Genomic DNA, 72,089 nt, shown 5'->3' on the forward strand with positions numbered 1-72,089 from the left:
GATCTTAATGACCCATGGGATTAACAGGTCTCAAATTCCCTTTAGGTCCTGTTACAATTCCGTCCATTTTAGGAAACCCCAACTGTCCTTATTCTCTTCCTCTTCACTGTGGGTTTCTTCTGGAGTATGATTATTATTACACAAGACAGCAGACGCAAAACTGAAACAGGTAACTTACCCCCAAGTATTTGTAAGCTCTTTGAAATGGCGCTTGCAGCTTTTTGTAGTGTATCTGGCAGTGATCAAGTGTGAACCCATGAGTTTTATCTTCAGTCAGTATTATGAAAAGGAAACACAGAAAAACTGTCCTGGAACAAGAAGAAAGCATTTTTTTCCTCCCTTAAGACAGCATGTGCAGTCTGAACATCAAAGACGATGAGTGGAAAAGAACCAAAAGGATGCTAACTTAAAGACATCTAGCAACATCCCACTTGGATAATTGGGTGACATCATTAACAAAACCCACAGATCCTCTTTATTTCATGGGAAGAGGGTATCATGGCAGTGGAGCCTCAGCCCTTGTCATCCTTGGCTCCTGAAACTGGTGAGTTACTTCAGCCACAAGCCTATGGACCACACTTCTTTTCTCATGGCAATGTAATGACTTCCACAAAAAACCTTCCTATGTGCCTACTGTGTTCACCCTGTTTGGTAAAGAATGATATGTATGGGACCTAGTGTTAAATAAGGTTCAGCACAATACTGGTGCAAAAAAATCAGCCTTCAAGTATTTTTTAGGGCCATGTACTATTCTCTGCAGCCCAATGGGATTTAAAGTGCATTCTCAGGTCTTTTTTAAATAGGAGAAAAAAGAGATGAAAGGCTGCCTTATTATTAATCATTGCATGAAAAATGAAAATTATGTTATCAAGAGAGATCTCTGTAACATGTCTTTTCTTGATGCATCTCACTGAGTTAGTTATCACATAGCCCTAGAAGCCTTTTTACACCTTTCGTTCCATTTAAAGTTCTTTCATCCATTTCTCTCAAACACTTCAGCTGTGTTAGTGCAATGCTACAAACCATCCCTGGCCTGCTCTCTGTTGCTGTAGTATATTAAACCAGTCTTGGCTCTATAAATTTTCTTCATAGGCTTGGCCATATCCTTGTCTTTAATACTTTTCTTAAGTTTATGGGATCCTTCATTTTTCATGGATCGTAAAGTTAGAATGAACTGTTGAGGCATCTGTTTTGCCCTCCCAGATAAAACATTCCACATAATTTCTCTGAAACAGATTACACTTGGATGGACCTGCCCCAGGCTTATCTTACAGCTCTGGTGTAGGCTCCTGCAGAAATTCCAGGCAAATATTTTGATAGAATACTTTCCTCACTTTCTGGACTCTTTCTTGCCTGTTGGCACTATTTCTGATAGAATATCAGTAGTACAGACCTGTGTAGCAAATTGCAGGGTTTATCAGAGGTGGCAGGGTGCCAGGACTGCTGGGTGCTCTGAAGGTCATCACCTGTAAGCTATGGTAGTGTGCAGCATCTCTCCGCCGCTCTCTTAAAAAGCTCTGATCCTGAAGCAAACTCTGGAAGGCACAAACATGCCTGATTTACATTTTCTTGCTTAATCTTGTGTCTAAAAATACCTTGGAATACATGAACAGAGATGGATTGATAATATTATCATTTTACTTAAACAAAATCAAAGCTTGATCAGGTTTTGGAAATTCTGTTTGTTAGGATATACTTTATAAACTTCTCTTTTACTTCTGTTTTCTTCTTCAAGAGTATGTATTTTACATATGATGACAAGCATAAAATTTTCATTTGAAATGTAAGTTCACTGACTGAAATATCAATAAAAGGAAAATATACTTTTATTTCTAATTGCGTTATCCTGTTACAAAGAGGCTCTGTGAAAATGTACATGCTTTTGTGGTGATTGAGTACACTGTGTTTCCAGCCTTGTATTTCATAGGGAAAGCTCTGCTGTTTCCATAGGGAAAAAAAAAAAAAAAAAAAAAAAAAAAAAAAGGAAGTTGGCAGAAGAACAGGTTCTGGAATAGGATTATTCCACCATCAAACTAATGTGAGTTTCCAGCAATTTCTGTGTGTGCGTGTGGAATAGAGCCCTGTTATAGCAGCTTTTTTATTGCAAGGCTTTAAAAATATGACTCATGGGTGTTTTGTCAGTGGAAATGTTTGTAAAATATGTTAGAGTATTATTTGTTTTTAAATTGTCTGTTCACTCTGGTTTCAAATGTTTATATACAGATCACATTCAAGAATCTCTTGATTCAAATCATCTGAACATAATACAGTGTGGATAAAAACCACTTCATCACATTTTTTGTTCACCTTTCCATGTGATATCTGTTACAGAAAGGAGTCCATTTTTCAAAATAATGTGTGTTCCTGTAGAGGTTGAATTTAAACACTTTCTTGTTTTTTTTTTCTTAAATATGACATCAGAAAAGCGTGGAAATGCACACATCAATAAATGTAAACTTTCCAAGTTAAATATAGAACTTAAAACCTTTATGCTCAAAGGGTAAATCAGTAATAAGACTATCAGTACCACTGATCAATGAGTAATTGGAATAGAGTCTTCATAGAGAAAGTAAAAAGGAAAAAATTCATAATATTATGAATGTTATGATGTACACATAAAGTCATCATGCATGTTGAAGTCAGAATTTTATTCATTACTTAGAATGACAGTAACATCCAAATAGGCAAAATCAAAATCCTAAACTTCTATTAACTTCAGAACTCATAGAACAACTTAAAGATTTTATTTTTTATGGGAGGAGTACTGCTAGTCTTCATAATATTGACTGAAGAAAGGACATTTAAAAAAAAGTCAGAAGACAAAGGAAAGAGACATGGAGAAAAAGACGCCTTTTGTACTTCATGGGTTTACCCAGATTTTCTATTTCAATCTGGTTTTTCTACCTCATAGAACCACTGGATTCCTGGTGATGGAATGAAGAAAGGATAGTTCATTTCTGTTTATTTATTGGAAATCTTTTTCTTAGTTCTCTAATACATTAAATAGTGTTTTATATCTAACAAAGCATTAAACAAACAAAATATCTTTTCAAATTATGATTTGGCAGCATATTTTCATGTCACTTCTATCATTCTGGTTCAATAATGTTTCACTGATGTTTAGAGCTACAAAGACATACTTTATTTAGGGTAATATTGCTGCTTGTCATGAAAATGAACCTGAAGTATTTGAATATGTCCAAAAGTAAATAAACAGTAAGGGCAGTAAGGGGCTTTTCTTTGGGTTTTTGTTTTGGGGTTGTTTTTTTTTTTTTGGTTTGGTTTGGTTTGGTTTTTTTGTTTTTTGGGGTTTTTTTTAATTAGAAATGGCTTTTTTCATGGTTTTCTACTTTTCAAAGTAGTCATTTACAGCCAGGTTGCTGCTTAGTGAAAGTTTGGCTGATGTCGTTTGGGAACTTCATGTGAAACACTTCTTAAGAGTGGATCTTGTGGTGAGGTTAGACAATGATTGAAAAATCTGCATCACTTTTTCAAGATCTGTTGTGATTTTTGGATGATTCATAAAAATAGAAGAAGAGATCAAAATTTTTAGTCAAAATGTTTGCTTAATTACTTTATTTCTCTTGGAAATATTATTAAATAGAAGAATTTTTCACGAAGTTCAAATAACTTTTTTTTAAAGAAAAAGAGGTTTGCTGTAAATTTATTTAACTGTTCTTTTCTTTCTTTCCCCTCAAGTACAAACCTGATTTTCTCTTCAACATTCTGCTGAATTTCAGATTACTCCATAAAAAACAGTTAACAGATAAATCCAAATTCAGCTAGATAGTTTCATTTTTCAAGAGGTCTATATAGTTTTAGAAATGTTATAAGTAGAGACTGAACAAAATAATGAGAAAAATATAATGTTTTCCTGGAGATAAAATATATGTAAAATTGACTGTATTTTAAATACTTTAATTAAAAAATAGAATTATATTTCTAACCAAATGTAAATCTTTTTTTTTCTTGGTGCAGTAATGGCCTGTACTTATGTATCTGAAACAAATAAAAGTAGTACTTGATCCCAGGAAAACAGTTGAAATATTTCATCAGAGATCACTAAAGCCTTTCCTTCCATGCAGCTCAAGGAAATGAAACTCTTTCTCTGTTCACTGTAATTTCAATATTTTCAGTGTTTTTATTTAAAAGTCTGTGACCATGTGCTCCATCTCTGTGGTCATGCAGCTTTTAATTGAGAATAACTTCTGATTAAATGTGTTTACTTGAAAAGAGTTCCCTAATCAGAAGAAGAAGTTTGAGGCACCAAAGCTCTTATTTTTCAAACAGTCACAAGGAATACCAGTGACTCAATAAGCTTTCAGTATTCAGTGGAGAAAGAATGAAAAAGGCAAATTGTAGCAAAATTCTAAGTTGTATTAATCTTGTAAGACAAAGATTTTCATCGCACAGTCACTGTATCAAATAACCTGAAGACATGACTGTCTCTCAGAAGCTGAGTAAACTTGTTTCAACTGCTTTTTGCAGGCAGATGTGATCCTGGTGCTTTACAGCAACTGAAAAAGGGTAAAAACAAATGTACAGTTCCAGTTCCTCAAAATTAGACAACAGAAATAATGAATCTTAAGAACTTGCAGTAGTTTCTTGTAAATGATATCCAGTTATGGTAGGCAACAGAGCAAACTTTCCCAAGAAAAAGCAACTGATTTTATCGGAGCACAGATAGATAATGACAAGTTCATATGGAGTCTTAAAGACTACTCCATGTAGAGAAGCTGTAGTGATGAAGTTCCAGTATTTTATTCAGCCCTGAGACTCAGCACTCGTCATGGAAACTTCTGTAAGGATTCCAGTACTGCTGAGAGTTTGGTGACATAGGTAGCAAAATGGAGATGGCAAAGGCTCTGCTTGCTCATTGTAATGCCCATGCTTGGAATTTGGCATAGATTCAGACTGTAATGATACTATTATTGTATGTGACAACCATGTGGAGGTTTAGCAAACTATAAAATTTCATTCAAATTACACAACCAAGATGTTATTTTGCAGGCCAAATTAAAAAAAAAAAAAGAAAAAGAAAAGAAAAGAAAAAAAAATAAAAAAGAAGAAGAAGAGTCATGACGATGATATAAGGAATTTGACCAAAATGATAGCATATGTGTAGAGGAGCAATGGTTTTAATTTCTGAGCTGACTAGAACAAGTCACAATAGGAAAACTTGGACACATACAAAGCAAGAATTCAAAATTATTGTTTGAACTGATTGCAAAGTGTTATGAGAGTTTTAAAAATCACCTTCTTTCATACTTAGTTATATGGAAGCATTCCGAAGACAGTAGATCTTTCCAATGCAAGTTGCACCAAAAGAGGACAGATCTTATTTGTCTCCACTCCCAAAATCTGGAAGTAAGATATCAAGCAAAACTTATCACCTTGTAATTCAAATGGCAGAATGGGCCTGCAGTAAGAGGTTTTTCAAATAACAATTTCAGATTATGTATGCGATGAGGAGCACTCACTTGATATGTTATGCTAGAAGAGCTCCAGCTACAGAATCTTTGGCAAAGAAGCAAGGCTAAAAATCTGTGAAGGGTGTAATTTCTGAACTGCCAGAGACATTTTGGCAGGAATGATTTGTCAAGGGCAAATCCACCAAAGAGTTGTCAAGCTAGGAATTTTTGAAAGTTCCTGAGATTCCAAGGAAGAGGAATGTTCCAAGGAAAGTGTGTCTTACAAAACTAGACACTGGAATTCATCAAAGTTTTTTATGACATTTTTCCTTGGCTCATAAATTTCATTTCCCAGTGTCCAGCAGTCAGTCAAACTTTGAACAGAAGAGGCGCTTCTATATCTTCATTATAGAAGATCTGGTCGTTCTGGTCATAAATGTAACAGAAACATGCATGCAGACATCCTTTGGATGAATGGCTTTAAATGCAGCTTTGATTGGCAGGTTTTATAACTTTATTAGTGTTTTTCCTGTCACAATTTGTCTGATTCAGTGCATGAAGAAGGTTCTGGATAATGGAAAGGGGGAAGTGAGATTGAGACCTGAGTTGAAGGGGCTGGTATCATGCAGCACTCTTTTGACCAGAGAAATGAGTCCTGGAAGAAGTGGTGTCACAAGAGGCAGTCCAGCATACTCTGCTATTCTGTAATTAAATGCTCTACGTGCAGCTGGTCAGCAACTCAACATTGATAAAGGGACCAGAGTGAGGGCAATGCTTGGCCAGTGCAGGAGATGTGGCTCAGGCTACCAAGGAACAGGGGCCTGGATTCACACACAAGCCTCGACCTCTCAGCATGTGAGGCTTGACAGGTTGTACCTGTGGCAAGGCAGTGAGAGCTCACAACAGGATTGTTAATGTCAGATCAGAAATATGTGTATTTGTTCGACCAAACAGCTGCGGTGTCTGTATTCAAAAGCAGCAAAGGCAGTAACAATGGGCCTAGTGGCACTGGCAATGAACGCTCTTTGTGGGTGTATTTAAATACTCTCTTCATCATAACGATCTGTGTCTTTGATCCACAATTTAACAATCATGACTGAACTTGTATATGACTTTACATGTTTATGAGGGGAAAAAAATTATCATTTACAGCTTGCAGATGTTGTTGAAGAATCCATTTCAAGACACTCATCAGGAAGACTACTCTCTGAACCTTTTTTCAGTTTTGTTGGTTGTTCTTTTTCCTCATATTTAAAAGATTAATATTTGAACAGTATTTTGCTATGATTAAACTTGTCCACTGTTTATAAAGTGAGATAATGATAACCTATTCCAAAAAAGTATTTTTATATTTAGAAATTAAGTCCAAAATGCCAGTAAACTAACCAAGTGAAATGAGTAGCTTGTAATATAAAACCAAAAATGTTGGGTTTTACACGTGCAAGTATTTATGAGCATTTCTTACCTGTTTTTGCATCTGCATTACTGTAGTCTGTATGCTTTGCTGAAGTATGGCAGCATCACTGTCCAATTTATATATGTCTTTGAAGTTTGCCTTCTGCAAGAAATGCATTCAAAGACAATCCTCACAAATCCTCTGTGGTCCAGGTACTCCAAACTATCTTAGACTGATTAACTTTGGTGCATGTATTTACTGAAATGCAAGTGTTACTTTTTCTTACCGTTTTGAGGTATTTTTACCACCCTTTTTATTCCCTGTTCCTACCTGAACTTGCAACCACAAGGCAGCACCTCTGCTGATTGAAACTCAAAAGTTGTCTGAAGTCCTCAAAGTTGCAGCTGTTAACACCACAATCAGCAGAATTGCAACTTCATTGCCTCTGAATAATCACGGCTTCCTCACTGCACTGGATTTAAAAACCAAAAAGAATTGTGTGTGACACTGGAAGATGCCAGGTTAAGCATTGGTTGTATTATTGTGATGGAAAATGTTTACTGAAACTACCCATGTAATTTAAAAAAGTTTAAAGCAGTTCTTTATTTGATCTTATCTGCTCCTGTAGGTGTCAACAAAGATAAATCATTGCATCCAAACTGAAGGCAAGAGGAACAAACCTTGCAAGATTTTTGAGTGAGCACTCCCTCGAGGTAGTCAGTGCTCAAAATATTCAGCGATTTGCAGAGACCTGCCTTCCAGAACAGGTCCCATAAAGACCTCTAAACCAAATATGCTTCTATTTCCACATCTTTCAGTTAACAGGCACCTAGTGTACTGAAACAATGTTCCATGTTTAACAACTTTGGTAGGGATCAGATCCTCAGAAAATGCAAACTGGAATTATTCCCTTCACTTCAGCAGTTGTCCTGATTACTAGCAGATCTGGCATTATTACTTTTATTTATAACTGCATTCTCAGTGTATGCTGTACTTAAATCCTACTGTTTATTGCAGCTTGTAGGTTTCCTCTAAGCTGGAAAATAATTTTTAGTCAGAACCTTTGAAAGCCTGAGAAGAGAAACAAAGAGAAAGACGATGTTACTGGAAGATGAAGTCAGAATATTGTCTTCTTGCATTACCATTACTCCCATATTAGCAGCCTCAGTGAAAAAAATGTCAGTACAGGCAGAGAGGGCTCAGCGGCCACCACCTCATGTGCTGCAAGAAATGTCTCAGGGTGCCAGCCATGGGTGGAGGGCTGCTGGACCAGCACACACTGCTCTGGTGGTGTAGGCATTAATTACAGTCATTATGGTAATCAGAAGCAACTGAAGGTATTACTAAATAAGAGGTTCTCTTTACCATAGACACAGAGGTAACAGCAGCTCTGCCCAGAGCTGGCCGGGTCTCAGAGTTACTTTTCAGCTAAAATGCTCTTGGCTTCCTGCCCTATTACTCCTAAGGGAGCCAGAAATGATCTTCCCTTTTGGCAGGCAACATTAAAGACCGTCTCTGGGCCTTTACGTTGAGCTTCAGATGAGCCTTGTGAGGTCACTGGGGAATTAAAGCCAAGTCCTGCTTTTAAGTTGCAAGGATGACAATGCCAGGCCTTTTCTGAAAGGAGTGGGGTCACTGAGTTAGGAGTAATTGTGATGTACTCATAGTGCATGAAAAATTCCTTGTTATTGGAGAAAAGTTCCAGTTACAAAAGTCTTTTCAGGTCAGATGGGTGTTGGTAGAGCTTTTTGAAAATTTCATTTCAGTTTTTAAAAGGTGAGACAGAATTGTCAGGATAGTGTAGCACTGATTGCCTGTGAAGCTGAGAAATACATACTACAGAGCTCAGATTCTGGCTCAGAAAAAACATACATATGCAATAAAAGTATGATAATACTGTTCCTAAAGAATAGAGCATCAAAATACATGGTTAAATACTAATCAACAATAATGAGATAAACTGATGTCTTGCTGACTCAAAAATCTGATTGAACACCTGAATGAATACATAGCTGAACAGTTTCTTTATCAGCGATGAGGGTTTTTTTCTTTGCATTGTTATAAAAAGTTCTGTTTTGCTTGATGTGCCTGATGGTGAGAAACGGAATGCTTTTTCCCAGGAAATGAATACACAAAAGTAAGGACTCAGATGCACAATGCTGCATCACAAATATGTGACAAAGGCATAGTAGAACTTAACTGATTAGAGTCACTATAAAAAGAAATATGATCAAATTATCTAAGGAAAATGCAACCAAACCCAGTACCTCTTTAATCTTCAAAAATGATGTGTAAGTAATCGATGAATAAAACGTGATCAATCCAGGTATCTTATACAATTCTATGATAGTTGTAAAGAAAATTTCTTTTTATACTACAGACATTATTGAAGGCCTAACTCCTATTTCTAGTTGTACACAACATTGGAAAGGTAACCTTTACACTTCTTTATCTACCATACCATGCAGTAAATATGACTAATGAATACTTAACATATTAGACATAAAGAACCGGATATGATAGGTCAAATATGTTGTAACCTTAGTGTCTTGTTTCTGGCATTGCAGATATAAGCAGTCATTTGGCTTATTCTAACAGATCACATTTCAAGGATATGTCACAGCAAGCAGCACCATGCTGCTGAATTAAGTAGGCCAGGTAATTGTGAGAAGGGACAAGAAATCAGTTTTTAGCTCCACTCACAACTTCTCCGCTGACTTCTTATTTATCTGCTCTTGAGACCACAGTTCATAAAAAAAATTGCATTTGGGTTTCTTATTAATACGGGCGAAAGCATTCTTAAGCTTAGGAGAAATGTTTTCTACTAAACTGAGGAAAGGTTCTCAAATGAATGAGTAAAACCTAAAAACTCTCACTTTACAATGAAGAGAATAATGAATTTGTGGTGTTTAGGTTTTCAGGGCTTATTAGCTCCTGTATTAGTGGAGATAAAATCTGTTTTGAAAAGATGAACAGCTGATTTACAGGCAAAAATCATAATTATAATGCAATTGATAGATATTTAGCAAATAATTGTTCAAGTTGATAAGAACGTATAACCCAAAAAATTGAATGCATTTGAGCCTTTCCAAAACTGCATTTTTATCAAGCTGAAGCAAAAAGGAGAAGCCCAGGCTAGTAAGTACTTAATTTCAGCTTTAAATGGTATAAAGAATATAAAACTCTTATTATTTACATCCGTTTTAAACCCCTAAAAGAAAGAAGAAAATAAATTTCAAGCTTTTAATGGTGCTACAATGCATATTTCAGATCTTACCCTGTTGTCTTAAATCTGATTTTCAGAAGCAGATGCTTTCCATACAGGCATCTAAACAACGGCTTGTCTTTCAAGGGCATCTGGTATCTCCTGACTCCCAGACCGAGGCACCCATGGCCAGATTTTCAAGTTCTTAACATACTCATTGCTGAAAAACAGGTCCGTGCTGACAACATACACAGTCAAAGCCAGCCACCTACTACTTAATTCAGCAGAGCTGCTTGGGATCTACAATGAGATCAGATTCTGGCTCTTGATGTCTGTGTGCTCCTGTGAGCAAGAGCTGCTTCAGGATTCAAATTTCTTTTGTATTTCGGTTTTGAACTGGATTTTTTCCTGTTAAAAAAGGAAACCTTCTCTGGATTTTATGTTTTGATTTCAGTCCCTCTTTGCTTTGTAATTTTCTGTGAGTATCTGAGGTCTAATAATAGAGGAACCTTTCCTCCACAGATATCCTCATCTTTCTTTTTCACTTGGATGAACCTTTTCATGAAACCTAGTGTTCTACCCAGTCTGATATTTCTGTGCCTGCATTAGGCTGAACGGGATCATGAATTCACGAACCAGTGGTGAGGATCAATTAGAGTCTTGTATAGAAATGGCATGATTATGTAGACCCTGTTTCCTGAGGAAATCAGGCTAAAAGTAACAAGAAAAATCTTCTTTTCTCCTTCCTTAGTAATCAATTATATTCTACCCAAGTGCGGCTGAGTACAGCGTGCTAATAATTTCTAGAACTGTAATACAAGAAAATCTGAGATAGAACAGTATTTTTCTTGCCTCACTTCTCAGTGCTTTTTAAGACTTGAACTTTTTGACCCTGACCCCGATATTTTACCTGCAGATTTTTATTTACTGTCCCATGGAATATTTTCCTTGGGGACATGTAGTATAAGTAAAGTGGGACTTAATGAGGAACTAGGACTGAAATAGGGTTTTCCCAATCTGAAAGGTGTTATTGTTTTGTCCAGTCTAACGCTACAGGAAGTGCCATGAGGCCCCGCTCTCTGCTGTTGCTTCTGCTTTGGATCTGGAGGCATTGCTTCAAGGACTCCACGACTGGGCTCTGCAAAACACTGCTTGGGCCATGGGCGTCTTTGCCTTTGTATTACTGGCTGAACTGGTAGAATTGTAAGCACAAACCGAACATGTTTACCTTCTTTTGAGGTCTCTTTGTACCTTTTCTCTGTAAGAACGGACAAAGTGAACCTTCCCTCCAGAGTGCTGCAGATTTGGCTGTGGTAGAGAGAAGTTTGCTAGTGACAGAATGAAAGGTATAAACAAAAAAAATACTTTGTGTAATGAACAGACTTTGCATAAAGTAATCTAGCAACGAACCAAACTAAACAGCTTTACTTACAGAGAGGAAACAAATGCGTTCATGGTACAAAAGATATCTTGTGAATCTTTCCCTTGGGCACAAGTTCCAACCCACTTGTTATTTCAAGAGAGAAAGAGGTCTTTCTCCATCCCTTTCAGGCCTCTTCCTGCAAGTCCCTTTTGGCAACCATATGCTCACCATTCAGGAATGTTCCTGCTGTGGTATTCTTCAGTCCAGTTTGCCAGCTAATTTATCACTGATTGAATGATCCTCTTTAAAATTTCTGTTATTAAAAAATGTTCTCCTTTAAATATAATTTCATGTTCCATCAGCATTAAGACATGGCGCACTCATTCCTTCATTGAGATAAATACTAGAGGAAAACAGTGGTTTTCCTTGAGTTGTTGATATGTGAAAACCAGAAAAATTCTGTTTTCTGTACAGATGGGAACTCTTTAAAAAAAAAAAAAAAAAGCCAACCAAATCTAACAAACAAAATTCCCCCTCCAAAAAAAAAGAACAAAACAAAACCCACAATCAAACCCAAAACCGACAAACAAAACTCAACCCCCCCCAAAAAAAAACAGACCCTCATTTCAGTACTCTGTCCAGATTTCCATGGAAAAATGATTAATTTTTTTTTTCCAGAGTGCAAGCAGATCTAGTAAGTACTGATACAGTTTTTGCTGCTCAATATAGCATCTTCCTTACAAATTTCATTGCTGCACAATGTTGTTTCAGTTTGGTCTGCTGCTGCCTTTGGCAGTTTCAGTACACACTTGTGCTCTGGCTTTAGCTTCCCATACTATGGTAGTCTTGCCACAAGTTCTACGTATGCATTAAAGTGTGATTAAAGATTTTTTAAACCAAATCTTCACGTTGATTAAAGTCTAAGAGACAGCCTGCTTGGGATACAACACACTTTGAGAGCTGTTTTTTTCTCATGTTTAACACTGCCCAGAACTGTATTCTGCCCTTCAGAAACCAGGTAAAATCTTTCTGATTCCTTTGGTTCACTTTTTATCAGGAAAAGTGGGTTTGCCTGCCTGGGTGGAGTATTCATTAGAGTTTGTAAAGCCTGCTTTGTTTCAGATATGTGTGTTAGCGTAAGTCATATCTCTTAAGAATGTGACTTTTGGCAGTGTTCGATACTGGCAAGAGCCCTAACGTGATACAGAACTGGCAGAAGTGCTATTGCTGGTATGGAATACACTCAGAGGCCTGGAACCAGTAAAAACAGCTTGGAGTGCTTTTGCCAGCATTACTATACTATTAAGCATTTTCTAGCATAGACCTGTCAGAAGACCAGTTTTCACCACCACACTTCTCTTGGTTATTAATTGTTATTTTATTGGGAGGAATGTTCAAGCTGCTACCTCACATGTAAATATCTTTGGCCTGAATATTTTCTACCAGGGAAGTTTTTCTACCATTTTCGGGAAGGGGCAGGGGAAGAATAATATATTTGACCGTGTCTGAGTGGATTCTTTATATACGGAATGTCCTGACATTGAACCTTTTTCTCTTCTCCCAGATGCAACCGTAACTCATAGTGTAGTGACCACAGCTAATTTGTGTTGGAAGTAATTATAGAGGTAACTGTCACGTAGCCTACAGTTAATGGTGCCCCTCTTCTAATGTCTTGACGGGCAAGAAGTTTGTATTTGTTTTCTCATGAGATTTAGGAACAACTGAAACAAATGGGATGAGAATGACACACAATGTACAGTGAGGCCTTGGTGTTTCCCATTCTTCTGATAAGAACTGCCGCAAACAGATGCAGGACCAAGGGTATATGCTTCTTTCTGTCCCATCTATTCCATCTGCTGCAAGTGAAAAAATTATGTTTACACACAGAACCTAAGTGTGCACTTTGAGCCTACAGTCATTGCTAGGTTTAGCCACCAAAATCTCCAGTTATTTAAATAAAACATCAGTGAAGAGGAAAGCACACACTGTAATCAGACAAGAAGCAAAGACATGGCTGCCACTTCCCATGCATGTTATGTTACTTCAAGCCAGCATGTGATTGTTTATGCTCCCAAACTTTCCAGGATCCTGACACCACTACCAGTAAGGTTGCAAAAGCTAAAGGATGTGGCTTGGTGTCATTCACCCACCTCCAAAGCGAGGTTAAGTATCCTGTGGTGTTGCTTTTGCCCTGGAGTTGACAGCTGCTGGAAATCAGCTCTACTGCTATTGCTGCACTTTATCTGGGCTCATAAGGACTGGCCCACCACATCTGGATTTCATCCAGGGCTTACCATATACATGTCCTCCCAACTTCCAGACTTCCCATCTTGGAATTATCTTCATTCATCCTTCTTCTGTTCTAAGAGATTTCTCCCTAAAATCCACTGATTTCAATGACAGAAATGTATCTGAGAAGTGGATAAAACTTAGCAAAAAAACCCCCAAAAATTGCCAGATGACCCTGTCAGCATCTGCCATTGATTTTGTCTGTGTACAGCATGTGTGTACAACCAGTGCAGTTAATTAAACCCATGAAAGTGCCTATTAACTTTCCACATATTATTTAGCATTCCTAAGGCCTAGGAATCTAAATCTCTTTCTGGAAGACTTTGCTCTGAAAACGAGTCAAACTGCAGAAAACTGCAGTGTTTTGTCAAATGATGTTCAAAAAAAAGCTGTTGATGAGTCTGGGTTTCTGAGGAGTCTAGAAATGCAAGCTGACCCATTAAAACTGTTTCTGGAGTGGTAGCAGGCTATGCAGTGCTGTCTTTTAAATATCTGGTTTAGATGCCTTCAAGGTAAACTGTATTATGCAACAAGAAATGGCAGACTTTAATAAATATGTGGGAGCTAATAGATGGTCGCCCTTGTAGGGAAAACCCGGATAGACTATGTTGATACTTGGGCCCTTTTGTAGTTAGGAGTTTTCCAGTGCCTAAAGGGATGCCACAAGAAAGCTGAAGAGGGACATTTTAAAGGAGCATGTGGATAACACCATAAGATAAGAGAAAATAGCTTTAGATTGAAAGAGAATAAGTTTAGATTAGATATTAGGAAGAAATTCCATGCTGAGAGGGTGGTGAGGCACAGGAACAAGCTGCCCAGGGAAGTTGTGGATGCCCCATCCCTGGAAGTATTCAGGGACAGGTTGGATGGGACCTTGAGCAACCTGATCTAGTGCAAGATGTCTGGCCCAAATACTTTTATGATTCTATAGTTTTAAGAGACCCAGAGATTAACTCAAATCTTGTAGATAGATGCTTTATGTGAATCACCAGGGTCCCAACTGCAGCTTTATGGGTTCTAAACTCATTTTCTACCTGAGAAACAGCTGGGAGGGATACTATTTTAATTGAGTTTTGATTCATTCCTATGAAAAAGGATGTTAAAAATCATCAGCCTAAACTTAAAGCCTTTCTGTTTAAGGTAAAATACTACTAATGTTTTAAAATTATTCTTTACTCAGAAGAATGGATTGCTAAAAATGTCTGGCTCTAAAAATACTTCTACCTTTAACCAACATTCCTTTTATGAGGTAATGGTCCACTCAGAGAAATGAAACCTATGCCTTTAGAGAAGCAGTGGTAGTAGAAATCACCTAATTTTTCTGTAACTGGTAGTTTTAGGACGATGTGAGTAACCATGTTATATTACTCTAACATCCTGCTTATGACAGCAGGATAAAGCTCTCTCAAAAATCCATCTGGTTGCTTAAATCATCTGGAGATTGGGCATCACTTTTTTCATCTTTGTCACATACGGTGATGTAGGAAAGGCTGTTTTCTGGATTGGGTGGGAGAGAAAGTGTTCAGTTCTCTGAATGGTGCTGTTATGGATTGAGCATTTGGTGGAAATAGTTGGCCATTTCAGCTTAAATTTTTTCACGATGAAATTGTTTTCTGAGTTTCACCACACTTTGCTGTCAGATCAAACATAACCACTTGTTTTGGCAGGTTGTAAATTTGGTAAAAATTTCCCACCAACTAACACTATTCATAAACAGCCAGGATTCTGCCTTTCTCCATGTTTTTTAATCCTCTCTGAGTTATACTTCATGTTTTTGGATGCAGGTTTAGCAAGCCTGAGAAACCTCTTTCCATGAAAAGGGGGTTTCAGCTGTGAGTCTTAAGTGTCATAAACCCACAGGTAGCAAATAAAAACAGGATAGGCAAATCATTCCTTCTCCGGGTCCCTGTGACATTCCTGGCACCTATTTTCTTATCTCTCTCTTCCTGTAACCTTTGTCCTTCTAAACTTTATTCTACGAAATTCTTAAATCACTGAAAAATACCCCTGCAATATAACATATGGGGGAAATTGCTCTTTCCTAAAGGACATGGGGCTAAAAAGGAACATTTTCCCCCTCACCCTGCCAAATGTCTCTGTATTCCTTCCTCTGTAGATATGTTAGGCCACTGCCACCCCTCCTTCACTTGCTTCCTTATATCCAGCTTCTGATTCCCTGACATACACAGAGATGCCTAAACCGGTCATACAGGTTCAAGCAATTTCAGTCACTGTATTCACTGGCGGTAAATCTAATTATTTCTAACTTGACCTTAATCAGAAGGCCACTCTTTGAACTCCTCCCAGAAATTCAATGTATCTGCAACACAGTGTGTGAAAGTAGAAAATGCTCAGTCTGTTCCCGTGGCACACAAGGAGCACATGCTTCCTCCTTCTCCTCTGCTTATCTCTCTCCCCCCTAAGGTGAAACTTCCACATGGCCTCTCCTGGTTTCAGGTGTAATCATAAGCCAGCTCAAGGCAATTATGGGTAGTGTAGTCCCCTGGGTCACGCCTGTCTTTTGGAACAAGCGGTGCCAGGTTCCTGCCAGACTGCACATTCCAGCAGGCATTGTTCAGCCCTCCCGAGAGGGAGGCTCGCCAGGTGTGCTCCAGCACCACCTGAACCCTGAGCACGCCGCAGTGTCTCAAAGCCAGAGCAGGAATAAGGGCTCCTTCAACAGTACTGATGTCTTGAACAAAAATATAATTTGGATCTAGGGAAAAGCTCTTAGTTTCCAGAATGGTGAGTCTGCTTTTTTTCTTTCAAGTATCTTTAGCTGCTTACGTTCTAAATTCACTGGAGGATCTGAAATATCAGAGTAGTTTTTTGTCTAGTACTATTGCATCAGTCCAATACTATCGTTTGGACATTGCTAGTTCCAGGTGCTACTGGAGAAGGTGCAGAACTTGTGTGCATTTTGAGTGGCATGATATCCTACCCTGGGGTGACTGGGGATGTGTGGAGAAAGGCACTTGATAAGTGATTGCCTTTGCTGAGAGCATAAGTATTGGTGAACCTCCTAAAATTTTTAATTGGTCTTAAGCTCTCCTTCTCTGTCTTTTTACTTCTGAGAAACGAGCTGCTGTAGATCTGTGAGTGTGTGTGCGCATGCACCTCCACGGGGTTTGGGTTTTTTGCTGGTTGATTGGTTGGTTTGGTTTTATTGAAGCACTGTATGAACTAAAACAGTCCACACATGCAGCTGTTGGGTTGGCCTCTGTCTTTGTGAGCTGGAGATCAGTGGTGAACACCCCCTAACAATCCTCCCTGTGAGCAAGACAGCCATTAGAAGTCAGAAAAAGAGAGTTTAAAGAGCACATATACTTCTGAACACTAAAATGTTCATTCTCTATTAAAAGAATCCTTGAAAGGTAATACCTCCAGCCTAAATGGAGGCAAGACTTATCATGCTGACATACCTTGAACCAACTGCCTTTATGGCTAAAAAATAACTAGCACAGCTGGCCGGTCTGTATAAAAATAGAAAGATTTGAGTGAAAGAAAAAAAAAAAAACCAACCCAGCAGTTCTTGTTCTTTTCCTACCTGTCATTACCACTCAGCTAATACCTCTTTTTTTTTTTTTTTCATGTGGATGTATGTTTTTTAAGACAAAAGATGAAAAATTTAACAGCTTGGGAATAGTTTTTGACTGGCATTATTATGAAAGGGAAATAGGTGTTTTCCTGAGTAACAGATATATGGAGAGAAGAAGTGAAGGATTTATTCCTACTGGGTATATCTTGGGAGGCACAAATTGCCACACTGGCAGCACTTTCCCCAGCCCAAAATTATGTATTTGACAGTAGTTAATTAATTCCAACACTGCGCTTATACCCTGAAAACAGTTGCACAGTGTCTGTGTTGGGTGGGACATACACAACAGGATTAACAGCACAAGTTCAAGCTGGTTATTGACATGTTAGAATCCAGAGAATGGTGTTTGCCTTGGGTACATTAAAACAAGGAATACCCACATTTGTATTCACTATACTACATAGTACAACTCCTGTGGAAGTGTGTTCAACAGGTTAATAACATAGAGTCATGGAATCAAAAAATTGCTTAGGTTGGAAAATACCCTCAAGAATATGAAGTTCAACAATTACACCAGCACTGCCACGTCTGCCACAAAACCGTGTCCCTGAGAGCCACACCTACACATCTTTTAAATACCTCCAGGGATGGTGACTCCACCACTTCTCTGGACAGCCTGTTCCAACGCTTGACAACCCTTTTGGTGAAGAATTTTTACATAATATCCAATCTAACTCTTACCTGGCACAATTTGAGGCCGTTTCCTTTTGCCTTATTGCTTGTTAGCAGGGAAAAGAGATTGATCCTCACTTCAGTAAAACTTCCTTTTCAGGTAGTTGTAGAGAGCAATAAGGTCCCCCTTGAGCCTTCTTTTCTCCAGCCTAAACAACAGCTCCCTCAGCTGTTCCCCAAAATACTTGTGTTATACACCTTCATCAACTTTTTTACCCTTTTTGGACTTGCCACAGCAATATATTGTAATAGAAGGTTTATTTAGAGTTTGAATATTTGGTTTAATTTCTTGTCCTGTCTCACTTCCTTGTCTTTCTCCTGTCACGAAAATGGCTAATTGTGTTCAATTGCACACTTCTTTGTTATTTAACATTTTTTTGTAACTCTCTATCATAGTGATTTCCCCCTTTGGCCAAGGAATATTTGTGATTGGTGGACTATCTGTGAGCGATTTCTATGAATGGTGTCCAAGGAAAAAAAACCCTTTGATGCTCACTAGCTCAGAATTTGGATGCCATTCCTCTCTATTTGTCAAAAAAGATAAACTCAAGATCCTTGAGAAACTACATGTATTCATGCTACTGTAAACTTTGGCACAAATCCCTGCAGGGAAGTCCACCTTTGAAATATTGTTATAAAGCATGTGGAACAAACACCAATAACCAATACCGTGCAGAAATATAATTCACATTGCTGTAAAAGTCAAAAGACTGGCTTTTTTTTGGACAGAACAGTCAATTAGCCAACCTAATTTGATGATCTCTAGAGGATGTCCTCCTGTCTGAAGAGCTGGGCTCTGAAGTAGTGGCAGCTGTAGTTCATCATATTTCTACACCACAAACATGGTGCATACTTCTAACAAAATTTGTAAAACAATAAGCATAGTTCTGCCTGGAACTATGGGCTCTTCTATCACTTATCCTACTGCATAGAATTGTAATTTACCTCACAGATCCCACAGTAGGAAACAAAACATGATTTAGAGCGATGGAAAAAGCTACTTGAATATCATCCCTTTCCTGATGTCCCATATACTGCTGCTATCCCCAAATATTTAGTTCTTTTTAACTTCTATGGAAGCCTTCTCTTCTCTTGCTCTCTTTCTGGAAATATTTTCAGTTCATCTCCTTCAACTCTGCAAATTCAGGGGAAAATAGTTGGGATTTTTTCAGAAACTGAATTCCAGAGTAAAGGTGATATCATATGCTAATGGAGAACATGTACTTCAATTAGCCCTGAAATACTTTACCATTTTTTCATCTGCTTCTCAGTATAGATGAGTATCCCATTTGCATTTCTGAAAATCCTTTTTAAACTCATGAAGATCATGCTTAAGCTTTTCCTATGACATTTCAACTAGATTAGAAATCAATGTTTATGAGTAATTTCAAATTGTTCCTTTGAGACCGCCTCTTCTTACCTACAACAAACCTAATCTCACACTGTCTGATTTATTAGACTTTCCAGTATTTCTTCATAATCTGCTCCAGCATTAATAATCTCAGTAATTTTGGTTTGTGAACAAACACAGTCAAATCATTCTCCACTGACTTTCTCTTTCCACCCTTCAGAACTACCTCAAAGCTCCTATTGTGTACTTGTGTACGTGGAGCCACTGTAGTACATCCCTACCAAGGAACAGTGGTGAAGCTGAATCAGAGTTTTGAAACACTGAAAGCATCAGAAAACTGAAACAATTGTATAGTTGTGGCAAGGGAGGTTTTAGGCTCTGGTTTGGTGTCCTTTTGGTGATGAGAAAAAGTTTTCCGGTTTGGAGGTACACGAAATATAATAGGAGGCATAGACTTATTAATTACTGTAAGAGTAGGAGTCTTTTTCTTGCGCAGCTGAACATCACCTTGTAAGCTAGCCTGACCAAGGAGAAGATGGCTATTTAGCTGTAAACTATATTATATGCTGCCTCTCCCTTACTGTGAGTGACTCTGCAGGCTGAAATGCTCTGGAACCCCACAGCCCAGAAGAGAATAATTGAGGCATTATGTGTGAGATATGTATTTTTGTAAAAAAACTTTTGTACAAAAGACTTTAGATGACAATTATTTGAGTCCAAAATCTAAAGAGTAGACTATGTTGCCATTTTCTTCAGCCCTCTCAACGGGGAAAGGATCTTTTCGAATTATTAGAGGAAGTATGCCTTCACTGGAGACTCAACGTACTTACAAATCTTTGTGTTCTTCTTTGTTGCACACCAGTGAGATGGAAAGCGGACACTTTATTTTGGGTAACCCCTTGGACTCCATTTAAACTGGGTAATGGCTGTGTGCTGTAGAATGGGTAGTCCCCTTTCTCATTCCCAGCCATTGCTTCCTGCTGGCCAGCACAGGAAAGCACTGAGTCATTGTGCCTGGACCAGCTCCTGGGGAGACCAGATAAGCACCAGTGTTGATGCAAAGGAGACATAGGACTACTGTTTTCTGGAGCAGCCAGACAGCCAGCCACCAGTCAGATGGCATCCCAAGACCAGGCTTAGCCTCAAGCAAAATGCCACATGATCTCATTTCTTTTCTAGTGCTTTCAAAACTTTACCCTTCTTCTATTCCAGGCTTGCTCTGAACTAATTCTTTAATCTCTCTCTCTCTCTCTCTCTCCATGGAGGCATATATTTCCCTGCATTAAATGGGGGTTCACAAGTATTTAAATTGATTAAAATGATTCTAAAGCATATTGGTTCATACTTGAATCTGCGCTGTCCTCTAGCTAGATATAATGATACTATTTCAGTTTTTGTCTTTACCTACTAATAGCTGCCAACAGCCTTGCTTGCCCATTGTGCCAGTCATCCTGTGATCACACCAAGAAGCAGCCTCTTTCCCCTGGCTGAATAAACTGTATCCCAAAACATTCATGTAACAACTTGACAACGAGTTGTTCAAGCTCTCACCTGAGCTTACCTCTGTAAAACATCCCAAAAGTTTTACGAGTCAATGCTAAGCTTGTGATCCATCAGTAACAAATCCTAAAGCCTAATTTCTGTCCTAGGATCCTAAATGGGACCAAAATTTGGATATGTATTTAAATTGAGAATAAACTGTTTTTCTACATGCACTAATCTGTGCAATTAAAAGGCAAGGACATTGTCTGAAATAACTTGGGGGAGGGACAACTGAGGACACTTTGAAGTGGTTTCTTTATATTCATACATGATCTCACACAGGACCTCTGAGCCCTGGAGAAAAGGCTGTGATGTGATGATAACCTTCTTGGGTTCATTCTGATCCACTAGCTTTAGCAGGATCTCTGTAAAGGTGGGAGGGGTGGGGCACTGCAGAGAGACAGGAAATATCAATTTATTTATTGGCCTGCCCTAATTCCTGTAGCACTAATTGTTACCTGTTGCTCTGTGTGAAATTACTGTGTCTCAAACATGAGTAATGGCAGATTGTTCTGCTCAGGGACTTTTCTTTTCTTTTCTTTTCTTTTCTTTTCTTTTCTTTTCTTTTCTTTTCTTTTCTTTTCTTTTCTTTTCTTTTCTTTTCTTTTCTTTTCTTTTCTTTTCTTTTCCTTTCCTTTCCTTTCCTTTCCTTTCCTTTCCTTTCCTTTCCTTTCCTTTCCTTTCCTTTCCTTTCCTTCCTTCCCTTCCCTTCCCTTCCCTTCCCTTCCCTTCCCTTCCCTTCCCTTCCCTTCCCTTCCCTTCCCTTCCCTTCCCTTCCCTTCCCTTCCCTTCCCTTCCCTTCCCTTCCCTTCCCTTCCCTTCCCTTCCCTTCCCTTCCCTTCCCTTCCCTTCCCTTCCCTTCCCTTCCCTTCCCTTCCCTTCCCTTCCCTTCCCTTCCCTTCCCTTCCCTTCCCTTCCCTTCCCTTCCCTTCCCTTCCCTTCCCTTCCCTTCCCTTCCCTTCCCTTCCCTTCCCTTCCCTTCCCTTCCCTTCCCTTCCCTTCCCTTCCCTTCCCTTCCCTTCCCTTCCCTTCCCTTCCCTTCCCTTCCCTTCCCTTCCCTTCCCTTCCCTTCCCTTCCCTTCCCTTCCCCTTCCCTCCCCTTCCCTTCCCCTTCCCTCCCCTTCCCCTTCCCTTCCCCTTCCCCTTCCCCTTCCCCTTCCCCTTCCCCTTCCCCTTCCCCTTCCCCTTCCCCTTCCCCTTCCCCTTCCCCTTCCCCTTCCCCTTCCCCTTCCCCTTCCCCTTCCCCTTCCCCTTCCCCTTCCCCTTCCCCTTCCCCTTCCCCTTCCCCTTCCCCTTCCCCTTCCCCTTCCCCTTCCCCTTCCCCTTCCCCTTCCTTCCTTTCTCTCTCTGGCTTGAACTGAGCAGTGGATACTAATATGGCAGAGCAGAAAAGTGCTGCTAATCAGGAAAATGTGTAGGAGAGCCCTTTGCACCTTGCAATTCCCTGGTACATTTTAACCAGTAATGATTGTACTCTAGTCACAAAACATACAGCAAAAGGTCTTGTGTGCGCTACTCACGTGCTCCCAAGATAAGTAAGAACTTCCCTAGACTTTACCTCATCTCATGTAATAAATGGTAGCTGAAATAGAAGGACAATATTTTGGAAGTCTGAACTTAATGGAAGCTGCACCTTCCACCTCTGCAAATTTTTTTTCAATAATAAATAGTATCAGACTTCTAAGTTTGGCTACTATTAAACTGTTTTACCATATAAATAAAGACAGGGGAGAGAGAAACACTGTAAGGTGTGTGTATGTCTGTGTGTATCCGTAATTTTCTGCTACATGTTATACATTGCTACAGTTTACTTGTATCTGATTTCTGTTCATAGCTGGAAAGGGAATACAAACACAGCCGTGTCAAAAGCTGCCAGGCGGTGGTATGAATACCTGCCTTGCTCCAGTTAATTGCCTTTCCAGGGTGTGAGCACTTGAGAGAAGGGCCCTTGTGATTTTTATGCAATTATTTTCATCCCTTTGGTCTTACTGACAATTCTCTTCCCATGGCACTTTGAAGTCCTGTTCCCATCCACTGATTTTTCTGAGTGGTCTAAGACAAGTTGTTCGGAGATGAATTTTTAAGGAGTTAGCACATGTTTATGCAATTCTTACAGTAGGGGTGGAAGACACTGGTATATGGTTATCAGTTTATTTGTGGTTTAGTCTTCCCATCTTGGTTTGGAGTTTGGAGTAGTTAACCTTCAAAGGTTACCTTCAAGGGTAATGTTCCAACCCGAACTATTCCATTCTATTATGATATGTAAATTTGTCTATGTCCATTTCCCTCCATCCCTACCCTTCCTTATCTTGTGCATTAAACAGTCAGCTTGCTGGTACAAGGCTCTGCTTTTTAAGTATTTGTACAAAGCTTAGCAGAGGGATGTTCTTCCAGTTAGTTTTACCAGATTATCAATGAAAAAGTAAAAGAAAACTCTGATTTGGGACTGGACACAACATAAACACGAGGTCTGAGGCTCAGACTTGGATTTTTTTTTTAAAAAAAGTAAAATTTATTTTCAGTTCAATGAAAGGCATTCCAATCACCCAGTTTGTCCACATTAAAAGCTAGGTAAAATTCTGTGGCCTTGATTTTTCATTGGAAGAGGGAAAATGATTGTTTTGTTGGATTTTTTGCTTTGAAATCGATGAGTAAATCAAATTTAGTGATTCTGAAACTATCAACCATAGAATTTGCCAGATTTTTATGCCTGTGGTGCCTGAGACTGTGTCTTGACACAGATAGGTCTGTGAAGCTGAAAAGTCTAAATGTTTTATAGGTGGCAAATCATGTCTCTCCTAATATGGAGAAAGTGCAGCAAAAGCTCACTCTATTTACCAGTAGGCAAAAAGTTCACCTATGGTTTATGGGTCAAGCCCCAGTTTTTTTTAAATGCTAATGTCTAAAGAATTCTAAAATTAAATTATTGCGTGGATGCCAGTGTTTCAATATATTGAATGGTGATGAAAGACAGTGACTTATCATTTTAAAATACTGCTAAAACCAGCAATTTGAGATGAATCTGCAATGTGAAATAAAATTATCTGAACCAGTTTTCACAACAGAGCAAACTGTTTTGTTACATTTATCAGGACTTTTGGGGCATAACATTATTTCTTCTTGGTGTGGAGTGAAGTCTCCTGAAGTTCTGAAGATTAGAACTTGCACTGTTAGACAAATGTCTTCTTACATTCTCACTGATGACCTTCTGTGTGATATTTTTAACTTTTGGTGGATGTGACATAACTGTATAATAGCTAACAGAATAAAAACCTACATTATAGAAGGTGTTTAGATGATAATGATTCAAGTTTTGAACGAAGTTGTACGTATTTCTATTTTTAACAGATGAAGGAACCTATACAAATACAACCCTGAATAGTCATCTGTCAGGAGCTGACCTAAACTAACTTCATGCTGGCCAACATTTGGACCATGCACCACCAAGAATATTTGCCAAAGTAAAGCTTAGAGGAAGTTTGGAAGCAGAATATATTTAATTTAAGTATCAATTGACGTATTTCATGCTTTTCTTGCCCTTTCTGTATTAGACACTTTGTTGGAGAATCTGGTGTTCTGCAAATATCTGCTTGTCATCATCAGTGACCTGAAACATAGATGAATAATTTCCATAAATGGGAGGCTGAAAAACACATTCAATAAATTGCACAATCAGGATTACATGTGTCTAAAGGATAGAGATAAAACAAATAACAGGAGTCTCCTGTCTCATTACAGCCAAGGAAAAATGCCTTAGGCAAAGTTACTTGGTGTCATGCAACAAGGTGCACATCAAGGTGTGTGCTAGATTTGCTATTTGTAAGTTAAATGTTAAAAGGATGTTTAAGATGTTAAGGACACCATGACACTTGTATATTTTAATCAAGGAACCACTGACAGTGATGGCAAGGATATATGTGCAATGGTAGGAGTGAGCTGATTGACCTAAACAGTCTTCAACTGCACTGTAAACATTTTGTATATATTGATCTCCACAGGAAAAAGTCCATCACAAAATAACAAATTTAGTTAGGAAAAACTAAACAGTGGAATAACAAACATAACACATTCACATAACAAAACACACATTTTGAACCTTATTATCTTGAGCTGTAGGAGTTAGTTAAAAGTGTAAAACTCAAGACTTGCTGCCAAGGAGGTGAGACGGGTAAGGGAATGCTTTGATCATCAAAGTCAGTGACCTTATGGCACGGCTGTGAATTCTTTCTCCCACGTTGTGGTACAAGTGGAGCAAGGACAGTAAACTTATGAAGGTGAGACCAGAAAAAGTTTTTCTTTAGGGCTGCATTTGGAAGGTGTTCCTGAATAGGCTGACTTCTCTGAGCTAACACATGGCAGGTGCCTTCAGGTTCCTAACTAGGAAAATCAGAGCACTAAAAAGCTATTGCAAGTGAGGTCTGGATTTTAGTTTATTTCACTTGTAACCTTGTGTTTGGTTTATCTCTGTCTAAAGCAAAGGCTGCTCTGCTGTCTGAAACAGGCCAGCTGGAAAAGCTCTAGCTTCCCAGAAACACAGACACCAAAAGAACATGCCTGTGCTGGTACCTGTAGGGACTTTGTGCCATGGGCTGTCTAGTGATATTTGAGATGGATGTCTGTTCCTTTCAATCTGCTGTAGCCAATGTATGGGACCCTGTTGGTAGTTTCGTCCTGCAGTGAGATTATCCTCCCCTCCTGCAAGCTGGGGTTGTCAGAAAAAAACAAACTTAGAATCACATGAATATTTCATTTTTAAGTAGTAGTTCTGAAATTAATGTGGTTTTGTATGATGTTTAAATATCCTAGTGGTCTCAAATAGATTTGTTGTGATTTCTTTAGTCTGACAATGATGATTATTCTTTCTAGTGAGTGTAGTATCACAAGGCTACATGGCTACAGAGAGGTGGGTTTAGAGGTTTAGATGATGAATGCCACCCAAGTTTGCTGTGGTGTGGTGGTTTTTTTTTTGTTTGTTTGGTTGGTTGGTTGGTTGGTTGGTTGGTTGGCTTTTTTGTGTGTGTGTATGTGTGTGTAGGAAGCCAGTGAAATCATCAAGCTTCAGCTTTTTCAAAGACTTAATAGTATAAAATATTGAACTTGCTTAGTCTACATAAAATTGAAAGGCAATCATGCTCAGTGTCTGGGAATGGTGAGGCAAAACAAAGGATTGACACTAGGATTGTCACAGGGCTTAAGTGTTGCATGTTCTTTCACCAGTTTTCTTGGTGAAAGTTAATTTTCTGCTTGTAAAAGTTCTTGGAAAAATGCAAGAGTGGCTGGAGTTGTGGATTTGTTTTGGTTTAGGTTGTTTGTTTGGTTGGTTTGGATTTTTTTTTTAATTGGAAGCAAGGAAGGGGACAGGGACAGACAAAGGGAGAAGCTGGATATAACATACTGTATAAATGCTGTGATTCTATGCAAGAGTTACTGATCTACAGCCTTTCACTTCCACTGGAAAGGCAATAACTTCAACGGTGGTGAAAAATAGTAGAGTTTGCTGAGACAGAATAATTGAAATAAAAATCTGGGCAGATATTTTGAATTGATGGAGTATGATCATCAGTATATCTGAATCATTGTCCTGGAGATTTTCTGGAGGGGTGTCTGAGAGGCTGTCTTTGGGAATTTGATAAGTTTGTTTCCAGTCCAACTTTCTAAGCAATTTGTGACTACATCTCTTTAGCCATTGCTTTTATTTCAGGATGTCAGCCAGATTTTTTGGGACAAATTAAAATTTTTCTGCAACTAAACTGACTATGGTGTGTAAACTGACATTTTTTGTATGTAAAAGGATAAAATTTATGATAGTTCAGGGGTTGGATTGGGATTTATTTTTTGCCCTTTGACATGTGACTGGAATGGAGAGTCTTTTCTATTATAGAACTTGAGTCACTGACATCCTCATTTTCTGTTCTGTACTCATTCCCTCAAAATCTCTAACACAATGTCATAGTCAGTGAACCTGTGTGGAGATAGGGAAGGAAATAAGAAAGAAAGAACAGCTTTATGCCTTCTTTCTTTTTGCATCATTGACATATTAAATGCAGAGAAGAATTAACATTAAGTTATTATTAACATTACGCTTTCTTCATGGCAAATGGTATGGAAAGATGTTATAGAGCTGTGTGGGATAGATTTCTTGCATCATTAGGCACCCATCAGTGTATAGTGCCAGATCTTACTATTCCTGAGCAATAACACCTCAGCTGCTTTATCAAATTTTGTCCCCAGTGATGTTGGCTCAGAAGGAAGAGCAGGAACCAGTGGGAAGGTAGGGTGCCTGTAGCAACCTGATGGACAGGGATGTCAGGAAAAGCAAGTTGGAGGTCTGCTATTGCTTTTGGGGGGAACAGAGACAACATGAGATAAAAGCCAGCACAGAAATGCCTGGGCTAACGTGGCATCCAATTCATTATACAAACATCTCACTGATTGATTTTGGAGATCAGCCAACTGTCTGGTGAGAACCTCAGGAATGGCTTCTGTGTCTGAGTTGTTCAGGGAGCCAGGACAAGGGAATACACAGCCTTAAGATGCTTCCAGTGGGTAATACTATCAATAGCAATATAATAATGTGGTTTTCCTGAATGGACAAACTGGCTTTCCACTGAGATACTGCATCTAGGCCAATGGTGTGCATCACCAGAAGGAGAACTGCTGCTGAAAACTCAGCTGGATAATGTGGTGTGGTGAAGAGAATTAAGGTGGTTAAAGAATATAGGGATGGGAGGAAGAAGAAACCTGGAACAAATATCACTTACACTTCTTGCTTTCACTTCTGTAAAGAGTAATTTGTTGAAGAGTGACTGTAACTACTACAAAAAAGTGGGTGAGATTAAACATGTTTTTCTGCTTATAGCACCAAACATTAATGACTAAAAGTATAGATGCCCTCCTCTAAACAGGTAGAACTAGACAATTCAATGGATGAGCCTGTAAAGCAGCTAGATTTAAAAACTAAATTTGGACACATAAGAGCATGCAATTTATTGGAAACTCGTTGCCTCAAATCTTCTCGAACTTGATTGCTCCTTTAGAAGAAGATCTCCAGTGACAATGAACACTGTATTTAATTTTTTATTTTAATAGAATCACTGTCTTTTTGGTTCTAAAATTACTAGCAATACTGGAAGTAACAGTTCCTCATTTTCATAGTTAGAACTTACTTTTTCTTCTGAAATGTGCAGTCTTCTGTAATTAGAGATGGATCATTAAATGGGACCTGATATTCCGGACTTTTACCATTTTAGAGTCAATCTGGCCATCATATTATTTCAGTGAAAGTATTCAGTTAACAAAACTATTAAAGAGTAGTAGTTGAGATTCCAATTCAGAGGTTCAAATGTCCTTCATTATTAGAGAAACTATCCATTTAAATGTATCCTTATTTGATAGAAATAATTAGGCCTTTTCTTGTCAAGAGCATGTGTGATTGTTATGTAAAGGGAGAGTCTGCATTATAATGAGAGGTGCTGTTTTTGGCTTTTAGAGAACAAAATGCATTTTCATGAACTCCCCTCCCTTCTCCCCTGCAAAATTACATTGTCAAAAATAACTTTAAAATATTGGCAGGTGTAACTTAATGGACAGCTCAGACTATTATTAACAACACAGGCACAAATGTTTTAAATGCAATGATGTCTCACTTCTGGAGAAAAGAACCAACCAAACTTTGGGAACTGTAATTGCCATAAAAAGCATTGAAGGAAAAGTTCACTTTCTGTAGTATATCTTAGAATTTGTCTCTGTGATTAAGACTCCCTCTTTGATGTTCTTTTTGCCATGTTCCTAAAGTGTCAAGGATTATTAAATGAGTCCTTGAGTCAAAACAGATCAATACACAAAAAATAGGTAACAGTCTTTCTTTGTGAATATTATTGTAATCTATCAAACATACTATTTATGCTGGTACATGTTCCCTATGTCTGTTATGTGGTCAGTCAAGCAGAGCAAAATGTAATTTGTGGATGCTTTGAAGAATGATTATGGTTGGAGTTATTAACTCCCTGAACTAACCTCTAATTATAACCAGATGAATCCTTGCCAAATGGATTTGCTTTCCTCTACTATATTTAATGCATTTTTTTCCCAAACAGATAGTTGCCTGTTCTATTAATTTTTTTCCATGTTGAGCTGATCATGTGTCACACATTTTCCATTGTTTCTGCCATCTCAGTATTTATCTTCCTTCATATTTCCCAAGAGAAATGGAACAAGGGGTTGATATGTTTGCTCCCTCTTCACCATGGCATTTTTGCCCAGCACAACCAGGGTACCTTTTTAGCCAGTTTATACATTTTGAAAGCTTGCCTGAGACAGTTTAAACCTTGCAAAGCAAATTCTTCCTGTGTGTTACTGTGTAATTCATTTTTGCGTTGGTATGCATGTTGGAGGTTTTTTGTCCCCACTCCAAGTTAACCAACATCAAACCAAGGTGTTTCCACGTGAAAAGGTCCACCTAACAGTACAGAATTTCTGACATGTTCTTTCTTTGTGTTGAGGCAGAATTCTGTCATGCTCTTGGAAAGAAACTTTTCTAGTACCTCATCTCAACAAAGGCACAGCACATTGTAGTCTCCTCCTGTATCCTCCTCTGGGCACTCACCTCAATTTGCTGAAACCAGGATGCCAGAAGCCTAAGGCACCTTTTACATGCCTGGATATCAGGTTCAATTTCCTGCAAGGCTTTCATTGCATATTTTGCTCATGCATCTTTAATCTACACCTGTCCAAAATAAAGTGTTTCTATCCAGGCAGCACACTGCCAGGCAATTTAGTTTCACAGTTGGATGTTCAAGACTGGATCCTGACAGTGTCATCCACGTCACTTTGTCATATCATTCCTAGACTGAAATAGCAGAAAAACCACCCCACATATTTGCAACACATCCAGATGATTTGAGTGCTCAAAGTCTGTTGTTAATATTAATTACATTAATAATTTCAAGACCTTTAAGATCTGTGAGCAACTAAAACACTTTCTCTGTGGGTGGTTTCCTTGATGCATTCTGCTTACCATGATGCTGTGAAGAGAGCACAGCTCTTGCAAGATTTTTTTATCACATCAGTGGGCCAGATGAGATGTTTAAATGTTAAAAGTCAAGAGGGATTTCTTCTCTGCCTGTGCTCAGTCCTTAAATTTAAAAGTAATTATTTCTATGAAACATGTAACTCAGAGTGTCTGATTGCCAATATCTATGGAAGAACTGAAGAACTCCTTCACTACTTGACCTGGGTTTGATTGTCTGGAAAGTGGATACTTTGCTTGCTTTCTGGCTGGATAGTAGATGTGCTATTTTCTATATATAACTGGAAAAGCTGGAAGAGTGTTGCCAGAATCAAGTTTTTGGGACAGGGGAAGCTTTTTTTTTTTCCTTTTTGGTTGTGCTCCAGTGACTCTGAGGCATACAAAGGATTTCAGTTTGGGCTACTGCTGCTTCTGCCCCCACCACTGCTTCCTGCCCTCAAAGACCTCAGCTCATATATATCCTGCTCAAAGCTGACTTGTGGCATTAACAGACTCAGACATGAGCCTTTCCCAGGGAAGGACTTAAATACTGTGCAGAGTTGGGAGCACTCTCTGAGCCATGCTAGTGGGCAGATGTCTCAGCCTTTATCTCCACTTGCCACTGACAGGCAAGCTGCTCAGTTACAAACCCAGTGTAATTCCTGTAAGCAGCCTGGATGTGAGAAAAAGTCTAACTTAGTGGAAAGAGAAGAAGAAATCAGGGTAATGAAATATAGAGTACTTTGGAGGGATAATGTACTTAAAAACCTGTGATCACAGCTACAGTTCACAGGGACATAAATAGCTAAGAGAGATTTTGAGAATCGTGGTAGCTCCCACTTCTCAAGGTTGATTAAAAATGTTGATATCTGAGGTTTCTGTGTCATCCTAGAAAACATTAAAAGTTCTTAAGGGAAAGCAGCAGGGCTCTAGTTCACATGCAGAACATGGTAGATATAGGCTTTGCCTTGCTCTGAAATGTTTAATGCATTAATTATGGTGACACTGAAACACTTGTGGCACCTAGAAACAGAGATTTTATTTTGTAATGAAACTTCTAAATGAAAGGTATTCCTTACAGAGTACTTTCAATATCTATTTTGAAGAAACAGCTGTTGGCTCCAGTCAGTGGTACAATATTACAATACTTATAGTATTGTAATCTCTGTGAACCAAAAGTTGTTTCACAGAAGCTCCAAAAGTGAAGAAACTAGCTGCTTCCAAAGCATGTACAAGTATACACACTAAGTGAAAATCCAGTGTGATTTTTAACTATTGTTTTCACAGGTGAAATGATATCCATAGAAAATTTAGGCTAATAAACTTGCAATGCTTTCTCTGTACATGAAAAAGAAGAAATACTGCAATTTCATTGAGCAAAGTTGGATCCTTTAATTATTTTGTTAGTGAGATCTTTACTTTCCATCTCCTGTTCTTTAAGAAGTTACTTAGTAAAGTAAGTAGAAGGCAACAATTTTCTTTTTTCCTGAGGCCTAAGTGAAAAGGGGGAGTATTTTAGACCAGTAGCTAAAATCTAAAAGACAACATCAAAACTTAACTACACATTCCTGAGGCTTTTGGAAAGCAACATTCCCAAATGTGAAGTTTATAACTGAAAATAAACACTCTACCACTTACGCTTTTAACAAGCAGTTTTAGAGGTGTGGATGTGCGGAAGGGAAGGAAGGATACCTGTCTTGTGGAGGGAGTGTCTATGGTAGAGCTATTTTTATTTGCATAGTGTTCTGTGAACAGGCTAAAAATCAGTCAATTTTGGGTTGTGCAGACCTGAGCAGAGGCTTTGAAAACCCACCTGCAAAATAGTGGAAACTCTTGAGAGGATGACCCACTTGAATTCCTGTCTTTGTTGTGCTGAGAGTACCAGCTCTACCCTTTAACTCCAGCTCGGGTGAAGTATTAGGAGCAGTGATTGTGTCAGTTCCAAGCAGCCATTCAGACAAATGTTGGGTCTGCAGAAAATCTAAGCCCTGGGTTCAGTGTGAATGGCTCTGCTGTTCCCACAGGGTAATAAATTTTCAGAACATTGAAAAAGTAGGTACCAAACTTGGCAACTATCTAACAACAGAGTAAATAAGTAGCTATATCTATTGAAAATTCCTTTCTATGACTGCAGTCAAAATGGCAAGGTATCGGGCCATACTAAACCATTAATGTTCCTTCTGAGTATTATTAGCATGTTAGAGGTTGAGTACTTTCAATGCTGAACATTAAAAGCCAATTTTGTCTCTGTTAGAAGTGGGATACAGATGCATTTCCTTGACTGCCTCACATGCACCAGACTAAAATGAGTCAGAGACTTCCCCACTTCAGCTGAATGTTCCATTTGCTGTGCTGTGTGCTGTTGCCTACAGTACCACAGTACAGCTCTGCAATCAAAGATTAAGAACTTGGGTCCAAGACCCTCTCATTGAACTCTGAGCTGTATAAAGCTGTTCTAGACCTCAAGAGCCAAGGGACAGTTAAAATATGGCTTATTACTGTTGCTAATGTTTACTCAATAATATGTTAGTCTGCTGAGAATGGGCAGTGGCCTAAGTTTGTTGGTGACATGCAGTCCTTCTGAAACAATCCCTCTTCTGTGTATTGCTGTATCATTAGAATTCCTTTTCTTTTCTCTATATAATAGAATTTAAATAATTCAGTATACTCGGTATATGGTTAGATGAGGAGCATTTTATTTAACATTCTGTTGCATTTATGTTTCTCCTTTTTCAGAAAGAAACTTGAAAATCCAACAGCCCAACCTGTATAAGTAGGAAGTCATTTTCCCCCATGTAACCCAAAAATGAGCCTGAGGAATGAGACACATCACCATCACCTGTCTGTTTCTTGCTCTGTAACTGCTAATGCATAAACTTCACCCCCAGGATACAAAGGCCATGAATTTTTTCAAATATGGGTAGCACTGTCTGTGGGGAACATGTAGAAGTCCAAGGGGAGACATGGCCACAGGAGAGTTCTGTTCTTAACAAAACCTGCTTTTGAAGAAGGATTAAGGTAGAATGGAATATAAATTGCTAGTGTTTTGTTCTGGGATGTTGATACTTAAAAAAACCAATGGGATATGTTCTCTCTTATTTTTGAAGGCAAAGGCAGTGGGAAAGTGTTTTCCTTTGGGCTTTTTTTATTTTCTTCCTTACCACTGTTTTAGACACAGCAGGATATGGTTTTTTTGGTAGTGAGACTGGAAAAAAAAAACAAACAAAAAAAACCCCACCAAAACGGTGCACTTCAATATTGAAAGACCTGGAAGAAATTTCTGGAGGCATTTTTTGGAGGCAGCAAAAATGCCGTCTGCAGCAAATCTGTCTCCTGAATTCCCTGAAACTGAACTTTCTACCCAAGACTTTCTTCTTCCTCTAGGGCATCTAGTGCATTTTTCTTCCTCCATAACAGTGCTGCCAGCAGCGCTCCAGGTCCTGAGCTGCATGCTCTTATGAGTCAAACAACCCCCGAAGAAGGCACCTAGCTAACTGCTCTCATACAAGAAGTGCCACATCTCAGCAGTCACTCAGGTTCACTCACTGGTCACCTCCACAGCTGATTTCTTTCCAGCCTCTTCCCTTCTCATTCCCTCCTGACTTCCCACCGTGAGTTGACATGCTGTCAGTCAAATAATTCCTTGCATCATTAAGCACTTTTGTAATGTGCTTAATGTGTGTCAGTTTACATCTTATTCTGTTGCTACAGCAAATGAAAAGCTTGGTCTCTGGTTCCTTCTATACAGAGCTCCCTCTTTTTGCATCAAAAGCTTTTTATACCTTTCCCTTTGGATGCCGATCAGTACGGCTCTATATCCCACATGCATTGATCTCACTTCTCTTTTGAATGATTGTTCTTCCGAGTTTTTTCAGGTGAGTTCCAAGTTAATAGGTTTGTGCTATCAAAAGTTTAATTTGGGATGCTATTTTATCGCAGAATGTATCCATGGAAAAGGGTAAGCATTTGGTTTTCTTATTTTCTTAGTCTCATAGAGAGAAACTAGGGCTTTAGCCATTCCCAGCACTCAGGCTGGAACACAGAAGAGGTGGGACCCAACCCTGGTGTCAGCTGATGTAACCCTGTGCAGGAGACACATTGTCCAGTACCCAGGGGTGTGTACAGCCTGTCCACAGCATTTCCCACATCCCTTGACATGCTGGCCAAATGTGGTCATCTTTTGCTGAGGAATGTTTATATATCCCCCCTTCTCTCACCCTCTGCTTGACTGTCCTAAAGACATGACTCAATCACAAAGGACCCTTCATTATCCTGTCATACCAAGAAATGCTTTCATGTGGGTCGAGGGTTATTTTTGAAAGTCGTTTTCCTTTTCAGTATCTGCCTTTTCTATCTTTATGCCAGGCTGATGAACATTTTGAGGGATTCCCAGAGGGAACTTTTAGGAAATGGTTTATTCTATTTGCAGAAGTAGTTATTGTTTAAAAAACTTCCAGATGCAGTCTTGTTGTCATGTTTCTTTCAATATAATCCCTCTGTGTAAAGAGATTGTTTTTCTTTATCTCTTCCTCTTCTTCTCCCTTCTCCATGGGTTTCCTATTTTAGCCCCTGTAAATTTGCACTCTTGTGCTCATTCTTCATCCTTATTTACCGCCTCCTGCTTTATGCAGTTACTGAAATTATTGTAGGTATTTTAACTATTTAAAGAATGATTCTTAAATTCACTTGTGAATTATCAGTAAATTGTCAGTCAGAGATTAGTGCTGGCAACAAGTACACTGGTACTGCAAAATGAAGACTTAATTTTTGTACATTTGTTGAGATTTTAGGCTATGGATACCATATGCTGGCATGATTAAACCTCCACAGTGCGTATGCAGAATCCAGAGATAAAAAACTTTCATGTTTATAAAATGTTCAGTTTTTCTTTGTTTTGAGATGCAGCAGCAAAACAAAATTTATTTCCTTTGGACCGAGTCTGTATATATTATCAAATATACTCACTTATCAGTGACAGAAGAAATGGTGATATCTTTATACAGATGTGGAATGCCAGATCTTGGAATTAATGGTGTTGGGATTAAGGAGGTATTTCAGTTTCCAGTTTTGTTCTGGTGGAGTAGTAGTAGCAGAAGCCGGAATGCATTGGCATTGGAGGCTAGCTTTACCTACGAGCTAAAATCAGGACTCCAAAGGCCAAATAAAAGAGGTTTCTAGTAACAAAGGAACCTGAAATCCATACAACCCTTGGAGGTGCTGGGTGACTGAGCTTTGCCTGACCTCAGCCTTGCTGCTTGTGTACAAAACAGCACCTGAACAGACTGCCAGTAGCTGAAGATATCTCTTGTGGTAAGAGTAATAATCTACAAAAATCTACATTTGCAGTGAAAAAAAGCGATATCTTAAACCATGGCATTGTACAACGAAAAAAAACCAGGTGGCTTCTGATTTCTGTGCAGTAATGCTTGGATATACAGTATACTTCCTTTTACCATAACTCACCTACTAGAACTGGAACTGAAAATTCCTTCTTCTTACAGCTGCAGCAAAAACAGGCCCAAACCTTTTAATTTCTTCATTTTAAATATGGTAAACTGAGATCTTCTCAGGCTGCAATGTTTGCTGTGGAAGTAACAGGCTGCAATGTTTCAGACTCCTGAGCAAAGCTGACTATGGTATCTCGTGTGTGGACCCAAAACCTTCTGGATTTTTTCCATCTCTCTTCCTCCCCCTTCCTTGTTTCTTTGTTTGTCTCATTTTTCCCCCAGACATCTTAATGAATCAGATGATCATCAGCATTTATATCTCACTACATATAGAATGCGTGAGAGGATTCTTGGAAAGTCACTAGGTGATGTCTTGCTTTTTTGCACTAACTTGAACTTTTCTGCACAAAAGATCTCTCATATTTTATTTGCTCTAGCTTCTGTTTGTGGGATACAGTAATTTCAGCATGTAGGATGCTAAATGCTCTCTTGAAAGTTCTGTAAGTCCTCTTTCTTTAGGAGACACAGCTCCTGCTTTCCTCAGCATTAGGCAATGTACTTTGAGAGGTTCATCCTTCTGTTACCTGCGTCAAAGGGACTGCACCAAAATGAAACAGAACTTCTTGCAGCCAGAACAAGGAAGTAGAGAGACCTGAACATGCTCTCTTAGGCTGTTGCTATGCTGGTATGGTCTCTAAGGAAAGACACTTTAAGTCATTCTTGGACTGACTAAAAGGAAATCTGACCTGATCTTCTTTCAGGAGGAAATATAAGAAGAATAATAAAGCAGAAAGGGATGAAAATACTTTCTATTAATTGGCATGGAAAGTAACAGACCTAAATCTCCCCCTTTAATGGTTCTACTCAAACTTACCTGAAAACAGGAGGTAGGGTATCTATCTTATTTTTAAAAAAATAATTTATTCAAGATCTGAATGGAAGTCATTGTGTAATTGGCTCAGTTCTAATTGCAAGATACTTAATTTTGTGAGTTATTGGACTTCAATATGCGAAGTCACAGGGGAACCCTGAAATAATAAAAGGAATCGGCAGAGCAAACACAGGTCCGATCAATATGATTACTGCTACGTTTCTCCTTTATTCTGTGTAAGATTGCAGGTTTTATACACTCTATATTGTTTACACTTACAGCTACATTCTCATTGGTACATGGCACAGGAAAGAATGCAAACACCTACTGTTTAATAAACTGTTTAAGGTAGCTACTATGTCCACACCAATTACTATACTTGTTAACTACTATGAAACCCTTTGACCCTTGCAATACCTCAAATGAAAATTTCTAAATGCAACACACACTTGGCACTAATTTCTATCTGCGCCACAACCTTACAGGCCTCAGGATGAGGCCCAGACTAGATGATTCAATTATAGTCCATATCTGCTACTAATATGGGCTGGTATATTGTATTGCAGCTGTAGCATCTGCTGGGTTTGATGCATGTATGACCATAAGACTCACTCAGGTTTATGACACTCTTGGGCAGAGTTCATAAATTTACTTGTAAACTTTTCTTCACTTTTTTTTTCATGTCATACTACAGGAACAAAGCTCAATTATTCTTCAACAGTTTCCCTTCTTTCATGTTGCATACTTGATGATGTTTTATATGCTTAACTGTCTTCTAGGAGGAAAACTCTTCCAGTAGTGGAACAGATTCCCTAAGCAGTGGAGAGATTCCACGAAGCCGGTCAGAGGGGACTTTGGTTGATGTGGATGACGGGACACCTTCAGACAGCTACAGTATGGCTCTTCTGCTATTTCCTGCACTAAGGCTCTCCAACCAAAGTCTTTATTTCTGCAAAAGTCTGGGTCAGGCAGGTTGGGAGGAAGAGTTGAAATCTTTAATGTTACATTACTGGGGGTCAAGGTGGGGAAGAGAAGAGGAAGTTCTTAGCCAAACTAGATTAATTTAGGGTTTTAAGAACATGACGGCAGGGTAATTTTGAAGTTAGCTCAATTTAAAAACTGAAGTCTTGGGAAAGTTGATTTAATCTCCTCAATATTTTAATCCCAAAGCAGAGAAAACTTTGCCCTCCACAAGGTAAGCATTCTCTCAGCTTCTTGTCCAGTAGCAGATACAACAGCAAGCCTGCCACTTGCGTGTAAGTTGTGGAGCAGGAATTATTTCTTTACTGACATGCTGCACCCCAGTAATTGCGCTGTTGCCTTGGCATGGGAAAGCGTCTGTCCTAGTGAGTCAGGCTCTGACAGACTTTTCTGCTCATATTTTTCTTGTAGAAACATGCCCTTTAGGATGGGGAAGAAACCCAAACAAAATCCTTATGTTTATTTTGGGCTTAATTAATCTATATTTTTAATATGCAATACTTATTTGACTATAATGACATCACAGCACAAAGAAAGATTTTGGCCTTTGTGGGCAGAGTCAAAAGAGCTTTTCAGTGGGTGCCTGAACAGTGTATCCCCCTCTGGTGACTCTGGTCAAGGCAAGGTGCTTGAGGAAAAGGAGGCTGCCCCTGGGCTCAATCCCCCTGCCCCCGGCAGCTCACCTGGAAGGCTCTTGTCAAGACAGTATTAGAGCTTTGTAGATAGGGAGCTGACAAACAGGTAAATTCCACCTTGATACTTCCAAACTGGGAATTTTATGGAACTGTGGAAAGACCTCATGGTTTTGGCTTTTTATTACAATTTGAAAAAGGAAACAAAAAGAGAAGTACTAACTTTTTTGTTTTGTTTTGTTTTTGTGGATGCATGCAGTGTTATGCTTGCATTTGAGCAATATATAGTAACCTTGGAAATGGAAAGTACTGTGGAAAGTGTAATAATGTAAGCCATAGATACCGTAAAGAAAATAGAAATAATGACTTTTCCCTCTAAAATTTAAACTCTTTGCAAGAATGTTTACAGATGGGACAGTATAGCCTCTATATATTAAAAAAGGCAAAATGAAGTAGTAGAAAGCCTTACCATAAAAAGTTGCAGATATTCCATTACAAGAAAGGTGAGTCGCAATCAGCTGTAAACCAGCTTCTCTGAACAATTGTTAAGATAAAATATAAGGATGTCTCTTCCTCAGAAAAAAAATATATTACTGCTAATAATGACTATTTTTACTAGAAAATGCATGTAAATATCCCTTATACACCTGTATTTGTCTATTTAAATACAATCTTGTAAAATTTGTAGTCACACAAACATTTCTCTCCAAACTTCAAGTTGTGCAAGGTCTCATAAATTTTATCAATGTTTTTTTTTCTAATGGAAAGCTAATATAACAAATTCCATGTACATGGAGATAAATTGTAAGAGTGCTGTTATCAATTACATGTACATGCACTAGCATGAAAAGGAATCTTGAATAATGCATTTATCTGTACAGTCTGCTGTGTTTGAAAAATGAAGCTGCAATTGTTTAATTTTTGCAAAAAGACGGACAGACACAAAGTAAAGAAATCCACAGCATTTTGTAGGAGTCCAAAGATTAATGGAATATAATGGTTCAAACCTTATGGAACTTTATCATACTCAATGCTGATTAATAATCATACGAGTTGATAATGATCAACACCTCGAAGAAGATGCTTTGCATCCTTCAGCACTTATTTGTTATTCAGCACTAATTTATTAGCACTCTTTTTATTAAGAAAGATTCTTAATTAAATCAACGTTGATACTGTTTAAAAACCTGAAGGAAAAGTACAGAAATTATCTTTGTATATTTGAGGAGGAAAATTTAGGCACCACTTAGTTTAACAGACTGTCAGTTGGACACGAATGGCACATCTCAAGTCTCTATGCTTTAGAAAATGCTTCTTTTTTCTTTTAAACAGATGCCAATGAAAGTAAACTGGATTTGGATATTGACTGGCCTGATGTATTCAAACATGCCCAAGCTGTTTCCAAGACTAATCCTTTCTGGAATGAACTGTCAGGATCCAACCCTTTCGTACATGACATAGCTGCTTCCAACAGAAATGAAAATAATAAACGTCTTTCTATCTTAAAGGAAAAACCTTATTTGTTCTCTAAAATTTCTAGCAATAGGGACTCTTTGGATTCCTCAGGCGATGAGCTGGATATTGATTGCCTCCTAAGAAGGACTTCAACAAGAAGATCTGGACGATCCAAGAGTGTTTCTGACTTCCTGGATATAGTTGATAACAGAAGATTTAATCCTCGCAAGAAAGCACCTCAAAAAGCTACAGCTTCAGATATGACATGGCTTCAAAATGACCGTGAAGCCTACAAGATGGCTTGGCTGAGTCACCGACAGCTCACCCGGTCCTGCCTGGATTTAGAAGCCATGAGCCACAGCCCTGGATGGGCACAAACGCAAGCTACAGATATTCATGTGGTTTGCAAACTGAACCACGAAGGGGGTTCAGTACAGCTACCTGACTCAGATATCAACATTCATGTCCCTGTGGGTCATGTATTACCAGGAGAATTCCAAGAAGTTGGTCTAAAGGCTATCCTTAACCCTCCATTGTCATGCAACAATGAGCTGTCCAGCACAGTAAGTCCTTTGATAGAGCTTACACTGAGCAACCTCAACACGAGCGAAGCCATTTTCCTAGAAGTGAAAGTTGCGGCTAAGGTGAAGAATGATCCACTCAGCCAAGTTATGAGTGACATTGTGTGCTTTTTCAGTCTCAACAAAGAAGGACCTTTCAAGAAGCTAGAGAACTGCTATATTTATCAAGATACCATACAAGTGAAGCTAATGGACCTAAGTCATGTGATGTATGCAGTGATTGCTGTACAAGCAAGCAGAATCCAGCCTCCAGCAACTAATGTGTGGGACTATGTCCATAGAACAGTCTCAGTTGGAATTTATGGTCCCAAGTATATTCATCCATCTTTTACGGCTGTTTTTACAGTCTTTGGTCATAACTACATTCCAGGAAAACTCACGATTTGTGATATAAAAAAAGGGGGGAAAAGTATGCCTCCTGTGGTGTTTCAGCTGTGGGGAAAGCATACATTTTTGCTTGAAAAACCGCAAGATCTAAACATTTCTTTGACATCCTGTGATCCAGATTTTCAAGTAAAGATGGAAGATCAAAGCAAAAATATTAAAAAGGAGGAGTTGAAAACTGGTGAAATGGTCCGCCAACAATTCCTGTTTTCCATGCTTGGATGCAGGGAGATGCATTTCTTCGTTTTCCTTGTTCAGATTAAAGTCTTGAAAAGTAGCCAAGTAACACAGTTCCATGTTACGACTCCTGATCCAGCTCCAAAGTTAAGTGGAATTATTAATAGGCCAAAGCGCCTACAAAACCGCAAAGAAATCAAGTCTGCACCATGGCTTTTGGTACCAACAATAAGATATCCAAAGTTTCAAGACAAAACTTTGAGTGTCAGTACCTACGGAGTGGCTTTGAAAACTGTGTTACGTCAAAATAAGATTGACTATTTGCTGGAATATTTTAAAGGAGACACAATAGCACTGCTTGGTGAAGATAAAGTTAAAGCTATTGGACAAACTAAAGTGAAAGAGTGGTATGTGGGAGTTCTCAGAAGAAAGATTGGTCTTGTACATTGCAAAAACATAAAAGTAATTTCCAAAGAACAAGCTATGGACACTGCTGATAGTGAGCTAACAACCAGGAATCTTGTTGAACAAATTGCACTGCCATTCAAAAAATTGACTTATATCTACTCAGTAGTTCTCTCTACAGTATCAGAGAGTGTTTATGATTGGAGAGCTTTAGCTGAGGTGTTGGGATACTCACATATGTCTTTGGATGACTTTAATGAGGCACATATTGATAAAGAATCAGAAAGAGTTGCACACGTTTTGAAGAAGATGAAGCAAGACTGCCATGCTAACAAAAAAAAAAGACTATTTCTTTATGAACTTATTGTTGTAAGTATTGTGTGAATTAACTGACTTATTGGGAGTGTATTCCCAAGAAACTACTCAGCTGTAGAGTAGGGACAAGAAAACATGATTCTGTATCCTTGCAGGATCTTTATAAACCTGAATATATTACTAAAAGTTGTAGACACCAATAGGTGGAAAATATATTCAAACTCTCATGAAGAATAATACTTTGATCAATTAATTCTGAACAATCTTCTGTTAAGGCTCCAGGAAATGTGTTCCTTTTGTAGTTGACTGAGATGACTTTTTTGTTTTAAAATAGCTACGATTGGAATTGTTTTGCCTTTTGTCTTGGTAAATTGCTTTCCTGAGAAATTCACATTCCTGTTGTGAAGTATTAAGTAACATTATTATACTGTGGGAATTCCACTATACATACATTGATATAAATAGATATCAATCTACATCTATCTATCTGTCTAGATAAATAGATATTTGTCTATGCTAAGTTGCATGTCTGGCTTAGCTTTATATGTTCATATCTTGAGCCAAATGTTGAGAGCAAGATTTTCTATCCACACTTTACTACTTCATAGTCAATGTTGTAGTGGCTTAAGAAGGATATTCCAAGTATTTCAGTATGCATTTTCATGGACCTCTTTGGAGGCCGTTGGACAACTTCTATGTGACTAAATACTGCCAAATGTGAATCAAAAGTTTATTCTAATTACTTCCAGTTAATAAGTTGCACTATTAACAATCCTAATTTACTTACTGATCTGTGTGCAAATTAATTTGAAATTAATGGTCACTTAATACTCTCCTTGGCTCTGACAGAAAAGTTGACCAAACTATTAAGGGACAGAAGACAATTAAATTTCTGTTGTGAAAATAAAGCATCACAAAATGGATGTTTAAAAACTCACATTGTAGCTATTCATCTAAAGACTTTTGACTATCCTGAACTGTAAACCTCCACTGAGTTTGCTTCTCGTAACTAGTCTATCCCCTTTGAAGTGTTGACAGAAATTTCAGCAGGATTCAGAAAATTCAGTGGCCACTTACTATTCTTAGGAGTACATCAAACTTTGACCCAGTATGAGGTACAGCAAAGTCTGTTTCTTCACAAAACAGAGAGGGGGACCTAAAGGTAAAAATTGTCCAAACTTTTAACTGAATTCAGTGAAACAGAGTTCATTACAAAACAGGCAAAAAGTGGGGCAGAAGTAGATGAAGCTTATAGAATCATAGAATGGCTTGGGTTGGGAGGGACCTTAAAGATAGCTTTGTTCCAACCATCCTGTCATGGGCAGGACAACTTTCACCAGACCAGGTTGTTCAATGTCCTGTTTTGTGAGATTTATGCATTTTTGCTAGGAAGTGCCAAGGCAGGTCCTTGTCTTTTTAGAGCTAGATATAAATCTAGATGTCATCCATGTAATTTTTGGGTAGAATTTTTGGTTACTTCTTTTAAGAAATATCAATTTTTTGTGTTTTATAGGATTCTTATTTATCAGAGCAAAGACAAACTGAACAACTCTGTCTCCAGTTTTGGGGAATTTTGTACAATACTCTGTAGTCAGCTTCTCACTACTCTGTCTACCAAAGTTCTATTATTTGCTGTGAGGATTTTATTGGTTAACACTTTAAAATTAAATCACATGTGTGCCTGATTTCTGCAGAAATGCTTGATATTTCAGTAAAAATAAGTATCTAAAAACCAAGGAAAATTTCTGTATTTTGCTCTTGGTCTTTGCTTGAAAACCTCAACAGTTTCAGTGGAATATTTCGGTGTTAATTGGAGGAGAAGAAAAAAAACATTTCTTTTTCCCATTAGCTGTTATCCAAATAAAGAAAGGAGAATGCAACGTATCTACATTTCAAGGTTTTACTCCTTCAACCATTTTAATTTGAGTGTCATTAAATGCTCATTTGGCAAGGAGGAGGGAAAAGTTTCATGTTTGCATTTCTTCTTAATGGTCACAAATTTATTAGTTTTGTGGGAGGAGTAAATCAAAAGGTGCTGGCCAACATGATCAGTGATTTTCCATATAAATGAATAGATGAAGGACCACACCTTAGTACAATAGTGCTCTAACTTAATTTGCAAGTTTCACGTAATACTTCTAAGAAGCTATTTTTTTTTTGTCCCAAATATTTTTGCTGGAGAAGTACGTTTTTCTTTCAGGATCTGTAAGCTTGGCAGGACCCATTTGACACTGGAATGCTGAAGCCGCTGAACGCCAACTTGATTTTTTTCTTAAGCTCATGGGCAGTTTTCCTCTGAAAGTGTTGGCAACACCATTTTGTAGAAAAACACCCCACATATTTGTAAGAACACAAAAGTAGAAACAAGCCTTCCTGTTTGTGTAGAAGTGCAGAATAGTGCTATAAAATTAAATTAAAATGTTCTGTTTGCAATTACTGGTTAAGGATCACTAATGAAAATCATTGTTGCAGGCACTTTTGAAAATAGATTGCCAGGGATTAGTGGCACGTCTTACCCAGGACACCATCATCTTGACTTCAGCTGTCAAGCTTGGCAAAAACTGGCGAGAGCTTGCGGAGAAGCTGGCCCGACTCACAAGGCAGCAAATAGAGGCTTATGAAGCGCCCCACCAAGGGAAAAATGGAGCAGTAGCTCTGGAGGTAAGGGTCTGGTGTAACAGTGCATGCACATTTCCTCCTCTGCACGGGCACGGCCAGGAACCTTCCTTCTTCCTTGTTTTGCAGGCTTTTTTCCTTTTGCACTTTCCTGTGAAGGTCTCAGTCCCTGTCTCGAGCTTCAGGGTTAGGTTCAATCTGTTTTTATTGTCCTGTCCACTTGTTAACCTTGCTCACACCTCTGCTGTCATTTCAGACACAGTGAGGAAGACCAGTTGGTCCTTGCAGGAGCCACTTCTAATCACACTCTGTACAGCATTTGCTATTTCCACAAAAAGGCAGCTGATTCCTATCATTAATACTTTTCTGTGCCAGTGTAGCAGTTGTTATCATTTAACTTAAGTAGCATGAGAAGAGGTTGGAAGCCCTTTTTACCAATTTTACTTCTGATGTATGAATGTGGCAAATCTGTTTTAAGTTTATAGTTTTTCAGGTAGACCATGATATTTTTTTTCCTTTGTAAAGTATTTTTCTTATACAGAAGTTTGAGGTCTGTATAAAAGTCAATTTATCCTCTCAGATGTATTTTAGTGCATACACATCTAAGGAGCAATTTAGGTGTCTAATGAGATCTCTAGTGCCATTTGAGATGACCAGAGAAACTCATGGCATCCATGCAATATCAGATTTGCCACACAACTTGGGGTGGATCCTTGTCCACCCTGCTGAGCTGAGGGTCAGCCTCTGCCTCTGGCATACCTTTGCCTGGGCAACCAGGTGAATTCCTGCCCTTCTCTCTTTTAACACCAAATCATGCAGTAGGTCCATTCTTTCCCACAGAGTTATGTGCCAATGACTTCTAGGTTCCAGACTGGTTTTTACTCTGAAAATTCCTTTTTTATGATCATTGCTGCATGATGCTTCTGACCCGAGAGCTTATATTCAGGCTTGACTCTCCCTCTGCCCGTACCATCATCTCCTGATTTCTGCAGGTAATGTACATAATCCAGACTGCATTTCCTCTTCCCCATCTCATAGTGCCAAAGGAATTGCTATTTCCCATTCACAGATTCACAACTACTCCAGATAATTTTTTTCTTCCTTTTTTATTTCCCTGCAGCTGATTCTTCTTATTCCCTGCCAGACATACTCTCCTTTTGACTGTCTGAATCCATTGAATCTGTCATCTCATTTTCATCTTCTTGGGGATAACTATCAAGATATTTCTGTTCTAATCATGAACTACTGCCTCTTATTCCTTTCGAATGTTCTGCCCTCCATCCCCAATCAATATTTGATCAAAATTCTATGTGTTTACTCCAGTGCTTCTGTACTTTTCAACAAAATTTTCTCCATAATTGTTGTTTGCAGTCACTGCCTCCTTCTCAGATCCAGTTTTTCTCTTTGAGCCATTTTGTGTAATCTTTTTTCTGTTCTGGGTACTTAAGTCTTCCTCCAATTTTTTCTCATAAAATTATCAGCCTTTCCAATCCCATGTCCACTCTCTAGGGTTTTTTTCTTTTTTTTTTACTGTTAGGTAGTGGCTTGTCTAATTTCCTATACTTTTGTTCTAGTTACGAAACTTTCTGTGTTTGGCTAACAAATCCCCAGCTTTCTACAGAAGGAATTATTGACATGAACAACATACAACTCTGCTGGTCTCCATGTTATCTGGGGATATTTTCCCTTTGCTAATAGACAATAGAAATAAAACAATTTTATGACTGTTTTTCCAGTATCATACCTATTTATTTTTATATATTAAGAAAATTTATAAATAAATATTTCCTTCTCTTTAAATGAGTTTTGATTTTCCAGGAAGCCTCTTCTACCTCATACATCCTACTAATTTGTTTTCAAGAGTTTTTTTTCATTATTTTTATGACAACTCCCTCCCCCCCCCGAAAATTCTCTGCCTTTCAGTGACAATGTCTGCTGACAAAACATAGTGCAGTGAAATTCATCATAATTAAAACTCCATAATACAGTATACTCTATTTTTTCAGAGAACCTTCAACAAGCAATCAAAGATCAGAATTTTTGTGTATTTCTGTGTCATTTCTCAAGGATTATATTTGGCCTATGGAGGATTTATTGGTTTTGGGTGAGCTTTTTAATTGTGCTTGTTCACATGTGTGGGTTTTAACTTGTTTAATGTGATGAGTGTGTAGATTATTGCTGAATTAATTATGCATCAGTGGTGACCAGTTTGTAAACTTTTGATCCCTACGTTCTCCTTTTTCTTCTTTCTTTCTTTTCTTTTGTCTTAGATTAAAAAAAGACAACAAAAACCAGTTGTTATAGATTAGAGGAAACTAAGGTTTGTATTTATGGATATTTCAGCCAATTGTCTTAATAAAATGTCAGACTGACCTTCAGCATAAGTCAAAGCATAACATCTTTTCATATTCATTGTCTTTTCACATTCTAGTGAAGACAGAAGACTGTACCCTCATTCTTTTAAATATTCTGGTCTAACAGGAATGTAAGAAAAGGAAGAAGGAGACCCAGAAAAAGCATATCCAGTAACAGAATTTCAGGAGATACCAGCTTCTCATGTAGGAAATACCAGCTTCTCTTGTTGGCTATTTTGGCTATCAAGCTAAAAATGGGAATACAGAAATTGTCTGGTCCCAGCATAAATACAACAGTGGTGACCTGCTTCAATTCATTAACATATAATATCTAATATTTACAGTAGTACATTAAAAATTATTTTTAACTTAGCCTCTCTAAAAAAAACCTGAAAAAATTCATCAATCTCCTTCTTCCCACCTACCACCAGTGTACTTTTCTCTTTCTGTAACCCTATGGTTATGATTTAAGATGGACTTGCTTAAAGGAAAAAGTAGGCATCATTCATTTTGGTAAATGATGATACCTTTCTCTCCCGCAGACCTAAAATGAGAAAATTCACTGAAAGCATAAGCACTTTTTTATTACTTAAACTCAAGGTAGAAACTAGACTAATCAGGTTATGAGACAGTAAGTTTAGACTAGACTAGACTAATCAGCCTGTAAGTTTAATGGGTTTCTTTCCATTTGGGTATGGAAGCAGGAGTTGAGGGAAATGTTTACAGAAACAATAACAGAATCAGTCTTGGGTGAGCTGAAAGATCTTAGCCCAGAAATATGGAGGAAAGTTCAGAACTATGAGCAAAGAAATTCTCTTCCTACTCAGTTCCTCCAGGGATCAAGTAAATAAAGCTTAAGTCAAGGAATTAATGCTTTATATTGTGTACAGTTTAATAAGATAATATTGAGGAAATAACCAATTTCCTTCAGAGTTAGCCTTCACAACCATAAAATTGAAGCTATTTATTTTTGATAAAAGAGGAAAAGATACTAAGAAATCTGAACTTCCTGATCACTTTCGCGCGTGTGTGTATATATATATATGTATATATATGTATATATGTGCAGTCTTCAGTCCATATACATTTATTACCATGCATAAGTATGTTCCTGTTAAGACAGTGAATGACAGAACCTTTTAGGAGAGTCATGGTTTTCTTTGTGGATTTGTGCATCATCCCTGCAACTGTTAACTCAACTGCTGTTTGCAAAACCTTTATTGCCAATGAGGAGAGCGAAACCAGAATTTTGATTGCCCGAGTAACATTTGGAAGAGCACTAGCTGGGAAAATAATTATTTTGTTTGTTAACTGAGCAAATTTAGTCAGGAATTTGAAAGATAAAGGTCCAGCTTGGTATGTGAATCATGCTGCTATAATTTAATTAATGTCATTAGACCAATGACAAATTACACCTGCTAAGGATTTGCTCCATTTGTTTGGCATAAACCAAATAAATTTTAGTTTGAAAAACCAAAAGCCACTGTAACCTATCTTTTAATTTCCTTTGTTTCTTGCTGAAAAAATTTTATATTTTATGTCCTGATTTAAAAAACCTGTAAAAACTTTTGACTTGTCTATTTTATAGTGTTTTGGTGCTTTCCGTATTTTAAAAAATAGATTTTACAGATAAATCATGTTAGAATCATAGAATCATTAAGGTTGCAAAAGACCTCTAAGATTAGCTAGTCAGATTATCTAGAGCAACCATTACACCAGCACTGCCAAGTCCACCACTAAACCATGTGGCTAACTACCTACACATCTTTTAAATACCTCCAGGGATGGTGACTCAACCACTTCCCTGGGCAGCTTGTTCCAGTGTTCCTGACCTTTCAGTGAAGAATTTTTTCCTAATATCCAACCTGAATTAATTCAGAGGACTTCATTCTGCTCCCCATCCTTGTTTTCCAGCTTAGTGGAATGGATACTCAGAGAGCAGCTGGTCCAGGTATTTAAGTCTGGGGCAAGGAAGGCTTTAAGTGCCTCAACATTTCCCTCATCCTTCGTCACAATGTTGTCCCCTGTATCCATTAAAGGCTGGAGATTCTCTTTAGCCCTCCTGGTGATGCTGACATCTTTCTAGAAGCATTTTTTATTGTCTTTCACAGCAGTAGCCAGATTAAGTTTCTGCTGCTGCTGTCAGAAAACTTTTCTGAAAGGTAGAAAGTGTGTTTAAAATTTCCAGGCTGAGTAGAGGGACAGAAGGATGTTGATTAATGTGGCAGTAACCATCAAGAGCACAACCAATAGGGAAACTTTTGTTGGGTGTATGCATTGCAAAAGATAAAAGTATTTTCCTTCCAGTCTTGTTCTTTGACTTAGTTTCAGACAAGGATATATCTTGACTTGGTGATAATCATCTGAATGAAGAATTTATCTATTATTTACGTCTCTGAGAATTTGAGAGTTTCATAGAAATAATGTAAATAAGATTACTGGAGTTTTTATATCAAAATACCTCTTTTTATAAAGCATTTCAGCATGCCTAGTGATGAAACACTTATTTTGTCTTTTCTATGACTTTTCAACTATTTAGCTATATTTTTCTCAAGAATTAAATTTCTGGCACTAAAGCTTATTTTTTTTCCCCCTTTATTTTCAGATGATGTGGAAACCTGCATATGACTTTCTCTACACTTGGGCTGCCCATTATGGAGATGGTTACAGGGACGTCTTACAAGACCTGCAATCAGCCTTGGATAAAATGAAAAACCCAGTAACAAAAGAATGGCGAGAGTTAACTGGAGCTCTGATTCTTGTGAATTGCATGGAGGTGTTAAGAGCAAGTGCCTTCTCCAAAATGGAGGAAGAGTAGATGGCCAAAATATGGTTTTGGAAAATCGGTTAGGAAGTATACCCCTGTGTAGAGTTTATTTGTGTACATTTATGTTTCAGTGATACTTGCAGGGCATAACAGAATGAAGTTTTTTTTTTAACTGAGTTGATGTTGGGTCTACCCCTATGATTCTCAACTACAGATTGCCAGAGCGTGCTAGTGGCTTCTGAGTAAATAAGAAAAGAAAGGGGAATTAAATTAATGAGGTCAACAAAAATGACTTGTATTCTATGGGGCATTTTCTAAAAGGAGCTATTTCTGATTGCACTGACTTCTAGGCAGAGATCAGTTTTAGAAACAGAACTATTCATGGATGAGTTCAGCATGTGGAGCCTAGGTTTACATTGTTTTCAGTGAAGTATTAAAATCTAAAATTTTAATACATTTAATATTTGGTGCTCAGATCTCTCAACTCTAATTCAGTGGGTGCAGGTTAGCCTACAAAAAATCCCTTAACATTCTTTCACCCTCATCTGGGGCAAAACTAATTTAATTGTCTCACAACACAGGAATTCAACTGTTCCTGGAAAAATAGGTGTGTTCTGCACACACTCAGAAAATAGGTGTGTGCTACACTTTTCCAAAACAGGTCCTGGTGTCTATTTTAAAGGAAGAGAGACAGAAGATAAAATCTCAAAAGTGTTTTGTTTTGATTTATTTGTTGATGTACCTCTACAGGGTTTTGTCTCTTTTTGTATTTTTGTTAGTTTATATTTCTGCAATTTTTTACTACATTCTGCTAAATGGGAATTCCAGAAAATTCCAGAAGCCTTCTTAGGTACACTGTTCATCTCTCTGATCATTTGTATAGTCCTTTTCTGCTGCTTTTAAATAAGTACATAGGGAAAGAAGACTTTGTAGGTACAAGGAAACAATTAATAACCACATCTCTTGATTGCTTTCTTCTACTGCTCTGGATGTGAGACATGGCCATTATTTTCTCAAAAAAAAGTTAACAGTAGGGTGCTTTTTAAATGAATTTATTTATGAGCAATTAATTACAACTATACATTCATACATTCTAAAAAGAACCCTGCTTAGATACTATCAGTAAAAATTTTTCAATTACTGAGTAACTTATTACAATTACAGAAAATATAGGCTGAATAATAGTTACAGGCTGATCAAATTTTTTAACATAATTTTTTTTACCATATTAAATATATCTTTAGTTAAGTGATAGGCTAAAAAGTTTAATCCATTTTGAGCTCCGTTGATCAACATTCATTCAGAAACATCAGCAAATACTCATGACAGCCAGTTGAAAAGAAAATTGGCATTCTGCCATCAGTTGTGGTTGACAAGACAAAGCAGAATTCTTTCAGGAGTACCACAAAACAGCACTTCAATCCAGAAACTACACTTCCTCTGTTGTCATAGTTCATTTCTACTAAGGGAGGTTTTGTGATTCTAAGATAAAACTACATTTAGACATTTTTACTCCCCTCTCCTTTCCTCTAACCTTTTTCTTTTCTACTTTCATTAAGCTTTCCCAAAGTACCCATAGCTCAGGAAGGAGGCTGAGGAAGGAGTACTTGCCTGAGCAATAGGTAAATTCATTCACTAGAAGGTCCTCTAGCATCAGGGCCTTGACTGAATTTGCATTCTTTAAAGTTATCTGGCTTCAGAAGACTTGCTTTTGATTTGCAAGACAATGAGGAATTCAGCCCACAGAGCACTATCTGCTATTGCTGATCAAACAATGGTGGGGAAAAAGGAGTCAGATTATCAAGGCTCCCTGTTGTTTCAGGTGCCAGCACCGATTTTATATCTTTTCCCACACAGTTTTAAGACGACCTGTAAAGAAAATACAGATTTCTCTTGTGGTCTGCACTTCGCGCAGAGCCAGCTTGTCCTGCCTTCTGCAGGCATTGAAGCCCGTCAAAAAGTGAGAAAGTAGATTGTCCAACTCTTTTGCACTGCTACGTAAAGAAAAGGCATAAAATATATTAATAGACATCTTTAAAAGTAAAAAGACACATGCAAATATTAAACCATAAAATATTAAAAACTACTACAAAGTCCCTGAGAAGTTTTTCAGGTTTCCCAGACTGCTTCTGCTTTCACCTTAGACCCTGCTCACAGCAGACCGTGAAACCTGAACAGGATTTTGTAGTGGTGCAAGAGGCCACACACCAGATCGGCTTAAAACCTCAGGGAAATATATTTTTTGCTTCATCAGAGCTGAAATACCAGAGGAGATCGCAAAGCAAATCTTTCAGCTTTACTAGGTTGTCTTACTATCTGCTTTTCATCCATCCCAGCAGGCCATGCTCCCTTGCTTAAAACCCTGTTAAGTCAATTTTTAAAACTTTTTTATTCATTTTTTTGTCTTTTGTTAACCTGGCTGCAACAGCTAAACATCTCAGCTTACATCTGTTTTTGAAGATCAGTCTGTACTTCCATCCTTTTCTGCACATCTTAATTTCTTATCTTCAGTAAATGTGTGTTTACTTTCTTTTTCAACAGGACATGTAGTAATTTCTTTGTTCAGTTCTGTATTTTTCTGTTCTGAATACTAGTCAAAAGAGCGGGAAAAGCTACCAGAAGAACTACTCAGTACACTAATGGCACAAATCTACTGAATATCAAATATAAAGGACAAGCTGCCCAATGTCTTTGAAGCTGAAGGAAAATCCATCCTGAGAAGGTAGTCAGTAGTCATGGTCTCAGGAAGAGAAGGATCCAGGGACCAGAGGCTGTTGCCTGTAACTCTCATGGTCAGGCCCTTTCTTTGGTTTGAAAATGTTTTCTGTCTTGAACAAGACTTGAATTTGGCCCAGAAAATTTAGAAAATATTGACTCAGTGAGTCAGTGCTCTCCTTAGCTTGCAGAATTATGCAACTGGTCCTCCAAGTATATTTCTTTAAAAGGAAATTTATATCTGCCTGTCGTTGTGCTGCAATCCAGGGCCTCTGCTGGTTCTGATTCCTAATTGCACTCCTGTTTTTGCTTTAAGCTTCTGGTCATATGAACGCAATGTGCACTCGTGCAATATTCTGTTTACTTTAGCAGCCCACACTGGATATATTTTTTTAAAAAAGGTATTAAAACCCCATATTTTATTTAGTGGTCTAGTATTCAAAACCACAAAATGCCAGCTCAGAGTGAAAGCAGCTGCACTCAACAGCAACACACAGCTTGGAGCACATGGCTTAGGTAAACACGCTCCGTTCTTGACCTTTTCTCTTTTCCTCCCACCCTGTCAAGAGAGAGCAGCTTTCCCATGAGCCTGCACACATACTTTCTTGGGTTTCTTCAAAATGAGATGAGATTAACAACTCCTTGGGACGAGACAAGGAAAAATACCAGCCGCTGGTCCTTGCCTTAAATGACCCTCTGTTTCCAATTTCCTAATTTCTTTGTGAAGAAAACAGCTGTGTCAGCCAGTTCCATTTCCCTTTGAAGTTGTAGGCAGAAAAACCCCCTCACCTTCTTCTGTCCTGCTATCCTCTGACTAGGTGTTTTGTAAGCAAATGAGCAAATGAAATTTGTGAGTGCATCTGTTGTTTTATGATTCCACCTTCCCATGGAATCTGGAATCATGGTTCCCTTTGCTGAGTCAGCACCTGAGTGGGGCAGACACCTTCCACGGTGGGCAGTGGCAAGAAAAACCTGTTACTCATGCTAAAAGTGCTGTTTTTTCAATGGAGTTGGAAGCCATTCATCTTGCAGTGCAGAGGCTTCGTGCCATTTCATGACACAGTGCAGTGACATATTTCTGAATTATTAACAGTCAGGATTGGAGAGAAAAGGCAGATTATCTCCCCCTGGAAGTTCCAGCCCTCCAGCTGGGTTTGGGGAAGGGTTCAGTTTCTTAGGTTTCACTTGCTTTTTTTGGAAAGCAGAGGTTTAGGGAAGGAAAAGGAAGTTTCTTTTAAAATACCCCAAGCCAGGCTCCAGGCAGCAGGCTGGGTGCCAAGACCAAGCTACATGTTATGGGGTGTTCTTTGTGGAATTGTCTAGGGAAGAAAATGGGAGGAGGCATCAGCCATCATTCTTCCTACTGAAAACAGAAAAATGTGGAGAAGTGGGCAAGTGTTTATTAGGAATTTTTTTCATGAAAAAAAGCTGTTTTTCACAAATCCTTTCTGTAAACCTAAGCTGTTGGGAAAACAAACACTAAGCAGTTCCAAAGGAGCAACTCAGTTTTGTTGTGTTGAGCTGACTCTAAAGAGCTACTCCTAAAGTATCTCTGGGCTCAGTAAGAGATCCAGCTGACAATGACCAACTAAATAACAAAGGCAGTTGTGTAGAACTGCAGATGGCAATGCTGTATCCCCATCTAAATCCAGGGATCCTGCTTTTTCATCATCTAGCAGCTTGTTCAGCTATGGACAGCTGTACCAAATAGGAATATAAAGTTATGCTGTTTTGTTGTGTTTGTGTCATAGATACGAAGATTTCCTGTGAAAAGATGGGAATAAAAGAGACTAAAGGGCTATATTTCCCACCGTGCCCAGGAACAGAATGCAGCAAATTATATTCTTCACATTAATGTGAGACACCAGCCATTAATTTCTCTGGCAAGGCCCTAGAACAATTGTAGATATGTAAAGAAAATGTTAGTCTAGTGTGAGTGATAACCATTGTTCTTGATAGTTTTGTTGCCAATAAATATCTACAGACACTATGGGATATTCAAATAACTTGTGATTATTCTTATTAGAAAAAGTGCCATTTTCTATTTCTTGCCAGTGTATATATATGTGTATATAATCTATTTTTTTAGCTTACAGTATATATTTTTAAACAAAATAAAAAAAAATTATATTGTCCACTGGAATCCCTTGTGAATTTTATTTTGGTTTTGTAAAACTAAGAAGAGCAGAGGAAGAGGACATGAGGTGAAAGATAATGACTCTGTAAATACCAGGAAATGAGCAATGTCTTTATACACATTTCTCTTCATTTTTAAATCCTGTGTGTTATAAAGATGAATGCACACTCCTTTTACTATGTTCATAAACAAAAGTAATTTGCTGATATTGCTTCCAGAAACAGAATGATCTCACTCTGGAGAAGAGGGCAGTCTGTGGACATCACAGTGGAAACCAGGCCTTCTCATGAGAGTATGCTCTCATTTATTTTCTGTTTTTTGTTGGAGAATCTTGAATGTAAGTTCAAAAAGACAAAGCCTCATTTGAAAAGGACATTCAAAACTAACACAAGTTTCTGAACCTTCCACAGAAAGAAATAATAGTGCTGATTAGTTTTTTAATTGAATTCTTATTTTAGTTTTCTCAAATCAAATTCTTACGATCCTTTCAGTATAAGTTGGACAGGAACCCAGTCTATATCTTAAATCCTAAATTTATGGTTAGGATTTAAATTTAAAACTATTTATCAGGAGTTACTGTATGAACTGAAAGGTCAATTTACATATCCATTCTATATCCCAAGTTTTAAAATGTAAATTAAGTGGCCTGGCAGGAATAGGGATGGCAGCACAACAGTCCCAGGAGAGCAGACAAAGATGAAGTGCATTCAGCTCCACTCCACAACTTCAGAGCCTTAACCATTATGTTTGTGTTAAATTCAGTACAAGATCTAAAATACAGCCTTGTCAAATACAATACCCAGGGAACAATGGGAATCTGGAGTGACAAGGGGGAGGTGAATATGCAATGACTGCTCAGTCTGCCTCATAAGAATGAAGTTATCAGGCAATGGGTTTAAAAATAAGAAAAAGCACCCTTTCATACAGTGAGGAATTGGGGAATGTGTTGTTATGGGATATTGCTGAAGACAAAATCATACACTGGTGCGAAAGAAAACCAGTCAAATTTTGAGAGAAAAAAAGTGCCTAGTGGATGTTGTGGTTTGCCTACAGCCACAAGCTTCATGTAACACAGAATCGGATACTGAAAATGCAGCAGGGAGAAATAATATCCTCCACATATCCTGTTTCTCACCATCTCCTCTGGAGACTGCATCTGGAGTGGGCAGATGCCTGCTCTCACCCAACCCTTCCTGCACCCGTATAACCATGAGACTCACATGGGCCTCACATATCCCAGCAGGCTCCACTCCAGCACCTGCCTCCCTTCTGCCCCAGTGCAGGCAACAGTTCCTCAATTTATTTAGCAACAACCGTAGCCCTTCTCCAGCTCTGTGGCCTTGAGTCCAAGAGCAGCTGGACTGGGCAGTGATCCTCTGATGTGCTGCCTCTGGCAATGGGGTCATTTATAGGGGAGTACAGCTCTCAGCTTTAGGCAAGGAGACATCAACCTAGCAAGACTCCTCAGGGCTGGCCGTGCTCCATGAACTTTCTTTTTCTCTCAGGATCCAACAAAGCCTTATTTTACGCACCTGAGGGAAAAATCATGAAGTGGAGAAAGGATCAGCCGAGAAAAGGAGTATCAGATTTTCAACAAAATTTTAGACAAGAAAGCTAATTTCTTAGTTTTACTCACAAGCAGGAAAATTATTATTAGGGTCTGAAATGATTTCATATAATGCCACCCTCTGTTCTTCATACAAAGGGCTCTATCGCTATTAATAACGGAATTTAAAAATACCAAACAGCCAATGGATGTTTTAATAACGCTGCTTATAAAACTAATTGTGTGTAACTGAAAAGCTCTCCCTGGGGTCCCATTTTCAGGAGGGTTAAATAGGATTATCAAATCTAAAAGAATAAAAAAGATAAAAAACTCCCAAAGCCCTGAAGCCCCGGGAAGAAGGACTTGGGACATTTTACTGAATAAACTATAGACCTCAGTCATTAGTACCAGGGTATTATCTCATGGAAACAGAAATTTGAATTGGTTCTATATGCCTGCAAGCTTCTTTAAAGGTTTTAGGTCAGAAGCTTCATTTTCATACACACAAGCAAATCTTTTCACCAGGGGACCTCCAGCGAGCAGGATGACTTCTGTGGCAAGCCTTCATGTCAGGGTATCAAACATAACAAACTACTGTAGAAAAACTAAAGGGACCTTATCCTTTCCTCAATTTTTATTTGCCTATAAAAGTCTTATATTGCTTCATAAAGCAAAAAGTGATGGTGTGGCTGAGATGAGGAGAATGAGAGTGATCAGTGAAGATCTATGTGGAGGCTATCTGGTACACTTTTCCACCACAGGTCCTGGTTGGAAGGTTCATATCAGTCCCACAGAGACACAGACCTCTTTGTAACCCATGCTACAAGCCTGCCTTCACAGCCTTTCTCATCCCCTCAAACCCTCTTGCCCCTCTCCCCAGAGGTGTCCTCTCAGCCTAGCTGGCAGTCATCCATCATAGACTCCCACTCCACCTTACCCCTCAGCTGCTCTTCCTCAGCTGCTCTGGGTCCTGGGAAATGAGATACCCATTTCCTCTGACTCCCAATCCTCTATACTTTCTCCAAAGCTTCTCCTAAGCTGGACAACCACTTCCAACAGCCTTAGCTCCCTAGGCTTTCTACCACCTGTTACATACCTCTCTGAGCTTCTCTCCAGCTCTTGCCTGCCCCATGCCCACCCACCGCAGCCCTGTGGGTCCTTGCAGGGTTTTCACAAGACCTGTGTTACCTGTTGCTCAATCCCTGGTCAGTAGATGCCGTGCTCTCCCATTAGCATCACAGTGGCTGAACACAGCCCTTTGCTTGGCTCTGTGCTCAGGAATAGACTTCAGGATCCAGCCCCTGATGAGAATAAAAAGCAACATGGACATAGACTACCTCAGCCAAAAAATGTACCCACAGATGACTCTGAAGGCAGGAGAGCTGAATATATCCAGACAAACATCAAAAGAAAACACAGAAATGTGGTAGTCATGCCCTTTAATAGACAGAAACCGAAGATAAAATATGAACTATGACCCTAGGCTAAAGACAATTTCTCACAGCTTTCTGGTTTCTTGATATTTTATAGATTTTTAATGGATTAAGTGAAGATATTGAGGAGAAACACAGTAGTTAAGGCCAGTATCTGTTTAAGACAAGGACTTTAACCTCAGATGGCTTTGTCCTTTTGAAAGTCTTCTAACAGGTGGGATTTAACTTTGGAGATTGGGTTGCATAAAGGTAAGCACTGCTGGCACAGAAACTCAGCATGTTAATCTAAGAATGATGTTGACGGACTATTGCGTTTCTACAGAAATTTGTGTCAGGTTACTTCATCAGAGAAGGAAAATATAACAAAATACAGGATATGGAAGACACAATAATTAAAACCACTACAAGGTATTAACAGCCAATCAACACCACTTCATTCCCACACATTTCTAGTCCTCTTCAGTTTATTTTTGGCTACTTTAAAGTATGTCTGGAGAGGAAGGTAAAAGAGGAGAGAGAAGAAAAAGAGAGGTTATTGTTACTTGAATGATTATGATTGTTAGCTATTTGTGCTACATCAATGGCTGGTTTGAAGCTGAAGATCTACTGTGCAGTGATCTCCCATAATGGAAAGTGACAAAAAGCACAAGGAGCAAAGTGAAGCTAAGAAAGCCTTTTTCAAGGTCACACGTAGCATATCTTCAGGACCTTTCTAAACTCTTGCTCAGGCCTTATCCATTAAGCATTGCTACCTTAATAATTATGTGGATTATCATGAAGCTGTGTATTAAGAAATACTTGTGGTTTTGCACAACAAGGTTCACGGGTTCTTCCAGGAGCATTTCCAGGCTATTCAGAGTGTTTTGTCATCCAAACAGATACATATTCTTCACTTAGCCAAACTGTGGGCATCCTCTGCACATGAGACCTATGCAAGTCACTGCACTGGAGGAAGTACATTCCACCTGACTGGTGGTCACTCCTGGGAGGGGTCATTGATACCTCACCACACGCAGATGTGGGATGAAGTTTTAGGAGAGAGGAGCTAGCCTGCATTGCAACTGTCGTCCAAAACCTGTGATGAACTGTAAGATTAGCTATGAAAGAGATGTTTTTATTCATCTACTAATTGACATCTAAGACAGGAGGTTTTTGTAGAAACCCTGACAACTGTACATCTTTTATTTCAGCCTTCTCAATGGAAGTTTAGCCAGTAAAAATAAAAGCTAGGAAATATCTTTATCAGACAAAAGACACTCATAGAGGATTTCTCCTGTTTCTGTGTAATAGTCAGCTGCAAGTAACACCAGAAACTGTGTAACACCAAACCAGAAAGTTTACCTTGAGAAAAGACAACACTTAGATAAATAATCCAGATGTTTTTTCTGTGTAATGTCAGGTACATCTCTAGAATGGGAAGCAGTGAAATTTTTGATCACTTTTTATCAACTGAAATACAAATTCCTATTTCACCATTCTCAAAGTGAACAGTTTTCTTGTAACTGTATTCTTTCAGATGAGCTTTTTCTAGCAGACTACCTCTTTCAAGCAAATACCATTGATTATAGGAAAATATCATCTCATCCTACTTAATCTAAATAAGAATCTGGACCCACCTACAAGTCTCCAAATAAGGTACTATCTTTGCATAATTTTTTTCCTCTCAAATCCAATTATTTTTATCCTCAGGAATAGCCATTAACTTAGAATAGTGCTCCTAGGTCTCTCTTTTTCGAATTAAGGCAGAAGGGACACATTAAAAATATTTTAAAGCTAAAGATTGTTTGGATGACTTTATTGTGTGCAGTAATAAAATTTTTCTCTGTACTATGAAAATACCTTTACAACAACAGAGGCCTGTATTCTGATGGTTTTATGTCAACAAACATTACAATTTTAGGACTGTAGTCTTGCAAATGCTGACAAATTATTCTGCCAAATCTCACACTATTTCTCTGTATTTACCCATATTAAATGGGTAAATATGTACCACAGATTATCAGGGATTTTTTCCCACTTTTTTTAGAAGAGGTACTTAAAAATCTAAATTTTCTCACCCATCATTCTCCCTCCTTTTCTGTGCACAAAGATGCAGAACTTGGTACACAGTACAAAGAAACATTTTTGTGGGAGGTACTTATTGAAATGCTGGCAGCACATGACTAAGATTATAATAAGCACAAAAGTGCTTACACAAATTCTAAGAGGAAGCCAGGACAGCACAAAGTGATAAGCAGAAAAATAATTGCTGAGGTTAGTTAGAGAGTTCCTGTATGTTGTTATTAGTTATGGCCCACCTAAATTTTGCAAAACAACTTGACAAAACAAAATGAATACTGATGTCAGCCATTGTCTCAAGTCACAGACTAATAAAGGCCAGTGTGATTCTTTGTCTTTCTGGAGGTTTTTTCTCTTCCCTGTGTTTCATTTAATGGAAAAGCCTCACAGTTTCCATGCATGAATGTAATAATAGAAAAATATGGATTCATTTTTCTAGCCTTGTTAGGTTCATACACAGTTCTGGAAAATATTCCCCTGTAGCTGGTACTCTTCTCAAAAAAACCTCAGTCACTTCTGAGCACAATACAGTAACCATACGCTAGCTTGCATTATTTTGCCTGTGCTTCTAATTGTAATTGGCTTAATTACTGAAGGAGAGGATCATAGAAAAGTTTAAAAATTTTAAGTAACTACAAAATACCTACTGAAATTAAAGCAATTGCGTTCAAAGTCAGACTTCAGAATTCTGTCCTATTTTTTCTTATTCTGGTCATTAGGTTCTTAATTTTGGCTTTGGGTTGCTTTGTTCGGCTCTGTATTTTTTACAGACTGCTTTACTACACCGCCATATTAACATCACGACTCATTAAATATACTTTGAAGGCAACATTTAATACTTTAGCACTGTGTTTCATTACTCTTCTATTATGGCTAAACCTGTTTCAGCCTCTGACACATCTTGGCTATCGATATAAAGATCAAAAAAGCCCGTGGAGAATTGTAGTCTGATGCTGATAGGACACAGCTGAAGGTCAGGAGATAATTTAGACCAATGTATTTAAAAGATTTTATTACTGTGCTATTTGTAGTAACTGATCCAGAAACAGGCAGAATCAGTACTGTTATGCTAAGCACTGCATAAAATCAGAGCAAAAAGCAGTTGTCAAGATCTCCTTGAAGCAACCACGGAATTCAACTGTAAAGGGCACAGAAATGCTTTTCATCTATGCTGAAATGTCACAGATGTCCACTAATTAACTACTGCCATTGTCCCTTTGATCATGACTGTTATTTTAATACCATTAGCCACCTGATTCTGCAACAGCAGTTTGAGAACCATGGATTTAATGCAAACAAGGACTTTACACATCAATATTCATAACTGACTGCACAGGACATGTGAAGGTGATTGACATGAAATAAAGAACTGAAAATCACATGTTCTAGCCACTGTACTGGCCATTTTTATCATTGGCTCCTCCTGTGATGTTTAATAGACAGCAGTCAGTTGGAAATTCAGACTAACCCACATACCTTCGTTTGAGCACTATCAGTGTATCTGCTCTCATTATTCTCTTGTCCGAACTCACAGAACTGGCAATGGAAACTATCAGGAATAAAAAGAATCTGTCTCAGTCATCTGATTAGGTCAGCTTCCAGAGCTGCCTACTTCACTGACTTCTGTGAGTTTCTGCTGCAGAAAAACTGGAGTCCAAACATGCATCTCACGATCTTGCTGCAACATGAATTGTTTTCATGGCCACCACCCTCAATTGGAAGAAACTTCGTGCAGACAGCTGTGGTGCCAGATCTTTTACTGGCCCATGCAGCTGGAACTGTGCTCTCACTTTACAGATCCTCTGGAGGAACCCAGGCTACTCCAGCACTGTTATGTAAAGAATGCCCTCCTGCTATTTTATTACCATGAAGTTTCACTTCATTCAAGGCAATGCAAGGTCAAATTCAGATGAAAGCACACATTCATGTAACTCCAAAGTAGAAAACACAGTTATACTTATCTATACAAGAAAGCTATGAATTTGGGGGCGGGAGGGGGGGGGGGGGGGAGAAAAAGAAAAAAAAAAAAGAAAAAAAAAAGAAAGGAAAAAAAGAAAACTCACTGTGGTTAGTAACACTTAAGAAATTAGAAATATCACACTTTCTACACCTCTCATGAATATGGCCTGCTGTCACATCCTTCCAAGGTACTGCATGCCCCAAATTCCTGCTGTTAGAGTCAATGATTAGACAGATCTCATCAGCAAGCACATCGTGTCAGTGTGGGATGCTGACTTTTACAGCCAGTCTCCTCTTCAATGCCTTTTGAAGAGATTTGGATAGGTTTAGCTTTTTAAAATGCAAGAGGGAGATTTCCAGCTGGCCAGCTAAATTAGTAATTTCTTCTCAAAGGGGTAAATGCTTTCTCTCTCCTCTGCAATGCTCTGACAAATATGTGAAATTTACTATCCTGAAAGAAAACCAATCCCTTGTTTTCTTAAATTAGTTTTCCACTCATTCAGTGAGTTGGATTGGCTAACTTCATTGTCAGAGCATGGCTCGGCTGCCTTGTCAAGTCCCACCTTGAAACTGTTTCTTGACCTGGAGATGTCTTTCCATTCTGAATTAAAATAAGCATGGTGTCATTTGCAGAAAATGGCAATGGAAAAGAGAAAAAGAAAAGGGACTAGGGTGATCAACACCCTTAAGGATGACACAATGCATGCTAGTACAGGTATTGTGGCAGATAATCATAAGCATTCACCGGAAAACCTCAGCTGGGCTACCTGTAGGTAAACACCCTGCTACCATCTCAGGGTTTGAGGCAGCAGTTGTCCAGACAGAAAAGGAGAAGAAATATTTCACCAAGTGTGTCAGCATCACAGGTAAGAAAGTGATTGGTAAGGAAGGAGTTATAGCCCCTCTAGAATTGCACCATATATCTGTGGGTGATTCATTAATTATCAGAGGCTACCTTCAAAATTTTATGCTTAAACTTCTGGCCTATAAAACAAATACTCATATGACTATTAATTATAGGTCAGATGTAGAGCATCTGCGTATATTAATCCAGCATCAGTAATGGGAGAGTACACTAAGTGAGGCTTGGATCCACAGTTTTTAAAGTGGCAATAAATATATACAAATTATATAACATAGTACACACACACATCTCATTTAAAATAATTCCTTAAGTCTTGTTGGAAGTGTTCTTTGATTACAACAGTGACAAAAAAGAGCTAGCCACCCCCTTTGGCATCCAAATGAGAAGCAGACTGAAGCTCTTTGGGAGCTGTGGCAACTGGCATCTGAATTTTACTGCAAAAGCCAGCGTTTGGAGACACTTTTTAAATGGCTTGATGGTTTTGCCAAGCTGCTTTTATATGGTTACGTTCTCCTGGGACATATACACCCATGTGACAGCCTAGGTAACTAACTATAAAATTTGTCATTTGATGTCAGCAGCAGGATGCCAAGAGCAAGGTAAACTGGATAAGGTTTAAAAACAATGTTCCTAAGGGAAAAGCACTCTAATTGTTTTTCAGTAACACTATTTCATTTGACTGTAAGCTCTTCTCTTTTGAAAATATCCACTGATCATAAACTTCAAGTGCTGGGATCTCTCTCACTCCTCTTAGATCTATATTGTAAAATTAGCTAAAAAATATGTCTAAAATAGGAATGAAAAAATGTAATGTTTACTCAACTGCCTGAAGTATATAGATAATGGTTCCCATGGAAGAGAAAACAAAGTCCACTGTGGAGACTGAGCAGAAAATAATGGCTTCAGTTTTGTTCTTGACACCTGGGCCTCAGACTCAGTCTATTTCACAGTTTTCTTATACCTTGGATGCTGACTATCTTTAGGTGCTTAATTCACTCTCTGTGATGACATTTGCCAAATACTGAATAAGAGAAAAAAAACCTTCTTTCTCTCTTCAAACACATGCCTGTGCAGAGAGAAAAAGACATAAAAATACAGAAAAATTTTCAGAAATGTCCAATTTGAGATAATGTTAATATCTTTGTTGAAGGACTTTGAATAGTGGTTTAGTTTTACATCATAAAATACCATTACAGTCAGCTGAGGGATGCCTAACTGTGCATGTGCTATTTGACCCCTGTAAGACTTCCAAGCCTAATTCAAATGGAAAGCAAGGGACAACATATTTATTGTTTGTATATTGTTTATTCTAAATAGGGTTGTAAAGTTTTTTAGACACAGATCAGATATTTTTTAAGTACTGGAGACTAGGTTATTTTATGTTTTAACTAAGTCCAGTGGCCTCACTGCAGTTTTCACTGTTCATATCTGCAATAAAATCTACTCTTCTGCACAAGTATCTTTTTCTCATCTTTTAATGAAAACCACAAATAATCTAAGTCAGATGATCGAGCAACATTCCACCTCTTAGAGTACTGGATTACCATTTAGTACTGTTAATTGAGCCACACAGATATAAAGTGCTGTAAGCTCTTAATATTAGTATTTTATTCTCAGAGACTAATTTAAAAGTTTTAAGACACCTTAAACTTCACCTGCATGACCTGTGCTGGTTGAACATCCTAGTGACCTCCTCTTAAGAGGTCCCTGATTAGCAGCTCAGCCCAACACCAGCCCTTCAGTTAGAAGTGTCTCTATCAAGACTCTCTTTCTAAAAAGAGTTCTGCTTTGTCCTATGGCCAAAGTAGGGCTCCTGTAGCAGGAAGATCATCACACTCTCCTTCAAAATACATGCCAAAAAATGCATGATTAAGAAGATAAATATTACAGACCTCTGTAGTGTGTAGGCAAAATCATGGCATGAGGTCCAGATTTGGCTAAAACTATTTAGAATTCCAGTAACAACTACTTAATTCAGCATGATGTTGACTTTTTCAAAAAGAACCATGTGCCATACATTTCTTATGGATAAGTTTCTTTTTCTTTTCTCTCTCTCTTTCATGCAAAGAAGAGATAATCCTAACTAAACTACCATGAACTTGTTTGGAGGAGGGAGGGACTAAAGATCTTTCAACACTTCATCCAAGTCCCATGGAATGCCAGGGAGAACTCCCTAGACAACCCACTGGGCTCCCCATCAAGTGTATACCATGGCATGACAGGATGAAGCAAGCAGGGACAGATTTGCATCCTAACATTAAATGGAGAAAGGAAAAGAATATGTGTGTGTGATTTGAAAGAGTTTTCTATAGTACTGCAATGGTAACTTAATACTACTAGCTTTGCTTTTTTAGATAAATAGTAGTTTAAAGAACTAATAGTTTTTTGGTGGTGTGTTAATTAATAAACACCACAACCACCTAAACCTCTTACCTCTTAAATCTCCAGTCTAAAGGGTTCTGCCAGATCTTGGTAGTAAGAGTTGCTTCCCATATTAACTGGCAAGACCCTAAGGCACAGTTATCAACTCTTACAGTCTAAATCTTCTTTAAACCTCCAGATTCTAGAAGCTTATTGTTCAGAAAATCTCAGTTTGCATTTTCTTTTAGGAAACAAATGGTTGCAAGGAAAAAGGTGCAAAATATATGTGAAGAGTATATCTCAAAGTAAAGCCGTGGGGTAAGTATAAAGCATTCAAAATGTATTTTACAACTTCATCTTTTCCAAGGTTTGTCTCATGATTATGAAACTCCTGAACTCTTGTGATAAACAGGTGTTTTTATAGAAAATACTTGGCACTCCTGATATCCTCTTAAATATCTTATATTTCTGCTGCACACTGAGAAAAGATTATGAAGAAACCACATAATTGTTAAACAATTTTGGTGAACTTTCAGCTGCATTTTTAGAATAGGTGAGATTTGCCTAGAAGCCATTGAAATTAATTTCTCAAGCAAAGATTATTAATCCCCACAATAAATAAAAAAAAAAAAGTAACAGTGCTCTCTGATGAATCAGAATATAATTACAAATGAGCAATTTGTTTCTAACAAAAAAACAGTCACTTCGGCAGCTATAAAGAAAAATAGATTTTACTTCAACATTGACTTACTGGAGTGTAGCAGCTCAAGCAGCAGAAGTGAATGTGTAAGCAGAGGGATGAAGAATTTTAATAAACTAATCTTTATAATAACAGGCAAATTTTCTATAATAAGTTTAAAGACAGAAGAGAGACTCTCTGGGCAAAAATAGAAACTTAATTTTAGAATTCAAAATCCATATTAAATGTGCTTATTGGTGGAATTAACAAAAATGATAAAAAACTGCAGTGATTTTAAATATGATTCCTTAATGTTTATTGGTACTGTTTTATTAGATCACTACATTTTGTAATGATATTTAAAATATTTGAGTACATTATATTGAGTTTTTAGTAACCTTTAGAAAAATAATTCTGACAGGGCAAATTGGAAATCAGTATGATGATTTTCATACTTATGAGAGCTGAACTCTGATTAAAATCTTTAAAATCATGGATCATCTTGTTATAGTTTCCTAAAGACAATTAAATTATTGGGTTGTCATGCAATACATTGCTATCGTTTAATGATATGCAATGGAAAATAACACAGTAGTCTCATGTGACAAAAGAAAAAACTCTTCTTCCATCATCCTGCCTAGTCTTGTTCTGAGGAGCAAAGCTTTACAGATAAGAAATGATCCCATTCCAGATGTCTGATTAACCCCACAGCCCATTCAGTCTTTGAGCTGCTCAGCAAGACTGCCAACAATGGAATCAGTTTTGACAGTGATTTTTTGCTTAATAGTGGTATTAAGCTGATTATAATTCTAAAGACTGGTCTGAATACACACACATATTTTAAATAGACAATTGAATACAGATAGGCACGTCTTTAAGATGGGGGATATCTTTAGCAAAATCTCTTTGACAGAGAAATTTTCCCCTCTCCAATGTATTCAAAATTTTTGGACAAGATTAAGAAAACTTCAGGAGGACTTCAGGAAAAACTGCAATGAGATGTAATAAAAAAACCTCCTGAAGTATTAGAAACCACAGAATTATTTGTAAAATTGCTGGAAAAATGTTGGGATCCCAGAGCCAAATGTCAGTCTATTGCATTCTGCGTCAAGTATATAGGTCTGGTCCTACTTTCAGGCTTCTAAACTTGCTAAAAAATTGAAAAAGATGAGAATTTTACTAGCACAGTGCCAGAATACAGCTGGCATAGCTAACACAAGATATCTTTCTTACCCAGTGCATTTAGAAGAAAAGATCTTTCTCTGATGTCTGTAATATCCTCCCTTTCCAAAAGCCAGACCCAAGGAAGCCACTGCACCTCATTTCTATTTTTAAATCCTTTCCTGTGTTGGTAAAAGCAGGGTTCACCGAATGCACTGCAATATGCAGTATGTAGGGCTGCACAGGAAGGGTGATGCTGCCTCAGCTCAGGGGTCTGTATTACAGTATTGATTTAATTGCACAAGGTTAACACTGAGCCAGCCCTTCTATTCTGAACTCATTTTTCAGATCTTTAACTGCACCAGAATTTGTGTCTAAGCTGAAACCTATCCCCATGACTTGCACTGTAGAAGTTGCTTACATTAACTACTATGTCCCACACTCCTGGAGAAGAGTTTATAAGGAGCTCTTTGAATGGATTCATCAAAACACAGTGATCTGCTCTTAAGCCAAATCTGAGATTTTCTAGATACAGTCATGACTTGAACAGTCTGTTTTTGAATCACCGATTTAAAACAATTTTAAAGGATTGTGTTTCAGTAAGTATTCTTTTAAAATCTGGCAGTTTAAGTGTTTAGTCTGCTAAAAGCTTGATCAGAATCTGTGGTTTCGGCTACTCTGATAACATCATATTGGTGCCATGAAGTCATTTACTGTTCTTCAGTGGGTTAAATTACAATGAAAATCTAATTACTGTTCTTTCAATTTTTGGCATATTCCTTCCCTAAAAGATCCAACTAGCAATAAGTCTTCAGAATGTTTTCAGATAGGTTAGATTTTCACCTAGTATTAAGATTTTAAAAGGCATTATACAGAACATTTTTGGAACCTTTCAGATTACCCATATAGCCTTTCTTGAGCATCTGATGCATACATCTTTTCCCAACACTTGAAAGAATGGGGAGTTAGATTCATCTTTATTTTACAGTTGGAAAACTGATGTACTTGAGGCCAGATAGGAAGCCTGGGCAGTGGAGTGCCTTGAAGTTGTCTCCCCAGTTTCCCTGTCAGGCTAAGGCCTGGGAAAGTAATTGTTTGCCCATTCTGCGCTAGCAGTACTGGCAAGAGGACGGCACTGTCTGTTTCCTTATCTCTGCAGTTACCAGACATAAAGGATGAATATAACATGTTCGACAGTTCAGATGTCGTGGATTTCTTCCCCTTCAGCAGCTTTTCCTGTTATTCAAGGGAAGTAGCATAGTAATAGTAGAAAGGTGAAGGAAGCAAACAATTCACCTTTGCTCCTGACAAATTGAGCCAAGCTAAATGGTGAGTTTTATTTTCCTCACAGCAAAATGGGCATTAAACAAATTGCAAATGTGTTAAAAAAATCCAGGTCAGCTTAACTTCCACTGAAATCAGACATTTTTGTGTTCTTACTTAAAATGCTTTGGTAAATTGATTCTTTACCATCAGATCTGTAGTATTCACTACAATCAAGTATTTATATAGCACTGTATATCAACCTTAAATTGTCATGTTTCTAATAATTGATTTAATAAAAATTCATTTTTAACATCAAAGTGAATGTGTGAAAAATCAACTTTGCAGAAGCATTTACAATGGGTTCAAAAAAAGAGTCACAGATAAAATATTTGGGTATTTTATAAAAGCCATTTTGCCTGATAAAAATCACTAGTAGTCAAACTAGTATGTTCCATTATTTTTTTCAGCCTTCACTCTGCAAAAAAAAATTTATGGAGGGATTGTCAAAAACTACAAAAAAGATTCTGTCTAATTTGATTTGATATGATTCTAATTGGGTTTGTACATATTGGATATACTGTTTTTAGCAAAGGTATCACGTCACCGAAACCTAGTATTTTGAAAAACTGAAATTTTGCTTGATTATTTAAAAAATACAATTAGAGTACCGCAATTATCTGAACTATCACATTACCAGCAGAAACCATTAAGTGCTACATTTACTTTTTCCCTGATCTATTTTTCAATTGTACCTTAATTAAAAAAAGTTAATTTAAAGGATATTGTCAGTCTCCTCACTTTCTATTTGCACCAGTGTTCCTAATAGCAAAAAAAAATAAAAAATGAACTCTATTAAAAGAGAACATAATTTAAAAATTGATGTATCTCTTACTGATCATTGCTCAGTTTTATTGTAATGCAGTGTGCTGGAATATATTACTAAGGCAGGAGAAATCAGAACACCTGGATGAGCTTGTCTTGGAGGAGAAAACATGGAGGTTCATTATCAGGAATAACTTACCAATGAAGAAGAACCTGCTGCCGAGGATGTGAGATCTCCACTTTTAAAATGCCACACACCTGGATAAACCCACCCTAAGGCAAAGGGATGGGGTTGATGACCTTTAAGATGCCTTCCAATCCTGTTTTTTCACAATCGTATGATTTCATGACATATGAATCTGCAAAATGTATTGACTGGCCTTTTAGATTATTTAAAATGAGCAAAGACCCTCTGGAGTGAACATTCACTTGCCTCTAATCCAAGAATTAATTTTTTGTTGTCCAAAGGTGTACTCTTAGATGTCCAACTACTGCATTGTTAGTTCCTCTGTGACGAGAATATATTCCTATTATAAATATCACATATCTGACATGCCCGGGTGGATTCACAGCTGGATTCCCTAGATGCCACAAAGAACAGCAACTGTAAGATACAAGGAAGACCAGTTCCTCAGTAATGCAAGCAATAATTAAGTGAAGCTCTCATGTCTTAAGCAAGTTTCCTAACCTCTGCTTAATTTTCATATTTAGTATCTTCTTTGATCACTGTGTTACACATCTTTCAACATTGTTTATAGCTCAGATATCTCTGTGCAGAAAAACTCCTTTAGCAGTGTTGGCATATAATGATACAGTTATGGGGTGGGTTGTGACCAGAACTGGCATGGACACACAAAGAACTTTAAAAGCTCCATTGCATGCCTTACAGACATTTTGATGTCATGTAAGATTTCTGATGTATTGGGCTACCTACCATTTCTGATAAATTAGTTGGTTACATGTCACTGGGAGATGGTGAGTTAGTCTCAGTTATAGATGTGTAGGTTAGCACTTGGATGTCCCACATGGATATGAAATGAGTACAGAAAGTTGCATTGTATTCCCCAGGAGCATATTCCTGACAGTTTATACTCATTCTCCATACTAGTCTGAGCAGTCTAGCAGTGAGCTCTGGAAGGCAGATCAAAGCTGAGGCCTGAGGACCACAAAAAAAAGCTTGTTTCTCCAATATCTGCAGAAGAATGTGCAAGAATGGAAGAGTCTAATTGTGCAAGAGACAGAGATTCATGGGATCTTTTCCAGAGTTCCTATGCATAATAAGATCAAAAATAAAATAAAACCTGAATCTAAAAAAACCCCAAACCACCCCCAACCCCCTCAGAAAAAGTACAGAAAAAAATATCTGTCAAACCCCAATTCTATATTATTCAAGACTCATGCAGGGACAATGAAGCTGCAGAACAAGCTGCAGTTATTATGTTACTTGATATGCAACACTTCGGGTATCAAGCTCAGCAATTTTCATTAGGATTTCTCAAGTTGCAGAAACTTTTTTTTAGTCAAAACTACTGAGCTATCACAGATTTTTTTTTTTCTTGTACTTTGGACGTTGAGGTGAGAAATAAGAAACTTCGTGTTCAAAGCCAGAGGTGTGATAATTCAGACCAGGAAATCTGAGTTGTATTGCCTGTTCCATGCTTTTGTGACTCACGTGCAGCCCAAGTTTCCTTACAACAGAAGTTCTGGGTATTCTGGATTAGATCTAATAATTCAGGATCTCAGAACTGGGAGTGAAACCTTAGGAAGGTTTTGTTTTGTAAATTTTCTAGAACAGTCACATAATTCTCTAAGGCAGAAATAAAGTTATGTCAGTAGTATCAGGAAAAGTAAAGGCGGAAACATTTAACAGTACAAGATTCAGAACTGGGTGATGTCCCTGCCCTCCACTGTGTGATGCTGAATAGCTTGGACAAGAGTTTTTAATTAAAACCCCAACTGCAGCACTTGCAGTACGCTGCAGGCCAAGTGATGGCCTTGGGCATACCAGCTAATAACAATTCTCCTGTGTTATTGTGAAAAATGCCGAATACATCTGTGTTCTTCAGGTTTGATGTCTATGGCAGATCATTTTTCCAGTCAGATTATCAAAGACACTGCATAAAGCAATATGCTATTAAAATGGATTCTGCACCACATTAATGATAGTTCTTCAGCTGCAAGGAGGTTGTTCTGTGCCAATGTTCTAATTTGTTAAATTCGTCATTTTGTAGCCACAGTAAGCCAAAGGTATGCTTCAAATGATATATTTTTTTTTTCAGGTGATTAATGTAAAATTTACCATGTTACATGGAGTAAATTGTTTCCAGCATCATTTCTGCAGTGCTGAAATTAAAGCCTTCACTGTTTTTAGCATGTTTGTTCCTTTCTGAGCATACTAGCAAAGAATGTAGACTGTAGATGAAAGAATTCAGTAATTTGAAGTCATGCTGTTATGTTGCATCTCATACTTGAAAATAAACCCAATTCTCTGAAGCTAACATTTTGTCCCTGAAATCTCACTGACACAGCTTATCTCAAATTTTCTTGGTTTTCTAGCCATTAGAGTAAAAAAGAAAATTGATACAGGGAAAGTCATTCCGCCCTCCAGTGTTAGAAAATAAGCCCATAATCATAGATCATTTAGCAGCTAAAATCAATACAGCACTAACTAAGAAAAATTTGAACACCTAAACAGTGACAAAAAAGTCAGAACAAACTACCATTTCCCAAGCATCCTAACATCATTGAATCTGTGGGAACGTCTTTGTGTTTAAAAAAATCAGTGATGTGGGTACTTTAGCTTGAACTTAGCATAGAACCATCTTGAAAGAAATGTCATTTATATAAAAAGAAAGCTATTAGTTATTTCTACAAGTCAGATGAAAAATCCTAACAAATTCCTCTGGTGGATTGTGAAACAGTATATATTGCTATGATAAAAGACAGGACACTGATCTCAAGTGGCCCTAAGTGTGCAAAGTGAAAAAATGGGTAATTTGATTTTGCTTCCTTGGCTTTTCCAGTAAAGCTGGAATGATCAGAAACCAGCTACACAAGGTGACCCTGTTTGAACACCCCTTTCTTCTACTTAGTGCTACAATGAAAGACATCCTTTAACAGGATGGAGTCTTTCAGTCAATACCCAGGACCTGACTCAAAGTGCAACAAAGTGTAACTCCGACTTCTAAATAGAAAAAAGGGTATATTACCCTTCTAGAGAAAGAAATTATGTTTCATAATTAAGTGGATTATTTTAGTACTCATTTAAAGAAAAAAAACCCATGTTCCTATTAATGAAATAATAGTTCTCTCAAAAGAGTGAAGATTTTTCTACAGGATGATGTTCCCTACAAGCCCTAGACTTATCACTGGCTTCAGGTATTTAAAATGCTGTAATTTGATGAAGTAACAACATTTAAAATAAACTTTAAAAAAGGAAGATAGATTTAAAAAACCCTCTAAATAAACCCATTCATGCAACTCTTTTTTAAAAAGACTGTATGGAAACTTATACATAAAAGCTTAAAATAAGAATTTGGCATAGTCAGGGTTATTAAACATTTTATATTAGCCCTAGCATCTAAAACCAAATCTAAAAGATGTACATGCAACTTGAGTTGATATTAATATTATTTTTCCTATTGCAAGTGAAAAATACAGTAACTTAAATTTAGCCATAAATTGGATCTGTTAACCGTGTTACCTTAACTTTGAATAGCATATCTTGCCCTGCATCTCTGAAAGTCACCATTGTAGATAAAAAGGAACCTTATAATTTAATCATTCCCGTTAGAATTTTTTCAAAGGAATAGCCCCTTTGTACTTGCTATTCTGTTTGAATTGTTCCATCATTATCCACACAGCTCTACTCATTAGTGTGGATCATGAAAACAATAGCAAGTGCCCTTTACTAGCATGGAAAATAAGCAATTTTAAATCTCCAATTTCTTTTGCCGCCTTTTGATTTACCTCTTTTTTATTACTATTTCATCATTTTTTCACGGTAAAGAAATGTAATTAAATCTCCTAAAAGCACTTATTATGACTTGTTTCCATCACCACTGGGCTTGTTACTGGTATATGAAGAAGAGAAACTGGACCTCCTCTATGTTGCATTGTGACTCCGAATACCATAATGAAACCCCAAAATTACTAACAGCATGTTTCTACCACTGCTTTTAACATTTCAGTTAGAGACAGTGAGTTCTGTTTACGCAAGTCTTTGAGACTGAAAGAAAAGACTATACTCAAAGCTTGTTTTTCCCCCA

At 38.0% G+C, this 72,089-nt stretch overlaps 1 protein-coding gene across 1 annotated transcript; it reads left to right on the forward strand.

Moving 5' to 3' along the window:
* Positions 1–16,280: 16,280 nt before the first annotated feature.
* Positions 16,281–49,489, forward strand: MACC1 (MET transcriptional regulator MACC1). Its single transcript, XM_066182819.1, has 5 exons — positions 16,281–16,409; positions 36,932–37,046; positions 39,098–41,136; positions 43,555–43,743; positions 48,658–49,489. The coding sequence occupies exons 1-5, from the start codon at positions 16,407–16,409 to the stop codon at positions 48,868–48,870; spliced, it is 2,559 nt and encodes an 852-aa protein (XP_066038916.1). The 5' UTR covers positions 16,281–16,406; the 3' UTR covers positions 48,871–49,489.
* The last annotated feature ends 22,600 nt before the right edge of the window (positions 49,490–72,089 follow it).

This window comes from Chamaea fasciata, unplaced genomic scaffold (assembly GCF_029207755.1).
Source record: "Chamaea fasciata isolate MVZ Bird 193981 ecotype frontalis unplaced genomic scaffold, bChaFas1.0.hap1 SCAF_1, whole genome shotgun sequence".
NCBI lineage: Eukaryota > Metazoa > Chordata > Aves > Passeriformes > Sylviidae > Chamaea > Chamaea fasciata.

Coding starts and splice junctions, on each gene's coding strand:
- MACC1 (XM_066182819.1), top strand. Junction 37,047..39,097: donor GACACCTTCAGACAGCTACA/GTATGGCTCTTC, acceptor TCTTTTAAACAG/ATGCCAATGAAAGTAAACTG. Junction 41,137..43,554: donor TTCTTTATGAACTTATTGTT/GTAAGTATTGTG, acceptor TCATTGTTGCAG/GCACTTTTGAAAATAGATTG.